The sequence below is a fragment of the Canis aureus genome, chromosome 20 (assembly GCF_053574225.1).
Source record: "Canis aureus isolate CA01 chromosome 20, VMU_Caureus_v.1.0, whole genome shotgun sequence".
Lineage (NCBI taxonomy): Eukaryota > Metazoa > Chordata > Mammalia > Carnivora > Canidae > Canis > Canis aureus.
Genome location: NC_135630.1, coordinates 386 through 72,474, shown reverse-complemented (window position 1 = coordinate 72,474; position 72,089 = coordinate 386). Strand labels below are relative to the sequence as shown.

The 72,089-nt window shown below is 43.4% G+C and overlaps 1 long non-coding RNA gene across 1 annotated transcript; it reads right to left on the bottom strand.

The window, feature by feature from the left end:
* Positions 1–34,278: 34,278 nt before the first annotated feature.
* Positions 34,279–59,178, bottom strand: LOC144291880 (uncharacterized). Its single transcript, XR_013359438.1, has 3 exons — positions 58,839–59,178; positions 51,198–51,285; positions 34,279–34,491 (listed from the first exon to the last, which is right to left on the bottom strand). It is a non-coding gene; the product is annotated as an uncharacterized LOC144291880 (long non-coding RNA).
* Between the last annotated feature and the right edge of the window lie 12,911 nt (positions 59,179–72,089).

Genomic DNA, 72,089 nt, shown 5'->3' with positions numbered 1-72,089 from the left:
GCAGTCGTCATCAAAGACCTCCCAGGACACAAAAGTCTAGGGCCGGATGGCTTCCTGAAACACTGTGGAACACGTCGGAAAGAAACTGAGGAAGACACAAAGAGATGGAAAAGGGTTCCACGCTCCTGGGTTGGAAGAATTGATATTGGGGAAAATGTCAACGTGACCCAGGGCAATATACACAACTAATGCAATCCCTGTCAGAAATAGCACGGACTCTCTTCAGAGAGCTGGAGCAAGTCCTCTGAAGGCTGGTGTGGAATGCGAAAAGACCCCGAACGGCCACGGGAAGAGTCGCCAAGAAAACCACTGCGGGGGCAGCACAATGCCGGATTTCACGTTGTGCCACGAAGCTGTGACGGGCAAGACAGTGGGATACTGGCACAAAAACAGACACGCCGATCAATGGAACAGAAGAGAGCATCCAGAGGTGGACCCTCAACTCTATGGGCAACTAATATTCAGCCAGACAGGAAAGACCATGCACGGGGAAAAAGAAAAGACAGTCTCTTCAATAAATGCTGCTGGGAACACTGGACAGCCACACGCAGAAGAATGAAACTGGACCATTCCTCTCACACCATACACAAGGATAAACTCAAAATGGATGAAGGATCTCAATTTTGCAAGACAAGAGTCCATCAAAATCCTAGGGCAGGACAAAGGCAACAACACCCTTCTTGAACTGGGCCACAGCAACTTCGTAGAAATGACATCAGCCACGAAGGCCAGAGAAACAAGAGCGAAGAAAAGGATTGCTGGGACTTCACCAAGATAAGCAGGTTCCACACAGCAAAAGAAACACCCGACAAAACTCAAAGCCAACCCACAGAGTGGGAGAAGACATGTGCAAATGACCCTGTCAGGTAAAGGGCCAGTATCCTAGATCTCTGAAGAACTTCTGCAACTCCACAGCAAAGAGACCAACGATCCAATCCGGAAGACGGGCAAGAGACATGAATGGAAATGTCACAGAGGAAGACTAGGCATGGCCGACAAGCACGTGAGACAATGCTCTGCATCACTGGCCGTCAGGGAGATATGGGTCAAAAGCACCACGAGATCCCACCTGACACACCAGTGACTGCGGTGAACGTTAACAAGATAGGAAACAGCGAAGGTCGGCGAGGATGTGGCGAAAAGGGAACCCTCTTGCACTGCTGGTGGGAATGTGACCTGATGCAGCCACGCCAGGAAAACCGTGTGCAGGTGCCTCAGAGAGGTAACAACGGATCTGCCCTGCGATCCAGCATGGGGGTGCACTGGTGGAGATGTACCCCAAAGATACAGATGCAGGGAAACACCGGGACACGTGCACCCTGAGGTTTCGAGTTGCAATGCCCACGATAGCCACACTGCGGAAGGAGCCTCGGTGCCCATCGAAAGATGAATGGATAAGGAGGGCGAGTGGTCTCTGTACACGATGGAAGATTACTCAGCCATCAGAAACGACAAACACCCACCATTTGCTTCGATGTGGATGGAACCAGAGGGTATTATGGCTGAGTCAAAGAAAAAGAAGGCAGTCGGCGAAGGACAAACATTCTATGGTCTCGTTCTTTTGGGGAGTATGAAAAAAATAGTGAAAGGGAACAGAGGAGAAAGAAGAAAAAAATGAGTGGGAGATGGCAGAAAAGGAGACAGAACAGGAGAGACTCCTAACCCTGGGAAATGAACAAGGGGTGGAAGAAAGGGAGGAACGCGGGGGGCGGGGTTGACTGGGTGACGGGCACAGAGGGGGGCACTTGATGCGATGAACACTGGGGGAGTTACACTCGATGTTGGCAAAATGACCTCCAATAAGAAAGAAACCTATAAACAAACACACAAACCTCCCAAGACACAAAAGTCCAGGGCCAGATGGCTTCCCAGGGGAATTCTATCCAGCGCTTCAAGAAGAAAGACTACCTATGCTACTAAAGCTGCTCCGAAAGATAGAAAGAGATGGAATACTTCCAAGCTCGTTCTTGGAGGCCAGCATCACCTTAACTCCAAAACCCAAGACCCCAAAAGGGGACAATGCTGGACCGATGTCCCTGATTAAGGCGGACGCACACCTTCTCCACAAGATATGAGCCAACAGGATCCGACGGGACATGATTAAGAAGTTACTCACCACGACCCAGTGGGGTTAATCGCCAGGGTGCAAGGCTGCTTCAGCACTCGGAGAACACTCGATGGGCTTCATCAGATCTGCAAGAGAGAAAACAAGAACCAGATGATCCTCTCAAGAGACGCAGAGGAAGCATTTGACAAAATACGGCATCCATGGCAGATCCAAACCCTTCAGAGTACAGGGATAGAGGGAACGTCCCTCAGCATCTTCAAATCCATCTACGAAAAGCCCGTGGCAAATTATCATCCACAATGTGGAAACACTGGGAGCCTTTCTTCGAACATCAGGAACGAGAGACAGGGATGTCCACCCTCACCACGTCTTCTCAACATACTACTAGACATCTCGGCCTCAGCAATCAAGCGACAGAAAAAATAAAAGGCATTCACATTGGCAAAGAAGTAGTCAAACTTGCCCTCTTCACCGATGGCATGCATGGTACCGTACCCGGAAAACCCAAAAGACTCCACCCCAAGATCGTAGAACTCATACAGCAAATTCGGCAGCGTGGCAGGATCCTAAATCTATGCCAAGAAATCAGTCACCTCTCTATACGCCAACGATGACTCTGAAGAAAGAGAAATTAAGGAGTCGGTTCCAGTGACAACTGCACCCAAAAGAATGAGATACCCAGGAATACACCTAACCAAAGAGGTAAAGGATCTCTACCCGAAAAACCACGGAACACATCTGAAAGAAAATGAGGAGGACACTAAGAGATGGAAAACTATCCCATGCTCCTGGATTGGAAGAATTCATATATTGGGAAAATGTCAACGTGACTGACCCAGGGCAATTTACACATTGATTGCAATCCCTATCATCAAAAATACCAAAGGCTCCCTTCAGAGAGTTGCCACAAATCATCTGAAGATTAGTGTGGAATCAGACAAGACCCCGAATGCCCAGGGCAATATTAGAAAAGAAAACCACAGCTGGCGGCATCACAACGCCGGACTTCAGGTTGTGCTACAAAGCTGTGCTCATCAAGACAGTGTGCTACTAGCAGAAAAACAGACACACGGATCAATGGGACCGAAGAGAGAAATCCAGAAGTGGACCCTCAACTCTACGGTCAGGACCATATATTCGACCAAGCAGGAGAGACCATCCACTGCAAAAAAGACAGCCTCCTCACTAAAGGCTGCTGGGAACGTTGGACAGCCACATGCAAAAGAATGAAACTGGACCATTCTCTCACACCATACACAGAGATAAAACTCAAAATGGATGAAAGATGTAAATGTGAGATGAGATTCCATCAAAACCCTAGGGGAGAACACAGGCCACGTCCTTCCCGAACTTGGCCACAGTAACTTCTTGCAAGATACACCCGTGAAGGCCAGAAAACAAAAGCAAAGATGAACTATTGGGACTTCATCGGGATGAGAAGCTTCCGTACAGCCAAAGAGACACTCAACAAAACCAACAGACAACCTCCAGAATGGGAGAAGCTACGTGCAAATGACCCGTCAGATAAAGGGCCAGCATCCACGATCTCTAAAGAACCCATTCAACTCAACAGCAGAGAAACCAACCATCCAATCCGGAAATGGGCAAAAGACACGAACCGAAATGGCACAGAGCAAGACGTCGACGTGGCCGACAAGCCCATGAGAAAATGCGCCGCATCACTGTTATTTCCATCAGGGAAACACACGTCAAAAGCGCAACGAAATCCCACCTTACACCGGTGAGAATGGGGAACATTGGCCAGACAGGAAACCACAAATACTGGACAGGATGTGCAGAAAGGGGAACGATTTCAAAATTCAACAATTTCAGAGGTAGCATATTCACCTGAAAGGGACCAAGGGGGAGGGGGGCATGCTGCCGGCCAGGCTGGGGAGCTTAGGGAGGGACTTGAGAGCGGGGAGGGGGTGGGGGGAGGAGGAACAGCCAAGGGCCTTGGGGGGCCTGGGGGGGCCCAGCAGCCCAGGCCCTCAAGCCACCGCCCCAAGGCCCTGCCCTGACATCGCAAGGTGCCTGCATCCTAACCCCTCTGAGCAGCCGCGGATGGGTTCGGCGGCACCTCCCCGAGCCCCGGTGGAGGGGCCCCACACCCTCCCTGAGCCGCTCCTGTGAGACCTGACCTGACACGTAGGAGGCCCCGCCGCCGCCCCCCTCCGAGAACAGGTGCCACCACTCCTCCCCCGCGCAGCCCTCTGCCCGGCACCCTGGCGGCCCAAAGGGTGTCCGCCGGGCTCGCCACGGGGGCGCCTCCATGCGGCCCCCAAGACTCACTGTCCCCCTCCGGTCCCTCCCAGGCACCCGCCGCGCCACCAGCGAGGGCCAGATGCCTCTCGCACAGCCACCCCGGGGCCCGTCACGCCTCCCGGGGCCCACGCTGACCTGCGCGCCGGGGGCCGAGGCCTGCAGAGCCGCTGCCGCGAGCCCGGAGCGCGGGGAACCGCGGGGAACCGCGGGGAACCGCGGGCCTGGACTGGGGGCGCGGCCGCGCAACCTCCTGCCGTGCCCACGTCGCCGCATCTGCGCACAGCTCCTCCTGCGGCCACGCCCCGGCCCCCTTCAGGTCACGCTCGGGCTCAGGCGCCTGGGCAAGCTCCCGCCCCGCCCCCGCCACGCCCCCCGCAGACCTGCCACACAGAGGCCCGCCCTCCGCGGAGCCTACAGGGGACCCGAGACCGCCTCTGCCTCCCCCCGCTAGTCTAGTCGGGGCGCCGGGGCCGAGGCCTTGCGCCCCGGCTCAGTCCCGAGGGACACCTGCTCACGGAGGCACGGAGCCTCTCTCTGGCTCTGTGTCTCCATCCCTGTCCCTCCGTCCCGGTCTCTGTCTCTCCCTCACTGTCTCCCTCGCTCTCCCTCCCGGTCTGGCCCTGTCTCCCTCCCAGTCTCTCTGCCTCTGCCCCCACCCCCATCTCTCTCTCTCTCCCTCGCCCTCCCAGTCTCTGTGTCCCTCCCAGTCTTTCTTCTCTTACTGCCTATCATGGCCTGTCCCTCGCTGTCTCTCTCTCCCTGTCTCTGTGCCTACCTTCTTGTCTCTCGGACTCTCACTTGTCTCCCTCCCTGTCTCATTCTCTCCATCCTGTCTCTGTCTCGCTGTCTCCTCCCTCCCTGTCTCTGACTCTCCCCTCCTGTCTCTCGGTCTCCCTCCCTGCACCTTGGTCTCTCCCCTCTGTCTCATCTCTCCCTCTCTGTCTCTTGGTCTGTCTGTCCCTCCCTGTCTCTGGATCCTTCCTTCCCTGTCCTGTGTCTCTCCCCCATCTCGATCTCTCACCCCCGTCGTCTCAGTCACTCCTCCCTGTCTCCATCTCTCTCTCCCTGCCTGTCTCTCGGTCTCCCCCTCGCTTTCTCTCCGTCTCCCTGCCCACCTCTATCTATCTCTCCCTCCCTGTCTGGGGGCTCCCTCCCTGTCTCTGTCCATCCCTCCACTTCTGTCTCTCCTTCCCTGCCTCGGTCTCTCCATCCCTGTCTCTCGCCACCCGTCTCCATCTGTCCCTCCCTGTCTGTGTGTCTCCATCCCTGTCTCTCTCATCCTGTCTCTCGGCCTCTCCCTCACTGTATCTCGGTCTCCCTCCCTGGCTCTGGCTCTCACTCCCTGTCTCTCTGTCTCCCCCTGCCTGTCTCTCGGTCTCTCCCTCCCTGTCTCTGGGTCTGTCCCTCCCTGTCTCTCGGTCTCCCTCCCTCTCTGTCTCTCCCACGGTGTCTAGATCTCACCCTCCTTCTCTCTGTGTCTCGGTCTCTCCCTCCCAGGCTCTCGGTGTCTCCCTACCTGTTTCCCTGCCTCTCCCTGCCTGTCTTTCTGTATCTCCCTCGCTGTCTCTGTCTCTCCATCCCTGTCTCTCTGACTCTCCTTCCCTGTGTCTGTGTCTGTCTCTCCCCGCTGCCCACTCTCAGTCTGTCCCCGCCCTGCCCCCCACCCCGTCTCCTCTCCCGCCCTCTCTCTGACTCTCGCTCCCTGTCTCGGCGACTCTCCCTTCCTGTGTCTCTGTCTCTCTTTGCGTCTCTGTCTCTCTGCCAGTCTCTGTGTGTCTCCCTTCGTGTCTCCCAGTCTCTCACTCCGTCTCGTTCTCTCCATCCTGTCTCTGTGTTCCCCTCTCTGTGTCTCAGTCTCCCTCCCTTTCTCTCTGACTCTTCCTCCCTGTCTCTCAGTGTATCCCTCCCGGGCTCTCGGTGTCTCTCTGTCTCTGTCTCTCCCTCCCTGTCTCTCTGACTCTCCTTCCATGTCTGGCTCTCTCCCTCCCTTCCTCATTCTTCCTCCTTGTCTCGGTCTCTCCCTCACCATCTCGCTGTCTCTCCCTCCCCATCCCTATCTCTCCCTCCCTGTCTGTGTCCCCCTCCCTGTGTCTGTCCATCCCTCCAGTTCTGTCTCTCCTTCCCTCTCCACGTTAATGAAACAAAGGATGAGAACCGTAGGATTCTCTCAATAGATGCAGAAAAAGCATTTGACCAAATAGACCATCCTTTCATGATGAAAACCTTCTGCTGGGTACGCATACTGGGAAAAAAACCTCAATTATCATAAAACCCATGTACAAACGACCCAGAGAGGGAACGTGCTCTTCATTGGGAAAAACCTGGAGCTTTTCCCTTAAGGTCAGGAACACGACAGGGTGTCCACCCTCAACACTCTCGTTCGGCAGAATAGTAGTGGTCCTCGCTTTCCCAGCGACATTCCGAAACAGAAAAAAAAGGCATCCGGATTGGCAAAGAAGTCAAACTCTCACTCTTCACAGAGGACATGACACTCTATGTGGGAAACCTCACACAATCACTAGACTAGATCGTACGTAAGGGATCTATCCAACAAGACGACCTAACTAACGATCGTGGGTATCTATGCCCTGAATGTGGGAGTTGCCACGGATATCAATCAATCGCTAAGCAAAGTTAAGACATACTTAGATAATAATACCCTTTTACTTGGAGACTCGAATACGGCGCTTTCTGCAATTGACAGGTCTTCCAGGCACAGCATCTCCAAAGAAACAAGAGCACTAAAGGATACAGTGGACCAGGTGGATCTCACAGATATTTACAGAACTTTACATGCAAATGCAACTGAATTCACATTCTTCTCAATTGCACGTCGAACTTTGTCCAGAAGAGACCACATACTGGGTCACAAATCAGGTCATAATCGATACCAAAACTTTGGGATCGTCCCCTGCATATTTTCAGCCCATAATGCTCTCAAACTAGAGCTCAACCACAAGAAGTTTGCAAGGATTTCAAACACGTGCAGGTTAAGGACCATCCTGCTAAAAGGTGAAAGGGTTAACCAGGACATTAGAGAAGAATTAAGAAAATTCACGGAAACCAATGAGAACGAAGATACAACCAACCGTTCAGAATCTCTGGGATACAGCAAAAGCGGTCCCAAATAGGGGAAAGACATCGCAATACAAGCATCGATCCAAACACTGGAAAGGAACTCAAATACGAAAACTAACCTGGCACCTAAAGGAGCTGGAGAAGGACCAGCAAATGAAACCTTCACCCAGCAGAAGACGACGGTTAATAAAAATTGGAGCAGAACTCAATGAAATAGAGAGCAGAAGAACTGAGGAAACACATCCACAAAACCAGGTGGTGGACCTCTGAAAGAACCAATAAGAGAGAGAAAAACCATGAAGCCAGCCTTAGTAAAAGAAGAGAGAAAAGACTCCAATTAACAAAAACATGAATGAGAAAGGAGAGATCACCACCACCACGTAGGAAATACAAGCGATCTGAAAAACTCATCCTGAGCAGCTATACGCCAATAAATTGGGCAATCGAGAAGAAACGAACGCATTTCCGGAAAACCACAAACTACCAAAAACGGAACAGGAAGACACAGAAAACCCCAACAGGTCAATATGCAGGGAGGAAATTAAAGCAGTCATCATCAAAGACCTCCCAGGACACAAAAGTCTAGGGCCGGATGGCTTCCTGAAACACTGTGGAACACGTCGGAAAGAAACTGAGGAAGACACAAAGAGATGGAAAAGGGTTCCACGCTCCTGGGTTGGAAGAATTGATATTGGGGAAAATGTCAACGTGACCCAGGGCAATATACACAACTAATGCAATCCCTGTCAGAAATAGCACGGACTCTCTTCAGAGAGCTGGAGCAAGTCCTCTGAAGGCTGGTGTGGAATGCGAAAAGACCCCGAACGGCCACGGGAAGAGTCGCCAAGAAAACCACTGCGGGGGCAGCACAATGCCGGATTTCACGTTGTGCCACGAAGCTGTGACGGGCAAGACAGTGGGATACTGGCACAAAAACAGACACGCCGATCAATGGAACAGAAGAGAGCATCCAGAGGTGGACCCTCAACTCTATGGGCAACTAATATTCAGCCAGGCAGGAAAGACCATGCACGGGGAAAAAGAAAAGACAGCCTCTTCAATAAATGCTGCTGGGAACACTGGACAGCCACACGCAGAAGAATGAAACTGGACCATTCCTCTCACACCATACACAAGGATAAACTCAAAATGGATGAAGGATCTCAATTTTGCAAGACAAGAGTCCATCAAAATCCTAGGGCAGGACAAAGGCAACAACACCCTTCTTGAACTGGGCCACAGCAACTTCGTAGAAATGACATCAGCCACGAAGGCCAGAGAAACAAGAGCGAAGAAAAGGATTGCTGGGACTTCACCAAGTTGAGCAGGTTCCACACAGCAAAAGAAACACTCGACAAAACTCAAAGCCAACCCACAGAGTGGGAGAAGACATGTGCAAATGACCCTGTCAGGTAAAGGGCCAGTATCCAAGATCTCTGAAGAACTTCTGCAACTCCACAGCAAAGAGACCAACGATCCAATCCGGAAGACGGGCAAGAGACATGAATGGAAATGTCACAGAGGAAGACTAGGCATGGCCGACAAGCACGTGAGACAATGCTCCGCATCACTGGCCGTCAGGGAGATATGGGTCAAAAGCACCACGAGATCCCACCTGACACACCAGTGACTGCGGTGAATGTTAACAAGATAGGAAACAGCGAAGGTCGGCGAGGATGTGGCGAAAAGGGAACCCTCTTGCACTGCTGGTGGGAATGTGACCTGATGCAGCCACGCCTGGAAAACCGTGTGCAGGTGCCTCAGAGAGGTAACAACGGATCTGCCCTGCGATCCAGCATGGGGGTGCACTGGTGGAGATGTACCCCAAAGATACAGATGCGGAGAAACACCGGGACACGTGCACCCTGAGGTTTCAAGTTGCAATGCCCACGATAGCCACACTGCGGAAGGAGCCTCGGTGCCCATCGAAAGATGAATGGATAAGGAGGGCGAGTGGTCTCTGTACACGATGGAAGATTACTCAGCCATCAGAAACGACAAACACCCACCATTTGCTTCGATGTGGATGGAACCAGAGGGTATTATGGCTGAGTCAAAGAAAAAGAAGGCAGTCGGCGAAGGACAAACATTCTATGGTCTCGTTCTTTTGGGGAGTATGAAAAAAATAGTGAAAGGGAACAGAGGAGAAAGAAGAAAAAAATGAGTGGGAGATGGCAGAAAAGGAGACAGAACAGGAGAGACTCCTAACCCTGGGAAATGAACAAGGGGTGGAAGAAAGGGAGGAACGCGGGGGGCGGGGTTGACTGGGTGACGGGTACAGAGGGGGGCACTTGATGCGATGAACACCGGGGGAGTTACACTCGATGTTGGCAAAATGACCTCCAATAAGAAAGAAACCTATAAACAAACACACATACCTCCCAAGACACAAAAGTCCAGGGCCAGATGGCTTCCCAGGGGAATTCTATCCAGCGCTTCAAGAAGAAAGACTACCTATGCTACTAAAGCTGCTCCGAAAGATAGAAAGAGATGGAATACTTCCAAGCTCGTTCTTGGAGGCCAGCATCACCTTAACTCCAAAACCCAAGACCCCAAAAGGGGACAATGCTGGACCGATGTCCCTGATTAAGGCGGACGCACACCTTCTCCACAAGATATGAGCCAACAGGATCCGACGGGACATGATTAAGAAGTTACTCACCACGACCCAGTGGGGTTAATCGCCAGGGTGCAAGGCTGCTTCAGCACTCGGAGAACACTCGATGGGCTTCATCAGATCTGCAAGAGAGAAAACAAGAACCAGATGATCCTCTCAAGAGACGCAGAGGAAGCATTTGACAAAATACGGCATCCATGGCAGATCCAAACCCTTCAGAGTACAGGGATAGAGGGAACGTCCCTCAGCATCTTCAAATCCATCTACGAAAAGCCCGTGGCAAATTATCATCCACAATGTGGAAACACTGGGAGCCTTTCTTCGAACATCAGGAACGAGAGACAGGGATGTCCACCCTCACCACGTCTTCTCAACATACTACTAGACATCTCGGCCTCAGCAATCAAGCGACAGAAAAAATAAAAGGCATTCACATTGGCAAAGAAGTAGTCAAACTTGCCCTCTTCACCGATGGCATGCATGGTACCGTACCCGGAAAACCCAAAAGACTCCACCCCAAGATCGTAGAACTCATACAGCAAATTCGGCAGCGTGGCAGGATCCTAAATCTATGCCAAGAAATCAGTCACCTCTCTATACGCCAACGATGACTCTGAAGAAAGAGAAATTAAGGAGTCGGTTCCAGTGACAACTGCACCCAAAAGAATGAGATACCCAGGAATACACCTAACCAAAGAGGTAAAGGATCTCTACCCGAAAAACCACGGAACACATCTGAAAGAAAATGAGGAGGACACTAAGAGATGGAAAACTATGCCCTGCTCCTGGATTGGAAGAATTCATATATTGGGAAAATGTCAACGTGACTGACCCAGGGCAATTTACACATTGATTGCAATCCCTATCATCAAAAATACCAAAGGCTCCCTTCAGAGAGTTGCCACAAATCATCTGAAGATTAGTGTGGAATCAGACAAGACCCCGAATGCCCAGGGCAATATTAGAAAAGAAAACCACAGCTGGCGGCATCACAACGCCGGACTTCAGGTTGTGCTACAAAGCTGTGCTCATCAAGACAGTGTGCTACTAGCAGAAAAACAGACACACGGATCAATGGGACAGAAGAGAGAAATCCAGAAGTGGACCCTCAACTCTACGGTCAGGACCATATATTCGACCAAGCAGGAGAGACCATCCACTGGAAAAAAGACAGCCTCCTCACTAAAGGCTGCTGGGAACGTTGGACAGCCACATGCAAAAGAATGAAACTGGACCATTCTCTCACACCATACACAGAGATAAAACTCAAAATGGATGAAAGATGTAAATGTGAGATGAGATTCCATCAAAACCCTAGGGGAGAACACAGGCCACGTCCTTCCCGAACTTGGCCACAGTAACTTCTTGCAAGATACACCCGTGAAGGCCAGAAAACAAAAGCAAAGATGAACTATTGGGACTTCATCGGGATGAGAAGCTTCCGCACAGCCAAAGAGACACTCAACAAAACCAACAGACAACCTCCAGAATGGGAGAAGCTACGTGCAAATGACCCGTCAGATAAAGGGCCAGCATCCACGATCTCTAAAGAACCCATTCAACTCAACAGCAGAGAAACCAACCATCCAATCCGGAAATGGGCAAAAGACACGAACCGAAATGGCACAGAGCAAGACGTCGACGTGGCCGACAAGCCCATGAGAAAATGCGCCGCATCACTGTTATTTCCATCAGGGAAACACACGTCAAAAGCGCAACGAAATCCCACCTTACACCGGTGAGAATGGGGAACATTGGCCAGACAGGAAACCACAAATACTGGACAGGATGTGCAGAAAGGGGAACGATTTCAAAATTCAACAATTTCAGAGGTAGCCATATTCACCTGAAAGGGACCAAGGGGGAGGGGGGCATGCTGCCGGCCAGGCTGGGGAGCTTAGGGAGGGACCTGAGAGCGGGGAGGGGGTGGGGGGAGGAGGAACAGCCAAGGGCCTTGGGGGGCCTGGGGGGGCCCAGCAGCCCAGGCCCTCAAGCCACCGCCCCAAGGCCCTGCCCTGACATCGCAAGGTGCCTGCATCCTAACCCCTCTGAGCAGCCGCGGATGGGTTCGGCGGCACCTCCCCGAGCCCCGGTGGAGGGGCCCCACACCCTCCCTGAGCCGCTCCTGTGAGACCTGACCTGACACGTAGGAGGCCCCGCCGCCGCCCCCCTCCGAGAACAGGTGCCACCACTCCTCCCCCGCGCAGCCCTCTGCCCGGCACCCTGGCGGCCCAAAGGGTGTCCGCCGGGCTCGCCACGGGGGCGCCTCCATGCGGCCCCCAAGACTCACTGTCCCCCTCCGGTCCCTCCCAGGCACCCGCCGCGCCACCAGCGAGGGCCAGATGCCTCTCGCACAGCCACCCCGGGGCCCGTCACGCCTCCCGGGGCCCACGCTGACCTGCGCGCCGGGGGCCGAGGCCTGCAGAGCCGCTGCCGCGAGCCCGGAGCGCGGGGAACCGCGGGGAACCGCGGGGAACCGCGGGGAACCGCGGGCCTGGACTGGGGGCGCGGCCGCGCAACCTCCTGCCGTGCCCACGTCGCCGCATCTGCGCACAGCTCCTCCTGGGGCCACGGCCCGGCCCCCTTCAGGTCACGCTCGGGCTCAGGCGCCTGGGCAAGCTCCCGCCCCGCCCCCGCCACGCCCCCCGCAGACCTGCCACACAGAGGCCCGCCCTCCGCGGAGCCTACAGGGGACCCGAGACCGCCCCTGCCTCCCCCCGCTAGTCTAGTCGGGGCGCCGGGGCCGAGGCCTTGCGCCCCGGCTCAGTCCCGAGGGACACCTGCTCACGGAGGCACGGAGCCTCTCTCTGGCTCTGTGTCTCCATCCCTGTCCCTCCGTCCCGGTCTCTGTCTCTCCCTCACTGTCTCCCTCGCTCTCCCTCCCGGTCTGGCCCTGTCTCCCTCCCAGTCTCTCTGCCTCTGCCCCCACCCCCATCTCTCTCTCTCTCCCTCGCCCTCCCAGTCTCTGTGTCCCTCCCAGTCTTTCTTCTCTTACTGCCTATCATGGCCTGTCCCTCGCTGTCTCTCTCTCCCTGTCTCTGTGCCTACCTTCTTGTCTCTCGGACTCTCACTTGTCTCCCTCCCTGTCTCATTCTCTCCATCCTGTCTCTGTCTCGCTGTCTCCTCCCTCCCTGTCTCTGACTCTCCCCTCCTGTCTCTCGGTCTCCCTCCCTGCACCTTGGTCTCTCCCCTCTGTCTCATCTCTCCCTCTCTGCCTCTTGGTCTGTCTGTCCCTCCCTGTCTCTGGATCCTTCCTTCCCTGTCCTGTGTCTCTCCCCCATCTCGATCTCTCACCCCGGTCGTCTCAGTCACTCCTCCCTGTCTCCATCTCTCTCTCCCTCCCTGTCTCTCGGTCTCCCCCTCGCTTTCTCTCCGTCTCCCTGCCCACCTCTATCTATCTCTCCCTCCCTGTCTCTGTCCATCCCTCCACTTCTGTCTCTCCTTCCCTGCCTCGGTCTCTCCATCCCTGTCTCTCGCCACCCGTCTCCATCTGTCCCTCCCTGTCTGTGTGTCTCCATCCCTGTCTCTCTCACATCCTGTCTCTCGGCCTCTCCCTCACTGTATCTCGGTCTCCCTCCATGGCTCTGGCTCTCACTCCCTGTCTCTCTGTCTCCCCCTGCCTGTCTCTCGGTCTGTCCCTCCCGGTCTCTCGGTCTCTCCCTCCCTGTCTCTGGGTCTGTCCCTCCCTGTCTCTCGGTCTCCCTCCCTCTCTGTCTCTCCCACGGTGTCTAGATCTCACCCTCCTTCTCTCTGTGTCTCGGTCTCTCCCTCCCAGGCTCTCGGTGTCTCCCTACCTGTTTCCCTGCCTCTCCCTGCCTGTCTTTCTGTATCTCCCTCGCTGTCTCTGTCTCTCCATCCCTGTCTCTCTGACTCTCCTTCCCTGTGTCTGTGTCTGTCTCTCCCCGCTGCCCCATCTCAGTCTGTCCCCGCCCTGCCCCCCACCCCGTCTCCTCTCCCGCCCTCTCTCTGACTCTCGCTCCCTGTCTCGCCGACTCTCCCTTCCTGTGTCTCTGTCTCTCTTTGCGTCTCTGTCTCTCTGCCAGTCTCTGTGTGTCTCCCTTCGTGTCTCCCAGTCTCTCACTCCGTCTCGTTCTCTCCATCCTGTCTCTGTGTTCCCCTCTCTGTGTCTCAGTCTCCCTCCCTTTCTCTCTGACTCTTCCTCCCTGTCTCTCAGTGTATCCCTCCCGGGCTCTCGGTGTCTCTCTGTCTCTGTCTCTCCCTCCCTGTCTCTCTGACTCTCCTTCCATGTCTGGCTCTCTCCCTCCCTTCCTCATTCTTCCTCCTTGTCTCGGTCTCTCCCTCACCATCTCGCTGTCTCTCCCTCCCCATCCCTATCTCTCCCTCCCTGTCTGTGTCCCCCTCCCTGTGTCTGTCCATCCCTCCAGTTCTGTCTCTCCTTCCCTCTCCACGTTAATGAAACAAAGGATGAGAACCGTAGGATTCTCTCAATAGATGCAGAAAAAGCATTTGACCAAATAGACCATCCTTTCATGATGAAAACCTTCTGCTGGGTACGCATACTGGGAAAAAAACCTCAATTATCATAAAACCCATGTACAAACGACCCAGAGAGGGAACGTGCTCTTCATTGGGAAAAACCTGGAGCTTTTCCCTTAAGGTCAGGAACACGACAGGGTGTCCACCCTCAACACTCTCGTTCGGCAGAATAGTAGTGGTCCTCGCTTTCCCAGCGACATTCCGAAACAGAAAAAAAAGGCATCCGGATCGGCAAAGAAGTCAAACTCTCACTCTTCACAGAGGACATGACACTCTATGTGGGAAACCTCACACAATCACTAGACTAGATCGTACGTAAGGGATCTATCCAACAAGACGACCTAACTAACGATCGTGGGTATCTATGCCCTGAATGTGGGAGTTGCCACGGACATCAATCAATCGCTAAGCAAAGTTAAGACATACTTAGATAATAATACCCTTTTACTTGGAGACTCGAATACGGCGCTTTCTGCAATTGACAGGTCTTCCAGGCACAGCATCTCCAAAGAAACAAGAGCACTAAAGGATACAGTGGACCAGGTGGATCTCACAGATATTTACAGAACTTTACATGCAAATGCAACTGAATTCACATTCTTCTCAATTGCACGTCGAACTTTGTCCAGAAGAGACCACATACTGGGTCACAAATCAGGTCATAATCGATACCAAAACTTTGGGATCGTCCCCTGCATATTTTCAGCCCATAATGCTCTGAAACTAGAGCTCAACCACAAGAAGTTTGCAAGGATTTCAAACACGTGCAGGTTAAGGACCATCCTGCTAAAAGGTGAAAGGGTCAACCAGGACATCAGAGAGGAATTAAGAAAATTCACGGAAACCAATGAGAACGAAGATACGACCAACCGTTCAGAATCTCTGGGATACAGCAAAAGCGGTCCCAAATAGGGGAAAGACATCGCAATACAAGCATCGATCCAAACACTGGAAAGAACTCAAATACAAAAACTAACCTGGCACCTAAAGGAGCTGGAGAAGGACCAGCAAATGAAACCTTCACCCAGCAGAAGACGACGGTTAATAAAAATTGGAGCAGAACTCAATGAAATAGAGAGCAGAAGAACTGAGGAAACACATCCACAAAACCAGGTGGTGGACCTCTGAAAGAACCAATAAGAGAGAGAAAAACCATGAAGCCAGCCTTAGTAAAAGAAGAGAGAAAAGACTCCAATTAACAAAAACATGAATGAGAAAGGAGAGATCACCACCACCACGTAGGAAATACAAGCGATCTGAAAAACTCATCCTGAGCAGCTATACGCCAATAAATTGGGCAATCGAGAAGAAACGAACGCATTTCCGGAAAACCACAAACTACCAAAAACGGAACAGGAAGACACAGAAAACCCCAACAGGTCAATATCCAGGGAGGAAATTAAAGCAGTCGTCATCAAAGACCTCCCGGGACACAAAAGTCTAGGGCCGGATGGCTTCCTGAAACACTGTGGAACACGTCGGAAAGAAACTGAGGAAGACACAAAGAGATGGAAAAGGGTTCCACGCTCCTGGGTTGGAAGAATTGATATTGGGGAAAATGTCAACGTGACCCAGGGCAATATACACAACTAATGCAATCCCTGTCAGAAATAGCACGGACTCTCTTCAGAGAGCTGGAGCAAGTCCTCTGAAGGCTGGTGTGGAATGCGAAAAGACCCCGAACGGCCACGGGAAGAGTCGCCAAGAAAACCACTGCGGGGGCAGCACAATGCCGGATTTCACGTTGTGCCACGAAGCTGTGACGGGCAAGACAGTGGGATACTGGCACAAAAACAGACACGCCGATCAATGGAACAGAAGAGAGCATCCAGAGGTGGACCCTCAACTCTATGGGCAAGTAATATTCAGCCAGGCAGGAAAGACCATGCACAGGGAAAAAGAAAAGACAGCCTCTTCAATAAATGCTGCTGGGAACACTGGACAGCCACACGCAGAAGAATGAAACTGGACCATTCCTCTCACACCATACACAAGGATAAACTCAAAATGGATGAAGGATCTCAATTTTGCAAGACAAGAGTCCATCAAAATCCTAGGGCAGGACAAAGGCAACAACACCCTTCTTGAACTGGGCCACAGCAACTTCGTAGAAATGACATCAGCCACGAAGGCCAGAGAAACAAGAGCGAAGAAAAGGATTGCTGGGACTTCACCAAGTTGAGCAGGTTCCACACAGCAAAAGAAACACCCGACAAAACTCAAAGCCAACCCACAGAGTGGGAGAAGACATGTGCAAATGACCCTGTCAGGTAAAGGGCCAGTATCCAAGATCTCTGAAGAACTTCTGCAACTCCACAGCAAAGAGACCAACGATCCAATCCGGAAGACGGGCAAGAGACATGAATGGAAATGTCACAGAGGAAGACTAGGCATGGCCGACAAGCACGTGAGACAATGCTCCGCATCACTGGCCGTCAGGGAGATATGGGTCAAAAGCACCACGAGATCCCACCTGACACACCAGTGACTGCGGTGAACGTTAACAAGATAGGAAACAGCGAAGGTCGGCGAGGATGTGGCGAAAAGGGAACCCTCTTGCACTGCTGGTGGGAATGTGACCTGATGCAGCCACGCCTGGAAAACCGTGTGCAGGTGCCTCAGAGAGGTAACAACGGATCTGCCCTGCGATCCAGCATGGGGGTGCACTGGTGGAGATGTACCCCAAAGATACAGATGCGGGGAAACACCGGGACACGTGCACCCTGAGGTTTCGAGTTGCAATGCCCACGATAGCCACACTGCGGAAGGAGCCTCGGTGCCCATCGAAAGATGAATGGATAAGGAGGGCGAGTGGTCTCTGTACACGATGGAAGATTACTCAGCCATCAGAAACGACAAACACCCACCATTTGCTTCGATGTGGATGGAACCAGAGGGTATTATGGCTGAGTCAAAGAAAAAGAAGGCAGTCGGCGAAGGACAAACATTCTATGGTCTCGTTCTTTTGGGGAGTATGAAAAAAATAGTGAAAGGGAACAGAGGAGAAAGAAGAAAAAAATGAGTGGGAGATGGCAGAAAAGGAGACAGAACAGGAGAGACTCCTAACCCTGGGAAATGAACAAGGGGTGGAAGAAAGGGAGGAACGCGGGGGGCGGGGTTGACTGGGTGACGGGCACAGAGGGGGGCACTTGATGCGATGAACACTGGGGGAGTTACACTCGATGTTGGCAAAATGACCTCCAATAAGAAAGAAACCTATAAACAAACACACAAACCTCCCAAGACACAAAAGTCCAGGGCCAGATGGCTTCCCAGGGGAATTCTATCCAGCGCTTCAAGAAGAAAGACTACCTATGCTACTAAAGCTGCTCCGAAAGATAGAAAGAGATGGAATACTTCCAAGCTCGTTCTTGGAGGCCAGCATCACCTTAACTCCAAAACCCAAGACCCCAAAAGGGGACAATGCTGGACCGATGTCCCTGATTAAGGCGGACGCACACCTTCTCCACAAGATATGAGCCAACAGGATCCGACGGGACATGATTAAGAAGTTACTCACCACGACCCAGTGGGGTTAATCGCCAGGGTGCAAGGCTGCTTCAGCACTCGGAGAACACTCGATGGGCTTCATCAGATCTGCAAGAGAGAAAACAAGAACCAGATGATCCTCTCAAGAGACGCAGAGGAAGCATTTGACAAAATACGGCATCCATGGCAGATCCAAACCCTTCAGAGTACAGGGATAGAGGGAACGTCCCTCAGCATCTTCAAATCCATCTACGAAAAGCCCGTGGCAAATTATCATCCACAATGTGGAAACACTGGGAGCCTTTCTTCGAACATCAGGAACGAGAGACAGGGATGTCCACCCTCACCACGTCTTCTCAACATACTACTAGACATCTCGGCCTCAGCAATCAAGCGACAGAAAAAATAAAAGGCATTCACATTGGCAAAGAAGTAGTCAAACTTGCCCTCTTCACCGATGGCATGCATGGTACTGTACCCGGAAAACCCAAAAGACTCCACCCCAAGATCGTAGAACTCATACAGCAAATTCGGCAGCGTGGCAGGATCCTAAATCTATGCCAAGAAATCAGTCACCTCTCTATACGCCAACGATGACTCTGAAGAAAGAGAAATTAAGGAGTCGGTTCCAGTGACAACTGCACCCAAAAGCATGAGATACCCAGGAATACACCTAACCAAAGAGGTAAAGGATCTCTACCCGAAAAACCACGGAACACATCTGAAAGAAATTGAGGAGGACACTAAGAGATGGAAAACTATCCCCTGCTCCTGGATTGGAAGAATTCATATATTGGGAAAATGTCAACGTGACTGACCCAGGGCAATTTACACATTGATTGCAATCCCTATCATCAAAAATACCAAAGGCTCCCTTCAGAGAGTCGCCACAAATCATCTGAAGATTAGTGTGGAATCAGACAAGACCCCGAATGCCCAGGGCAACATTAGAAAAGAAAACCACAGCTGGCGGCATCACAACGCCGGACTTCAGGTTGTGCTACAAAGCTGTGCTCATCAAGACAGTGTGCTACTAGCAGAAAAACAGACACACGTATCAATGGGACAGAAGAGAGAAATCCAGAAGTGGACCCTCAACTCTACGGTCAGGACCATATATTCGACCAAGCAGGAGAGACCATCCACTGGAAAAAAGACAGCCTCCTCACTAAAGGCTGCTGGGAACGTTGGACAGCCACATGCAAAAGAATGAAACTGGACCATTCTCTCACACCATACACAGAGATAAAACTCAAAATGGATGAAAGATGTAAATGTGAGATGAGATTCCATCAAAACCCTAGGGGAGAACACAGGCCACGTCCTTCCCGAACTTGGCCACAGTAACTTCTTGCAAGATACACCCGTGAAGGCCAGAAAACAAAAGCAAAGATGAACTATTGGGACTTCATCGGGATGAGAAGCTTCCGCACAGCCAAAGAGACACTCAACAAAACCAAGAGACAACCTCCAGAATGGGAGAAGCTACGTGCAAATGACCCGTCAGATAAAGGGCCAGCATCCACGATCTCTAAAGAACCCATTCAACTCAACAGCAGAGAAACCAACCATCCAATCCGGAAATGGGCAAAAGACACGAACCGAAATGGCACAGAGCAAGACGTCGACGTGGCCGACAAGCCCATGAGAAAATGCGCCGCATCACTGTTATTTCCATCAGGGAAACACACGTCAAAAGCGCAACGAAATCCCACCTTACACCGGTGAGAATGGGGAACATTGGCCAGACAGGAAACCACAAATACTGGACAGGATGTGCAGAAAGGGGAACGATTTCAAAATTCAACAATTTCAGAGGTAGCCATATTCACCTGAAAGGGACCAAGGGGGAGGGGGGCATGCTGCCGGCCAGGCTGGGGAGCTTAGGGAGGGACCTGAGAGCGGGGAGGGGGTGGGGGGAGGAGGAACAGCCAAGGGCCTTGGGGGGCCTGGGGGGGCCCAGCAGCCCAGGCCCTCAAGCCACCGCCCCAAGGCCCTGCCCTGACATCGCAAGGTGCCTGCATCCTAACCCCTCTGAGCAGCCGCGGATGGGTTCGGCGGCACCTCCCCGAGCCCCGGTGGAGGGGCCCCACACCCTCCCTGAGCCGCTCCTGTGAGACCTGACCTGACACGTAGGAGGCCCCGCCGCCGCCCCCCTCCGAGAACAGGTGCCACCACTCCTCCCCCGCGCAGCCCTCTGCCCGGCACCCTGGCGGCCCAAAGGGTGTCCGCCGGGCTCGCCACGGGGGCGCCTCCATGCGGCCCCCAAGACTCACTGTCCCCCTCCGGTCCCTCCCAGGCACCCGCCGCGCCACCAGCGAGGGCCAGATGCCTCTCGCACAGCCACCCCGGGGCCCGTCACGCCTCCCGGGGCCCACGCTGACCTGCGCGCCGGGGGCCCAGGCCTGCAGAGCCGCTGCCGCGAGCCCGGAGCGCGGGGAACCGCGGGGAACCGCGGGGAACCGCGGGCCTGGACTGGGGGCGCGGCCGCGCAACCTCCTGCCGTGCCCACGTCGCCGCATCTGCGCACAGCTCCTCCTGCGGCCACGCCCCGGCCCCCTTCAGGTCACGCTCGGGCTCAGGCGCCTGGGCAAGCTCCCGCCCCGCCCCCGCCACGCCCCCCGCAGACCTGCCACACAGAGGCCCGCCCTCCGCGGAGCCTACAGGGGACCCGAGACCGCCTCTGCCTCCCCCCGCTAGTCTAGTCGGGGCGCTGGGGCCGAGGCTAAGAATGCATTTAACCAAGGAGGTAAAAAACCTATACTCTGAAAACAATAAAACACTGATGAATGAAACTGAAAACAAAACAAATGGAATGATAGGCCCTGCTTATGGATCAGAGGAATTAATATTTTCAAAATGTCCTTACTACCCAAAGCAATCTACAGATGTAACACAATCCAAATCAAAATACAAATAGTACTCTTCACAGAAGGCAAACAAATAATGCTAAAATTTATATGGGACCACAGAACATCCCAAATAGCCAATGTAATTTTTTTTCCTGGTTTGGAAGATCCATTTTTAATTTTATATTTAAATTAAATTAATTGGAAGAGGCAAGATGGCAAAAGGGGAGGGATCTTCCTTTCATCTCGTCCCCTTATTTAGCTAGATAACTCTCAAATCATCCTGAAAACTATGTATTCAACCTGAGATGTAAGGAAAGAATGGCTGGAACAATACAAATAGAAAAGTGAGGGGATCCCTGGGTGGCTCAGTGGTTTGGCGCCTGCCTTTGGCCCAGGGCGCGATCCTGGAGTCCCGGGATCGAGTCCCACATTGGGCTCCTGTCATGGAGCTTGCTTCTCCCTCTCACTATGTCTCTGCCTCTCTCTCTCTCTCTCTCTCTCTCTCTCTCTCTCTCTCTCATAAGTAAATAAATAAATCTTAAAAAAACAAATAAAAAAGTGACCATTTTTTGCAAGGTAGGAGTGTGGAGAAGAGAAACGGAGGGGCCATACTGGAAGATAAATAGTGTGGGGGTGTGGAGGAGCCTATGTAAGCTGGTACTGGAAAGTGATGTGACCCTGGAGCTCAAAATTGTGACCTTTAGAAATATGCTCCTGTGAGAGACTTCCCTGCCTGAAAGATACTCAGTGGTGAAGTGGGGGCAGAATTAAAGGTGGGACAGTGGGGTATCAATATCCCTGGAAGTGCAGAAAGAACAGGAGTGTCTCAGCTGGCAGGAATTACAAGCATTGCTGCAGGGAAACAGCTTTAAATGACTGAACCAGGGAGGGGACCCTCAGCTTGTTTTGCCCTAAACAAGGAACCAAGGCTGGCTTGGGTGACTGCTCTGGGTGTTGGGCCCCTGAAAAGGATGGGAACGCAGCAACCCTCCGTCTTCTTTCAGGAAAGGCAGAGCGGGTGCACACTCAACCAGATGAACACTCTGTGAACACTCCTGCAATGGACAGAAACAGGATGACCCTCTCCTTCCTCTAGGAGGGGGCGTGCAGTTGCATGCACTAGCGGGGGGAGCTCTCCCTGCCAGAGCCCTGCAAATCACACAAATCAGTGTCCCTCCATCTTCCCCCTGGAGGATGTGAGTGGGTGGGCACCATAGCAGTCTGTAGAGTTTGGCACACACCACGATCTTTCAGCTCTGGGGTTGGAGATGGGGGCCAGTCATTTTTATTTCCACCCTCTGAAGTGGTGTGGAAAGCCTTCAGGGAACAAAAGCCACACACAGCAAACAGCTTATACTGAGCCCAGCTCCCTGGCAAGGGGTGGGCAACTCTGCCCAGGCACAGACACCTGAGAACCAGCACAGCACACCTCCCAGACCCCAGAATACTGGCTGAAAGAACACGGGAACAGCAAGTTTACTGACCAACCAGGACTGGAAAACTCCAGTGGGAGGGTAAAATAATATACAGAAAGAACTCAAGGTTTTCTCTTATGATTTGTTGGTCTTTCAGTTCAAAATTTTACTTTTTTTCTTTTTTCCCATTTCAACTAGTTTTTTTAATCCACTTTTTCTTTTTAAATCTTTTTTTAAACTTTCATATTTTACAATTACATGTTACAGATATGTTTTTCATTTTTGGCTTCCTTTGACTCTATTCAATTTCGTTTTTATAAAATATATGTAATATATATAATAAATATATATTTATAAAATATATATATATATATTTGTTTGTTTTCTTTATAACTTTAGAATTTAGTATCTTCTAACATATAGACCAAAATACACAGGACCAAGTGGATCACCCTGTTTTTTCCACTGTGAGGTTATATTCTCTCCTCCCCTTTTTTCTTTTCTTTTCTTTTGTGTGTGTGTGTGTGTGTGTGTGTGTGTGTGTGTTTCTTTGTCTTTTTTCTTTTCTTTCCTGGTTCCTAACCTCTTCAGATTCTTCTAGTGTGTATTTTGCTTGGGTCATTGTTGAAAATTTTAGTTCTGTTGACTCATACAGCCATTTTTCCCTGGACAAAATGACTAGAAGGAGGAATTCACAACAAAAGTAAGAACAAGAGGGAATATTCTCTGCCACAGATCTAATGGATATGAATTTAAGTAAAATATCAGATGGAATTCAGGATAACAATTATAAAGTGATTAGCTGGACTTCAAAAAAAGCATAAAAGACTCTAGAGATTCTCTTACTGCAGAAATGAGATCTAATAAGGCCAAATTTTAAAATACTCTGAGATGCAGTCTAAACTGGTTGCTCTAACAGCTAGGGTAAATAAGGCAGAAGAGAGAAAAAGTGACATAGAAGACAAGTTGATGGAAGAAAGTTAGCTGAAGAAAAGAGAGAAAAACAACTAATAGCCCATGAGGAGAGGCTCCTCATGGGCATAAATAATGCTATTTAAAAAAACAAAGATCTGAATTATTGGAATTCCTGACACACAGCGCGTGGGAATGAGGGGGAGGCAGGGGATATATTTGAGACAATCATAACTGGGAACTTTCCTAATCTGGGGAAGGAAACAGGCATTCATATCCAAAAGGTAGAGAGGACCCCTCCTAAAATCAATAAAAATAGATCAACACCCTGACATAGAATAATGAAGCTTGAGAATTTCAGAGATAAAGGGAAAATCCTGAAAGCAGGTCCAGAAAGAGATTCCTAACATACAGAGGGAGAAATATCAGATTGACAACAGACTTCTCCACAGAGACCTGGCAGTCCAGAACGGGCTGGCATGATATATTCAGTATACCAAATGAGAAAAACATGCAGCCAAGAATACTGAATCCAGCAAGGTTGTCACTCAGAATGGAAGGAGAGATGAAGAGCTTCCAAGACAGACAGAAACTGAAAGAATATGTGACCACAAAGCCAGCCCTGAAAGTAATATTAAGGGGGATTCTGTAAGCAAAGAGAGACCAAGAGTAACACAGACCAGAAAGAAACGGAGATAATCTGCAGAAACAGGGATTGTACAGGTAATACAATGGCACTAAATTCATATCTTTCAATAGTTACTCTAAACATGAATGGGCTACATGCTCCAGTTAAAAGATACAGGGTATCCAGATTAGATTTAAAAAAAAAAAGCAAGACCATCCATAAGCTCTTTAAGAGAGACTCATTTTAGACCTAAATGTATCTGTAGACTGAAAATGAGGGGGTGAAGAACCATGTATCATGCAAATGGATATCAAAAGAAAGCTGGGATATCAATCGTCGTATCAGATAAATTAGATTTTATTTATTTATTTTTAAGATTTATTTATTTATTTATTTATTTATTTATTTACTCAGAGAGAGAGAGAGAGAGAGGCAGAGACACAGGCAGAGGGAGAAGCAGGCTCCACGCAGGAAGCCTGACATGGGACTCGATCCCAGGTCTCCAGGATCACACCCCAGGCTGCAGGCAGCGCTAAACCACTGCACCGCCGGGGCTCCCAATAAATTAGGTTTTAAACCAAAGACTGTACGAAGAGATATAAAGGGGCGCTATATCATACTTAAAAGGTCTATACAACAAGAAGATCTAACAATTGTAAATATTTATGCTCCTAATTGGGAGCAGCCAATTATATTAACCAATTAATAACCAAAGTAAAGAAACACATGTAAGAAACATCAATCTCCTTTTTCTTAAGTACTACAGCAAACACTAGTGATTTGGTTTTTGACACAGACAAGATACGTTTATCTCCACTACAATAAGCAGGAAGATACAAGGCTCATATACTAGCATAGGAACTAGGACCCTGAATATATGACTTCCTACCCATGTCTAGTAAATAAAGCAATAGCTACCTAACATCTTGAGGTTCTGTGGGAAAATGAGAGCTGCAGAGATTATTAATAATCTTGCATTTCTAAGAGGAAATGTAATAAGCTCATTTTTCCTTAAGAGTTCTTCATCTAAACCATCAGAGACTCCTATAAACAAGCCAAATCCTCTGATTTGTCACTGAGGAAAAATAATGTGGTTTTTTTTTTTTTTTGGAAAAAGAAATGTTTAAGAATTTTGCTACTCAAGCAATAGGGAAGATTATAAAGAAGAAACAAAAAGCACCTGAAACCTATAATTGTTAATATTTTGGTGACTATCCTTGCCCAAATATCCCCATTTATTCATTAATTCAGTAAATGATTTTTGAGTGCCTACTGTGTGCCATGGGACACAAAGCCTATGTCCTCAAGATGTTTATATTCTAGTCATATGCCAGGTGGTAATAGATGCTCTAAAGAAAAGTAAAGAAGGGTATTAGTATCAGAGATGTTATTTTGGGTAGGGTTGTCAGGAAAATCCTTTTTAAAGAGTGACATTTAAGCAGAAGTATGGAGGAGAGGGCAGGAAGATGGAGATGGCAAAGGGGATTGCAAAAGTACGAAAGTTGTGAGGTGACATGGCATTCGGCACATCCAAGGAATAGTGAAGACAAGTGTAGCTGGAGTGTCCTGAGGGAAGGGAGAGAATGACCTGAGATTAGAGAAGCTACAGGGGCCAGATTCTACTCTGAGTGAGATGGAAAGTACTATCATGTACTATCATGTACTCAGAGAGTACTATCCTGACAGTACTCATCAGAGAAGGATCTGATTTAGCTTTTCAAATAATCACTCGGGCTGTGTGCAGAGTGCCGCATGAAGGCAAGCATGGAAGAGGGAAATGAGAAAGAAGATTCTAAAGGGAATCCAGGGGAAGAGCTGATGTTTGGACTTGGGTGGGAGCGGTGGAAGTAGTATATACACAGACCTATACATAGACATATATGTCAATTATTATTATTTTTTTATATGTCAATTATTTTACATGAATGGGACCATGTATATGCTGAATGTGTTCTTTAAACTTTTCTTGTGTACTCCTTTTTCTTTTATTTTCCTGTTCCCTAGTCCTCCGTCCCACGCTCCACACTCCTCCCTTCCAGTAACCAATGTAAGAAGCCAGCCATTTATGCAACCTTTCACATTTCTCTCCATTTCAGAAATCATCCATGGAGGACTGTTGTTTAATGTCTTGCTTTATGAAAACTGAACTATATTATCTTATTTTACTGTGTGAATTGCTAATACCTTTGCTTACTTTTCTATTTGGTTAGTTGTCTTTTTCTTACTTGGTAGGCACATTATAAGTATTGATTCTTTTTTGTGTTTTGTTTTCCTTTATCATATGAATTCCATAACCCTGACCTCCAAGCTCCTATGTGATCACCTCCTCCCTAGAATGACCTAGAACCCTAGATGGTAGAAGCTTCCTGGGGCTACTGATCTCTGGTTATTCTAACGCTCCCTTCTTTGTCTTCTCATCATTCCCATCACTGAGTAAACCAATTCCCTACTTTAAATTTCCTATATTTTCTTGGTTGAGCCCCGATACTCTTCAATAGTATTTATCCTGTGCCTCGATCAGAGGAAAAGCTAAAATATTTTTTTAAGCAATGATTATCATGGACGGCCTCCCACACTTCAGCAAATTAGTGGGAACTGTTCATTCTTACTTATTCAACACCCCATGCATCATAATCAACCAAACAGTGTTGACTGAGTATCACTCAATCACCACCTCGAAAAATACAGTGTCAAGTTTCCCCATCACCACAATGCTGGTACCATCTTCTTAGGGGCCAAAAGGCAGACCACCCCAGGATGGATAGCTACTTTGAGTTAAAATGCAATCAAAATGTAGAAGATTCAGGAAAAGTTCATCTCCCCCACAACTGACTAAAAATACTTTAGATAGACACCCTGCTCCAGGAAGAGAGCTATCATCAGAGCTAACTACAGTACACTACAAACTAGATACCATAGACAGGAAAGAACATAGCAGGGCCTGTTTGATCAAAGTCCTTTCTGTCCCACTGTTTCTGAGTGATAAACAACAGTTTACCAAACATCAATCCTCTTATGTCTTCTTGAGAATTGCATTCCTTCCCTTTGAAGTACCAGATCCCTATCTCTTTTTTCTTAGTTCAGAATGACTTATATATACCTCCCTTGGTTTGACTATCTTTGGTATTTCCGACTGTGTGGATTCTCCATATGTAGGAAATTAAATTTTATTTTCTTCTATTAATCTGTCTCATGTCAAGTTGATTTTAACCCACCTAGAATAACCTACTAGGGAACAGAAAATTCTTGCTCCATAACACCTCATTAATAGATTCTGAGGATTCCAGATTTAGTTCAAAATTTCTCTGTCCTCCTTCATTGCCATTCAGAAACATTTTTTCACCTAGGACTCTACTGAACATATTGGTTATTAAGGTTTTTTTTTTTCTCCTTTGACCTTCATGGTTTCTACCACCCAAACTCAACTGTCAACATTTATTAAGTGACTGAGCAAGTATCTAGTGAGAGTCCAATATCTGCCAAGTACTATGCAAAACACAAGCCAGGACCACCAAGAGATAGTACTTCAGGGATCTCAGCAATTTGGCAATTATAATGCAATGTGATAAAGGATATTTTGAGATGACTGATGTCTCAGTCATAAAGCAAAAACGGCAGAATTTTGAGATGACTCCCTAGATCCCCTACCCTTGGTCTACACACACAGTATGATCCCTTCCCGCTTAAGTATGGGCAGAATTTGTGAATATGATGGGAAAGTCACTTCCATGATGATTTAATGTTACATAAGCTCCTATTTTAGCAGATTCCCTGCTGGCCCTGAAGTGCCACAACACCGTGTTGTAGAGGGCCACATGGTAAGGACTTGAGTTGAGAGTAGGTCCCAACCTACAGCTATGAAAGAAATAGGAACTTCAGTTCGACAGCTGCAAGGAAACAAATTCTTCCAACAAGCTAAGGAAGCCTGGAAGCCTAATTTTCCCTGGTCAAGTCTCCAGATGAAGACACAGCTGGCCAACATCCTGATCTTAGCCTTAGTTCCTGAGCAGAGTGTCCAGGATACCTAAGGCACAAAAACTGTGAGAAAAGAAATTTTGTTGTTTTAAGCTGCTACATTTGTGGTGATTTGTTACAAAGCACTACATAAAGAAAACAAACTTCACAGGGGTAAGAGGAGGATATTAGTAGTACACACAGGAAAAGACCTAACCAGTCTATGGTCAGGGATGGCTTTTTCAGAAAGACCTAACACTGAGACCTGAAGACTTTGGGAGTTAGTTTAAGCAAACAGGAGGGGAATGGGGAGGGGATGGATAGAGAGGTATTCCAGATAGAGAATCCAGGAAGTGTGGTGGGGTAGAGGGAGGGGGAGAAAGAGGGAAAGAGGGAGAAAGAGAAACACAGACCATAAACTCTTCTTTGAACCTCTGGTAGTTTGCTAATTACCTTGAATCTAAACCATACTTAAACCACATTCTTTAGGACTCTTCACACTAGGTTTTTACCCTGCCCAACCACTCCCATCCCATTCTATGCTTTAGCCCAAAACCTTCATTGGTGCTAGGAAAGATCTGTGCATTTATTTTGCAACTCCTATCCCAGAAATTGCCATATTAAATATCCTAGGTGCAGAAAACAGCTTCTTTGACTCAACAACAGGTCTGCCTCATGTGTTTCACATAACAAGTGCTTTATCATCTCCAGGATGCTATCATATAGTACTTCCTTAGTCTCTACCCAAGACCCCATGCCTCACTCCCAACAACAGTGCACTTTGTAATACCCGTGTGCACCTCTGTTCACAGTATCCCTGGCTATATAGTCTCTTCTTCGACTTTTCCAAGGTTAGGGCCATGTCCGGTTGATGCTTTGTCTTGTTTTCGCGTGTTATCATATCGTTAACTGCTGCCTGGCTGCTTTACTTTCTTGTGAGAAAGCCTTAATGACATCTGAGCTATTCAAAGAAGAATGAAAGCTCTCACCCAGAGCCCCCAGACCACTCTTCAGATCTTCCTTTTTCATGGGGTATTTTTATGGTTTGGAGATATGGACAATGGGCTAGGAATTCATTTGTTTTGTTATCAGTCAAGTGTAAGTATAGCTAAGTTTTCCTGAGTGTGTATGACATGCCCAGCATTGTGTAAAATATTTTCCATGGATTACCTTGTCCCGTGCTCACAGCAGACCTACAGATATGTGTAGTAATATTTTCCTCACTATAGAGACAGGGTAACTAAAGCCTGGTAGGTAGCAAAGCAGGGATGCCAGCTTCAGCACACTGTTTGTCTAGAGCCCAGGGGTTCAACCACTATTCCATGATGTTTCTTCAGTCTCAACCTGATCATTACCCCCTCCCAGAGGTCAGCCATGATCACAGAGGCAACCAAATAATGTTGGGACTAGGAAGCTGTCCCCTCCCCAGAGGGTTATATATTCTGCAACAGAGCTGGGACCTGAATTGAGACTGCTTGGATTTTTCCACAGTTCTGCCATTGATCAACTTTGTGATCTTAATCCCTTAGCCTCAGTTACTTCATCTGTAAAATGGAGTCCATAATAACCATCTCACAGGGTAGCCATAAGAATTCAATAAGATGATGCACATAAAGTGTTTATTCCCAGAACTGGCAGTTTGTAAGCACTCAGGAAAAATGTGATTACTATTATTCTGGTCCTCAAGGGAAGTAAAGCAGATACAAATACTTCACTTAATGCACTTCCTACTGGTTGAAAAAGCAAAATCCCTCGAATCAGGCATTTCTTTCTTTTTTTAATTTATTTATTCATGAGAGACAGAGAGGAAGACAGAGGCAGAAGCAGGCTCCATGCAGGAAGCCTGATGCAGGACTCAATCCCAGGTCTCCAGGATCACACCCTGGGCTGAAGGTAGATGCTCAACCGCTGAGCCACCCAGGGATCCCCCTAAGCACATATGGTGAAAATTGAAATGTTCCTTTGAAACACTATCTTAACATTATTTAAATTATTAATAATATCCAGAGGGAAGGCAGACTATAAATGAGTATCATTATGTTTCTGATTTTGAATGGTGAACATTAAATTACATTGTTGTAAACTGAAATATTTCAGTTGATTCCCAAATTCCCAATAACTCTTCAATAGGGTAAAGAGGATGGTGTTTAAGAGAGAGGCTCAAAAAGCAGCTGCAAACCCAATATATCAGAGAGGAACAGTATATTCAGGACAGGAGGTGGGACTGGCTCTTTCACTATTTTCACTGTAGCTAATGAAAGGTAAACCCCAAAATGTTCAGAGCTCTAGGACTTTTCAGATAAACACTGGAAATGGTGAGTATGATTCATGTCCAAGATTGATTTACTGAAAAATACAGATGTGGAGAGAAAATTTCAGCATTTTAATCTTTGCTAAATATGGTCTCCTTGAAATACAGTGGGGAAGGTCTCAACTGCAAGCCAAGAGATGTGGGCTCCAGTGCTGGCTCCTCCTTAACTAGCTGTGTGGTCTTGGCAAGCTGCACCATCTCACTAGGCTTAGCATCCTTATCTTTAAAAAAGAGAAGATGAGGAGCCCTGACTGCAGGACCCGACACACTCCCTCTAGCTTGAATATTCAATGGAATAAAGGACTTAGTATCTTTATTTATTTTTGGTGTTTCTTATTTTTAAAGTGGATGATCACCTTTGAAAGCATAAATCTTAAATAAAATAAAATATGGATTTGAGGCACCTTAGAAAGGCATCTTGATGGCCACTGGCTGGAAAAAAGTAGATTGCAACCAGCAGCTGGGGTCAATACAAAATTAAATGACACAGCAAGAGTATTCAAATATTTTCCGAGGCATAGAAGGCATAGAAATAGACCTTTCAGAATTTTCATTTTTAAAATCATAACTATTTCAAAAGGTGCACGGTTAGTAACCATGTAAAAAATAATGTGTAGCATGTTATAAATAAAACATATCTTACATGGAAACCTCAATTATAGAAAGTAAAGGCTACTTATGAATTATTTTCAGACATTCAAGTTAAACTATAATTGATAACAGCCCAAATTTCCAATTAACTTATGTTTCAAAATAGTATACCATTTTTAAAATAGGCTTCAATATAGTCATACTTCTGTAATTCCTCTGGATATTCTTGCTTCAGAGAGCTGTGCAAATCCAGAGAAACAGACTAACCCTTCATACCCCAGTTTCACACATGAAATGGGAATATTAACAGCAATGCCGTACACAGTCCCTCAAACCTTCAGAGAAGAGTAATATGTTCCACTAAGCTAGACTGGAAGCCAGCATTGGAAGGACTTGTCAATGGTCTAGTGGAAAGCCATTTCAAAACTGATGAAATAGCATTTCCCTTGGTAACTCATGGGAATTTTACTGGTATCCTACAAAATCTCTGACTCCTGGTTTATGAATCAAATTTTTATTTTCTGTTGCTGTTGACAGTGTTATGTCTTTTGTTTTACTTTTGTTTTGGTCTTCCTTCTCCCAGAAACTATGATTTATGAGCAGATGTGTTAGTTTGCAAGCATATCTTGAAGCTATAACTTTCTTACCACTTTCTTTCTGTCAGAAGATGATCTAATCCTTGAGTCAAACTGTATTACAAACACCTAATCTTATTCTGGTCCTGATGAAATCAAACACTTCGGAAATATGTCTCAAGTCCTTAGATCTGTCCTCTCTGCATTCCTCAAGATACATAAACTAAATTGCCAAACTTCTACCAAGAGAGTTGGTAAACAAGAGAAGAAAGGTAGTCAACAAGTGAGAGGGTAAGCAAATCAAAGAGAGTCTACACAAGGAGAACACACAGACACAAGCACATGCATATGTACACATGGATACTTACCTATGTTTTGTTTTTTTTTTTTTTTACCAAATGCCACATTTAGGAAGTATCAGGAAATTATATATAGGTTATATCCATGGTACATATAGGATTACTATTCTGCAGTTACCCTCAGTAAATGGTAATTGTGTGTCTTCTAGGTGGTCTTGACAAAACTGATCTCTGAATGGAAGGAGCTGTCTTCCAACATGGGTGATCTGCTGCTTTGGAGCTTTTACTTTGATTGCTCTGAGAAGTTTAATAGTCATTTAGTCAACCCTCAAGTACTCACTGAGCAAGCTCTAACTAAATACATTGTGATTTGAGTGCTGAGATTAGTGAGATATTGCTCCAGGGAAATTGAGGTTTTGAGTGTTTCTAGGGCAACAGTTCATCTCTCCCAGCAGCAAGTCTGTTGATAATAAAGGGATGGGAATATTGAAACCCTTTTAAATTAAAGAAACACCATATTTGAAGATTAAAGTCAATGGAGAGATGCAAGCAAACATACACTAATGATAGAAAGAAATACGCTGTTTAAGTAATGACATAGTTACTCAGAACAGAAATTGAGAAAAATTCACTTGATTAAATGTTTGGGTAATTTTGGTTTGGTTTTGCCCGTTACTTTCTGAGGTTTTTCAATAGAGTTTCATTATTGATCTGCCTATAGCTACCTAGGCTAGCTCTGTTGCTAGCCCTGATAGCATCAGAGAGGAGTCTGGGGGCAGAGCTGTAAAGTATTTAAGCAAATATATAGAACAAAGGCAACTATTTCTTTGCCTTTCTTTTTTCTGTTTCGTATCATTCCACCATTCTTCTTAGAATTAATTTGCTCTCTATTATTTAATCTCCATTATTGGTAAGCCTAGAAAACAGACATTCTTCTTTAAAAGAATATTCTCAATTATAGTATTTTCTCTTTTGAAGTCTGCAAAGGCTCAGATCAGGAACCAGCAATCTCTTAGAAATGAGTGTCCTTTTTCTACTTTTTACTCATATTCCTGGTGATCAGGGGGTAGAGAAGTGGAAGACACAAGTAGCTTTGATGTCCTTAAAGGGAGGACAAAGGAAGTCTTTCCATCTTCAGGAATCCTGTTGCTTAATGCTAATATGAGTAGAGAAGATCAAATTGTTACAACTTACATAATATTTCATTAATTGATGATACTTCAGAGAGAAGCAGATATTCAAAAGGCTTTACAGAATAAAGAGGGATGCTACAGAAGGAAATCTGGGAAGAAAATTAAAGGCAACAAAATCACATAACCTATCAGCCACCAGATTAGTAATCTCCCTGGATGGGTAGTTTGTTTGTTGGTTTACTGCTTGTTTTGGTGGGAAGGGTTTAGACTATAGAGATTATGGTTTTAAGTGCCCCATATATTCAATTCAAGTAAAAAGGATAAGCTCATTTAACACTTGTCCTTGAGCCTTCAATGATAAGAAAGTTCTCAGGAAGTTTGTATCCAGGAGAAAATATAGATTCAAAGGTTTCACGGTAGGGAGAGTACTTAGTACTTTAGTATATCAGTTTACCCTACTTTCTTTTTAACAAATTTACATTGTAGGTACATCATGATCTCCTTCTAACATCCACCAAGAGGCAAACCTTTTTTTTTTTTTTCACCAAAGTAGCTACAGATACAGAAGTGCTTTATTTTAATAGGGTAATTTGAAAAACAGTTCCCTAAAGAATCAGAGTTTAATCTTTATATACATAGAAAAAGTGAATGGAAATTTCCAAACAGTACATTGTGTGACTGGTGACCTCTGTAACATGTATATGCTTGTTTTTCTCTTTAGAACAAATGTGTTACTTTAATATCTACTCACTAATGAGACCTGTCAATGTTTCCAACTGACAAACAGCCAATGCAGAAGGATTAGGAAGAGCACGGATTAAGAATTTCCTTGGAGGCAGAAAGAAAAATTATCATGCATGATGTGGTTAAAAGCAACCCTTCTGGAGCCTTAAGTTTTCGGGAAAGGGAGAGTCCCCAGGGCTTTACAAAATAAATTTTAAAAAATCAAAGCCCTCCACTTGCTTTACCTATCTGAGTACCTAGGCCTCTTAAAGCCAAGGAAACAGAAATATCATTTTCTAAATTTTCTCTGATCCAATCACTCTTTTTAGAACCTCATTTTTTCTTCATTGTTCTAGAGCATTGCCATTATGCTTCTCCTGTATTTGAGCAAACAAGAACATATGAGAGAGGACTAGGCAAGTTAAAAACTATAAGTCTGTCTATATATCTATCTATCTATCTATCTATCTATCTATCTATCTATCTATCTATCTATTTTTACTTAACTTCAATTTGCCAATATATAGTACATCATTAGTTTCATATGTAGTTTTTTTTTATTGGTGTTCAATTTACTAACATACAGAATAACCCCCAGTGCCCGTCACCCATTCACTCCCACCGCCGCCCTCCTCCCCTTCTACCACCCCTAGTTCGTTTCCCAGAGTTAGCAGTCTTTACGTTCTATCTCCCTTTCTGATATTGCCCACACATTTCTTCTCCCTTCCCTTATATTCCCTTTCAGTATTATTTATAGTCCCCAAATGAATGAGAACATATAATGTTTGTCCTTCTCCGACTGACTTACTTCACTCAGCATAATACCCTCCAGTTCCATCCACGTTGAAGCAAATGGTGGGTATTTGTCATTTCTAATAGCTGAGTAATATTCCATTGTATACATAAACCACATCTTCTTTATCCATTCATCTTTCGTTGGACACCGAGGCTCCTTCCACAGTTTGGCTATCGTGGCCATTGCTGCTATAAACATCGGGGTGCAGGTGTCCCGGCGTTTCATTGCATTCATATGTAGTTTTTAATAATTCACAGTTGCATATAACCCCCAGTGCTCATATAAGCCCTTTAAAAAAAGATGACAACTCAGTAAAGATTACTGGATTATGTTCTTTAGTAAATCTATTTCTTGGCTATTCCTAAAAAGAAAAGGTCACACCCAAGGACCATGTTAGAATAAATTTATTTGAAAGCACTCCTTATCAGCTGCCAATTAAAAATATTCTCAAGCAGCAAAGAATTTAATCAACATAGACCTTCTGAGACCCAGGCCTGAGATGATGAAAGGAATGAATAAAGTTAAGAAGCTTTTACTTGTAACTTTTCATTCTGGCAGATTAAACAACTAAGTCTCTTTTCCCTAAATTATTAATAGTTCCAGGTAAGGTGGGATTAGTCAGAGGATATTTTTCATATAATTCCTAAACTCTGGCACAGGATTAGCAACATCCTTCTAATTCTTTTAATTTAAAGAATGGTGGGAAGGAGGGGGGAATAAAATCATTTAGTTATACACTGTAAACAGTCTAGCAGATAAAGAGTTTTTGTAGGGATATTTGTTTTGGTGAAATAAATTGGCACTGATGCATAGAAACTGATTTGAGGGAAAAGGGATACCAAAGAAGACACACTCCAAGAATATAAATTAAAAAGTAATATAAGGAAAAGGTTTAGTGACTGGGGCAGTAAATCATTTATTTATTCATGGCCATTTATTGATATTCTACTTCCAACAACATGCTACAAATAATACTAAAATCTTTATTTTCAGAGACACATTTATTTATCTCAAAGGCTTAAGGAACTATTCATTCCATTTAATACACTTTTCCAATATATTTGGTGTAAGATTCTAAATAGAGCAAATATAGTAGAATTTTCCCATTCTTATCCCTACTATGTTTTCATTTTTTTCTAGAGGCATTTGGAGGATCCTAAGACAGAATATTTGAGGTTCCACGTCCACATTAGACAACTGATTTGACAAACTCTTAAGCTGTGAAGATCATTTTACAGTTTTTATAAATTCATCCTTGGCCAATATGCTGGAGCAGAGTCATTATGCATTGTAAGAACTAATTATTAAACTTTCAAGAGGTTTTCAAGCCAATTGACATCCCAGGGGTAGTCTGAAACTGGCCCCATGTAGGAGTATTTACATCATGTTAATTGTCAAATGCTATGAATCAGGACTTCTCTAACCCCATTTCCAGAGCTAGTTAATAAATATTTACCAGTAAGTATAAGTACACCGTTGGTCCGAGCTATTTGTTGACTTTTTCATAATATGCCAAGGAAAATAAAGCCTATCATATAATACAACTTTGACCAAAAAACCTTCTAAAATATTTTATGTTTATTTTTTGTATTAATAATTTTAAAATTTCAGGAATTGGTACTACTAAACTTAAAAACATGGGCTAGTCAAATCACATTAGATTCGGCTTCTCTGTTTTTATTTTAAAGTTGGAAATGATGTCCTTCAAAGATATATATTCATTTTACTCAGACACAGTAAGTTAGTGAATTTCTCCATTCACTCTAGTCTCTTCCTGCTGTCCCACCTGTTCTGAGGAGTTAACTCTGCTGATACAGCAATTTGACATCCGAAGAACACATTATTTTATAAGTAACTATATAAATGAAATATGTATATTTACATAGTCATTTGACATTACTCTGCTGAAGTAAGACAAAAAAATCAGAAGGCAATGGTCAAATCAATAGAAATTAGAATAAACAATTAAAATGCAAAAAAAACCTTAGGACGAGACAGCTTCCCAGGCCCAACATTATTGGATAACTGTGCCGACCAGGAAGGACTTCCAAGACAGAGGAAGGACCAGATTGAGACCTAAAGCAACACCATGCTTTACTAAATAAGACCTGAACTCTTGGCAGTTTCTAATAGGCAACCAACACATATTTATACTGTTTGCACATCAACTTATTACAGTGTTCTCCATCTAAGTTGCCATAGGAAAAATAAGGTTGTTTCATTCATTTCGGCTTCAGTTTCACATCTGGGCAAAGCACAATGCTGGTAAAGACAGCTTTTATTTTCCTGGTGAAAAATGGACCCTGGGTCTCTGCATAGGAAGTATTTAGCGCCTTTGTGGCAGTGTTCAGTTTAAGCCAGACTCCAAATGAGAGAGTCATCTGTGTTTAAACATGGAAAGGGTTCACAGTAAGGGAAGAGATCTTAAACTTTTCTCTTTTCCTGGGTGTGGCTCTTGCTTAGTATCCCTGAGGAAATGAGCTGTTAAGGGATGTGCTGCTCTGTGCATCACAGCTCTGAAAGGAGATACCTTCAATCCACCAAAGTAAACCCTCCTTTGTGGATAATTTACTAGGCTGATTAGAGCACATTTCATCACTGACCAACAGAACAGAAACAACTACGAAAGTGAAGGCTCATTCCAGAAACATCTCTGACCAAAGTTTTCTCGAGCTTTAACTTCATGGTTTTATATTTAATCATTTCAGCATTTTGCTAGTTAAACAATTCTGATATGAAATGTGAATCCCAGAAAGTGCGGTTTCATTCCACATAGCAGGAAAATTAGTAACTCCTTTCTCTCTGCCACTTGTTATCGATTCGAAAAGATCTTTCCAAATCCCCACTATTTATTCTGTTCATTAAATTGTCTTATTCCATGGTTTTTCCAGAAACTTTACCACAGTTCTAATATCTCTTTGTAAATGTTGTCTCATTTGAAATAACTGCATTAAACAAATATTCTAAACTCACTACCAAATTTAGGGCAGCAGATTCAGACTCGAGCCCTCCAGATCACTTGTCTACAATCCATATGACACATAAGAACAAAGTCTTCCAGGGGCACCTTGGTGGTTCAATGGCTCAGGTCATGATCCAGGGTCCCGGGATCGAGTCCCACATTGGGCTCCCCACAGGAGGAGCTTCTCCCTCTGCCTATGTCTCTGCCTCTCTGTCTCTCATGAATAAATAAATAGAATCTTAAAAAGGAAAAAGAACAGACTTCTAGTTCAGGCAGGGCAAGCCCTCCAGATCGGTGAACTGTTTGTTACCTCTTTGATTCACATCATCACCATTACTTACAGATTTTCTCTAAATTTGTATTAAAGAAATCAAGTATCTTTGTAAAACTGTATAATGTAGACATTATAACAGTACTAATTTTCTTTATTAAAACCCCACCTCAGTGACTTTAACTCTGAAAAGTTAAATGACAAATGTTTTTTCTTAGAACGTACCAGGTATCAGAGGTATTGCTGTTTTCGTGCAACAGTGATATTCATGAACTTGATCAATGTGTCATCATTTAAGAATCCATAAGAATAGGATATAAGCTGGTTGGTGTGGATCTGGCTGTGTCCACCACTTTTTCTTGTCTGGGAGGGCAACTGGGCAAATGCTGAATTCTCTCTACAGTGAACAGCAGGTGACCAGTAGGGACAGAAATGCAAGGGTTCCCTGACCATGTCCCATTGATTCTGAATAATTTGAGGCCACGTATTATAACACTAGAACTTAAGAGTGTCAAAGTATGAGGTGGTCTAGTCCAGACTGAATCCTAATCAAGTAAATCTCTGAATGCGCCAAGCAGAACCACCCCTTTCTGTCCTTTTTCCCAGGGATGGAAGAACTGGTGGTGGTCTTGGAAAGCACTCCAGCTCCAGCTTTAGCTCTAGTCCTAGACTCTAGGTCTATCCCTCTTATCTACGGAACCATTTTTAAACTGCTAGGAAACTCTGGTAGACCATATGGTAGACCATATACCTATATGAACTGCATATTTATATAATCACTCTCTGGATGTGTTTAGATTCTTTACTATGAAAAAGGCATTGCAAATCTCATATAGCCATCTGATGCCAGGTTAGTTCCCTGTTAGATTCCAGGAGTTTTATTAAGCAAAGGAAGAAGCCCTTCACAGTTGATCTTACCTTCACATGCTGGCATATAGTTCTAGGTATCGATATATCCCCACAGACCTAAACAACAGTTAAGTCTAGCAAAATATTATATGATGCACAGTCTTTCTTCATGTTGGCAGCAATAGTTTGGATACTGAGAATACAGTTGTGGGGTTTTTCCTCCTGTTGTGTTACACATTTTGTCAGCAATCTGAAAATCACTATATTAACACATTTGAACTGCTTAATCAATGCTAGTAAGTTGGCACAGTCAGCCTTTTCCCTCACTACTTATACTTAATATTCTTTTTGGGTGTGTTTTCGAACGGAACAAAGAAGGATAATTCTTCCTGTTTTTCTATTTTCCTTTTCCATCTCCCTGTCCTTTGGCTGCTATTTTACAAAACACTCTAATTTATAAAAGAATGGTCTCTTACAATGAAGTACAGGAATTTTAAACCCCTTAATTGCACTGTGTGTTTCAAATCTTAAAACTGAATTCTAAGTTAGTGCTCAACATTCTAAATCAACATTCCAGGAAAAATTTTTTAATCTTGCAATGATGCAAAGTATCAAGTTGAAAATCAACCACAAGAAGACATAACATTTCCACAGAATCTAGGGTTTGGTTTTTGTGTGTGTGTGTGTGTTCAGGTGCCTACAAGAACACTAGGGAAAGAATGTAGGCCATTTTCAGGTCACTTCAGCTTTCATTGTGCAAGATACAATCAATTCAAAAGAATTATTTTTAAAAAAGAAATTCTAGCCTAGATTTTCATTTAGTGAGATATAGCATGTATATAAATATGTCAGTTTATGTCTAATTTTCCCCAAATTTATGATATTATACTTTTAATTTATGGGCTAAAAGTGGAAAAAGATTCACATTGTTTGTATTTGCTTTTGCCTGATTAATGGCAGTTATATCAGAAGGCCCTGGCCAACATTTGGGGAAAGCAGCCAAGTACACACAGACAAGCCAAAAGTCACTAAAGATGAGCAAGTCACAATGCACTGTCTGTGGTGGCACCGGATACCTGCATAAAATAATTCCTCAAAATAAGAGAAAATTCACTTAAGAGAAATGCAGCTTTTTTTTAAATAAACTTTCCTCCGGTAATTGATATCTTTTTAGGAAATCCCATAAATATCCTGCTGGACATTCATGATTGTTTGGGCAGCTCATGAGGGCCATAAGTAACAGGGAGACACAGTTTTGGTTACCTCTGTCCCACACAAAGACAAATTGGGACCCTTAAATAATGCCTTGCTTTCAAATTAATGTAAAATGTTATTACATTAACCCAGTAATCAATTAAGCTATTTTTAAGAAATAATAGATTTTTTACAATAACCAGGCTTTAGTTGAATAAGCTGAGCTGAAGTGTGGCTATACTTCCAATAATACTTGGATGAATTTAACCATTTACAACTTAATAAAAATAGATGAGGGGGGATCCCTGGGTGGCGCAGCGGTTTGGCGCCTGCCTTTGGCCCAGGGCGCAATCCTGGAAACCCGAGATCGAATCCCACGTCAGGCTCCTGGTGCATGGAGCCTGCTTCTCCCTCTGCCTGTGTCTCTGCCTCTCTCTCTCTCTCTCTGTGTGTGACTATCATAAATAAATAAAATTTAAAAAAATAGATGAGGGACATCTGGGTGGCTCAGTAGTTGAGTATCTGACTTTGGATCAGGTCATGATCCTGGGGTCCTAGGATGGAGTTCCGCATCAGGTTCCCCATAGGGAGCCTGCTTCTCCCTCTGCCTATGTCTCTGCCTCTCTCTGTGGGTCTCTCATGAATAAATAGATAAAATCTTTAAAAAAATACAGATAGATGAGATTACATCAGAGCACATGGCAAAATATTTTCTTTTATGTAGTCTGTTTTAAAATATGTTAACTCAGTCTTTGGAATTTTAAAGACATTTTTATATCTTCTATAATATAATCATTTATATGTGCACTAATACAACCATCACATTGGCACATACTCACTAGACTCTTTCTAAAGTTAGGGTTATGAATTAAAATTATTGCATTTGACCACATTAGTTGAGACAGCTCTACTTTCAGCACTTGAGCCAAAGGATCAGGAATGGCCACACAACAGAGGCAATGACTTAGGTTCAACACCTCACTGACCTTGACTCACAAGTATCTCTGACTTTATCGCCCCTCCGGTTCCATTGTCTCTGTTTAATTCCAACCTTCATTAATTATAAAATGGTCCATGACAGTAACCTCCTCTCTAGCTTCTGGGCCTCCAAACTACCCTACACTGCATAGGAATGTGGCCATTTGACACCTGTCCTTACAGCTTTGGAAATTGTTCAAATGTCAATAGCCCTTAAAGTTCAAACTCTAGTAAGTCAACAATTTTCTGTTGAGCAAATCAATTGATAAACCAACCTCTTCACAATTTGTCTCCAACCTATCTCTTTGGCCTTATGTCTAACTATCCATATGCACTCCCAAATACCCTAAACTGTAGTTTTTAGCACAATGGCAAATTATAGACTATGTAATCAGGCTCCCTGGGTTCTAATCTCAATAGTACCACCTTCAAGATGTGTTAGTGGGAGACCAAATACTTAATTTTTTGAAATTTCAGTTCTCCCATCTGTACCATTGGGATCAAAAGGTTGTTATCGATTAAATGACACACACTAATACTCAATAAAGAGTAGCTAGTAATAAACACAGCAAACAAACACTTAATCCATGCCTTTACCCCAACATTTCTGGCCGATGTGTCCTCCCACCTGGCATCCTTTTCTCAATGAACTCGTATATGTCCCTCAAAGATTAGTTCAAATGGCATCTGCCTTTGAAAGCCTTCTTTTACCATTTCACTTGGGAAAAGGTAGCTTTGCCCACTGCAATACACTTACAGCATTTTGTGAATATTGTATTTACAACCTGCATCTTCATAAATCTCTATATATGTGTTCTTCCTATACTGTAAGATCTGCATGGAAAACAATAATATCTTTACATCCCCATACTCTGTTATGGGTAAACTGTACCATCCCTCACCCAAGAAAGATATAGTGAAGTCCTAATACCCAGTACCTCAAAATGTGGCCTATTTGAAAACAGAGTTGTTGCAGATGTCATTAGTTAAGATCATACTGGAGTAGAGTGGAGCCCTAATCCAAAACAAATGATATCCTTTTAAGAAGACAGCAACGTGAAGAGACAGAGTCACAAGCACCGTATGAAGCCAGAGGCAGAGATTGGAGTGATATATATCTCAAGCCAAAGAGTGCTAAGAATTGCTGGCCTTCATCAGAACCTATGAAGAGGCAAAGAATTCTGCCCCAGATCCTTCAGAAGGACTGTGGCCCTACCAATACATTGATTTCAGACTTCTAACCTCCAGAATTGCAAGACAATAAAGTCCTGTTGTTGTAAGCCACCAGTTTATGGTACTTCATTATAACGGCCCTAGGAAACCAATACATAGTCCCAGATTCAGGGGGAAAAACTAACATATTTGTGTTAAAGAAGCAAACGACTTTAAGAATTTTACTTAATCAATTGGGACTCATATAGAAAAATAGGAGTGTACACAGACGGCTAGATTTTTTTTTTGAAAAAATAATTATTTTATTTAAGTTAAAATAGGGAGACTTTGGCTTCAACCCAAGATGATCAGGGTTTCGATACAGTTTTGCACAGGCCCCAAAAACCCCACAACTGTTATTATGCCATGACAGGAAATTTGTAAAACGTTTCTGGTAGAAGGTTTCTTGTTGTTGTGTACATAAGAAGTGCTCTGTGTGCACCCTCAGCCCCAGCCAAATACTACTTCATTAAAAGACAAAACAAACATAAACAACTGAGAAGCACAGAAAGGCAGAAAGTGCCTGAGAAGAGAAGGCTCTGGGCTGAGGACACACGGATGAGGCTGTAGCATCTGTCCTGGCTGAGTTACATGTCTGTAAGGGAGGACACAGGTGCAGGAACATGAGCAAGGCTGATGGAAGAGAAAGAAACCCACGGAGGGGCCTGAGCAAAGTTCGAGAGGAAGCCTCTCTTGCTCTGATCTGAAAGCAGGAGCCCCTCCCGGACTCCTAAGATATGACTTTGTCCCCATCACCTTTGAGTTCTGAACCCCACAGAGATCCAGCCACAGCCTCCCCAACCCCCCACCCAGGCCCCTGGCCTCAGGCCAAGGCACTGGGATGCACCCCTCCCCTGCCCTAAATTCTGGCTTTTAGAATCTGTAAGTATGTGATTTCCTATTTAAGTGTCATATTTAACTTCCTTCCCCACCTAAAAATTTAAGGTTATTGATTCTTTTTAAGATTTTTTTTTATTCATGGGATCCCCGGGTGGCTCAGTGGTTGAGCATCTGCCTTTGGCCCAAGGCATGATCCTGGAGGCCCAGGATAGAGTCCCACATCAGGCTCCCTGCATGGAGCCTGCTTCTCCCTCTGCCTTTGTCTCTGCCTCAAAGAGACACACACACACAGAGAAAGAGGTTACTGATTATTGATTCTTAATACTTAGAAAATGTTGACATATTCCTCCTTGCCCTGTACCTACACTGACTGCTCATAAAATGGAACCTATTATTATTCATCAAAGCAATGACATAAAAGTTTTTCAACGGGTGATTTATAAAAAAAATGGCATACTTATTCATATTTATATGAGAGCAATAGTCCAAGGACATTGTGTCTGAGACTCCAGAAAGTTTTCTTCCAAAGCATTTTTATTAACAACATGTTAGCTCTCAGGGATCTATTAATTTATTATAATGTAGTTATACTGATAGGCATCTTACCTAAAAACATTCATTTACATGGAAATAACAGTGTAAAGACAGATAAAAGTAATCTTATATTCTAGGCCAGAATTAAGGTCTACTCTCTACATTAGTAATTGCAGCTAAGAAGGAAGGGGAAAAAATCTAGAATTTGGAAGGAAAAATGTAATTTCAGTCACTGTGGTTAGAAGGGACATTTACTGTATAATTGAAAATTCTAAAGTACACAAGGAAGGCAAAATGCCATAATTATTTGGTGCCTAAAATAACATGTTATTATAAAGTAAAGCAATTTCATTTTTGGAGCATGGAAAATCCAAAACTATGAAAACTATGCTTTCTGAGATCTCTATGAGCCTTAACTTCAAAAACATGCAGTGAAGGTACTAAATCTTTCATGAAAAAGAAAGCTCTGGACTGAGTCAAACATCCAGTATCTGACACCTACATTTAATGTTGCCTCTAAAGAGATGTCTTATCTTTTACTGTTCAGGTCCTCGAGAACCAGGCCTCACAATGAAGGAAGCCAGTAGAGTCACAGTTTTGTTCTCCAGCTTGTGGAACTCCTATGAGTGCACACATTTGATCCAGTCATCTAATAATCCAACGGTCATTCAATAATCATGAGTTATGCCTTACCCTAGGCCCCCACTGATTTGCTGTTGACAGCTTTAATTTTTTTTTCTTAAGCTCACTATTCTCATCTGTCAGCAAGGATAATGATGGTATCTGCTTCCTAGGATTTGTTGTGGTAATTAAATAAGAGATGGCTCATAGTGCTTCACATAGAGCCTGGCATATGATAATTACCCAATACAAGTTAACTGCTGTCTTTATCATCATTACTGGAATACGTTATAAAACTAGTAAGCAAGTTGAAGGTAGGACTGTGTCTATTACTTAACGGACACCCACACTTAACAGCTGAGGCCAGTGAATGCTAAAGTAAATCTTCGTGCCAATTCCAGCCCAAAGCCTACTTCCGTAAATGTTTATTGGAACACAGCCCCTCCTGCTCTTTTATATGGTGTCTATGTCTACATTACCCAGCAGATGTACATAGTTGTAAAGAAAAGGACTGGATAGGCTACAGATTCTGAACCATTTATTACTTGGCTCTTTAAAAAATAAGTGTGTTAATCCTGCACTAGAGCTTTGCCACTTACTATGTGGTCCTCAGTTCATTAAAACTACAGACACTGGGATCCCTGGGTGGCTCAGCGGTTTAGCACCTGCCTTCCGCCTAGGGGGTGAGCCTGGAGGCCTGGGATCGATTCCCGCATCAGGCTTCCTGCATGGAGCCTGCTTCTTCCTCTGCCTGTGTCTCTGCCTCTCTGTGTCTCTCATGTATAAATAAATAAAATCTTAAAAAAAAGAAATACTGACACTTAGGCTCCCTTGACCTACTGAATCAGAAACTAGACATTTTCACAAAATCTTCAAATGATTTACAAACCTATTAGGGGTTGAGAAGCAGTAGTCTAGGTCAGAGGTTAGCAAACTTTCTGTAAAGAGCTAGACAGTAAATATTTAAGCCTTTGTTTCAGGACAATTATATCTGTTCAACTCTGCCTTCCTATCTCAAAAACAGTCACAAAAAATATGTAAATAAATGGGCATGGTTCCACATCAATAAAACCATGTATGGAACCTCAAGTTTCAATTTTATAAAATTTTCATGTATCACAAAATATTCTTCTAATTTTTTTCAACCATTTAAAAATGTTGAAACCTTCCCTTCACTTGTGTACCATACAAAAACAGGCAGCAGGGCAGACCAGGTGGCTCAGTGGTTTAGTGCCGCCTTCAGCCCGGGGCATGATCCTGGAGACCCGGGATTGAGTCCCACGTCAGGCTCCCTGAATGGAGCCTGCTTCTCCCTCTGCCTGTGTCTCTGCCTCTCTCTCTATGTCTCTCATGAATGAATGAATGAATGAATGAATGAATGAATGAATAAATAAATAAATAAATAAATAAATAAATAAATAAATAATATTATTAAAAAAAATAAACCAGGCAGCAGTTAGGATCTGGCCTGTAGATCAGAGTCAGTAGTCTTAGTCTAGGCTAATGCCACATCACTGTTTAGCCAACATGTTACCCCTCCTCCCATACTCTTCCCAGGACTCTAAACACCCATGTCTATTTTCTGACACATGTGACTTTATAGAAGTTATCTTCTACTTATCTAACTCTTCCTAAAAAAACATTTCTGTTCCTCCTTTATGACTTCTAACTTCTAATATAAAGTTCCTGTCAAATGATGTGATGGTGTAACTGTTTCCTTTTCATCGGCAGAATAGAACATACCAGAGAAGATGAACTAGGAAGCTATAGGTGGATAGACAGACAGGTGGACAGATAAGATACCTGCCTCCAAAGGAATAGGAAACTGATCACAGTGAAAAACTCTGCCTCTAAATTCAACCAACTATGCTGAGCATTTCTAAATATATAGTCAGGATTCGTGTCTATTTGATCCACAATATCCTTCTCCTTGACCCTTCAAGAAGGCTGAAGCTCTTGGAAAGTAACATAGGAAGTCTGCACATCTTGCCCTTCCCCTTCCAGAGGCTAGTGGATCACAAACAACTGAGAAGAAACTGCCAGAGAGGGTTCTCACTCCAGAAAAAGAAAGAGCTTTGCCCCACTCTCAGGGCTCTGGGACACACTGGTGGGAGAGAGATGGCTAGAGGAGGGGATCCACACCTGCCTTTTATTGAAGCCAGTATTCTTTGTTCCTGCTTATACTGAGATGATAAATCAGTTTCAGAAAAGAAGCTTAGTTCACAGAAACCTTTATGTTCAAAGTTTATTGAAGCTAAGCTCAATAAATGGTAGATAAGATGACTTTGTTAAGTAAACACATTAATAATTTAGGTTTAGCAATTTAAGAAACATGAAAGTACTCGATATTCATCAGAAGCACAAACTATACGAACTATCTGCACACTCTTAGAGGAAACATAGACATATACACATACACTTAGGATATATATATATGCACTATATATATATGACATTTTTTAATCTAAACGAATGTGTTAGAATACATTCTGACTCCTGGTCTCAGCTACTATCACATCTTTTGTTGTTTAACCTTACTCAGTTTTATCTTTCTACCATCATCCAATTTTCCCTCTCCTTTCTAGGATAGTTTATTCTGTGAAAAAGACTGAGATAAAAACCTGTCTACATAGCCTGATAAACCTTTTTTTTTTCCTGATAAACCTTTTAAATGTAAATCATTCACTAATGAAGTGGTTGCCCTACTGTATTAATTAGGAAGATTTCAGCTACAAGAAACAGAAAATCCTGACCTAACTAGCTGATGTCTTAAGAAATTGATCATTTCGGGATCCCTGGGTGGTGCAGCGGTTAAGCGCCTGCCTTTGGCCCAGGGCGCAATCCTGGAGACCCGGGATCGAATCCCACGTCGGGCTCCCGGTGCATGGAGCCTGCTTCTCTCTCTGCCTCTCTCTCTCTCTCTGTGACTATCATAAATAAATAAAAATTTTTAAAAAAATTTAAAAAAAAGAAATTGATCATTTCATGTGAGAAATTCAGCAGTTAGGCAGCTACAGGGTTGCTTAATTCAGTGCCTCGACAACATCATCAAGGATCTTTCCATTTTTCTAGATTGCATTATTCAGGATATAGGCTTATCCTTATGTTAACTACCTTACACCATATGTGACAAAATGATATCCAGTAAAAATGCTGTCTTTTTGTGTCTCTTTAATTATGACAAAGTTTTTCCTTGAGCTCCCAGAATATTCCACTTCATAGCTCATTGACCAGAAATGCATCATACCTGTTTCTAAACTATGAGCAGCCAAGAACAATGAGATTACCATAATTGTGCTGAATGGGGAAAATATGCAGCCAAGAATATTTTATCTGGCAAGGCTGTCATTTAGAATAGGAAGAGAGAAAAAGAGTGTCCCAGACAAACAAAAACTAAAGGAGTTCATAGACCACTAAGCCAGCCCTGCAAGAAATATTAAGAGGAACTGAGTGGAGAAAAAAGATCAAAAGTAACAAAGACGGGCAGCCTTGGTGGTCCAGCAGTTTAGCACTGCCTGCAGCCCGGGGTGTGATCCTGGATCTCCAGGATTAAGTCCCACGTCGGCCTCCCTGCATGGAGCCTGCTTCTCCCTCTGCCTGTGTCTCTGCCTCCCTGCCTCTCTGCCTCTCTGCCTCTCTCTCTCTCTGAATAAATAAATAAATAATCTTTTTCAAAAAGCAACAGACTAGAAAGGAACATCACCAGAAACACCAACTTTACAGGTAACACAGTGGCATGAAATTCATATCTTTCAATAAGCAATCTGAATGTATATGGACTAAATTTCCAATCAAAAGACATAGGGTATCAGAATAGATTTTTTAAAAAGGCACATCTATATGCTACCTACAAGAGACTCATTTTAGACCTAAAGACACCCCCATATTGAAACTAAGGTGATGGAGCACCACTTATCATGCTAATGGATGGCAAAACAAAGCCAGAGTTGCCAAACTTATATCAAACTAGATTTTAAAACAAAGACAGTAACAAGTGTTTGAATGATACACTAGACCAGATGGACTTAACAGGTATATATACTCAGGACATTTCATCCCAAAGCAGAATACGCATTCTTTTATATACAATGGAGTATTACTCAGAATGAAATCTTGCCATTTGCAACAATGTGGATGGAGCTCGGGCATATTATGCTAAGTGAAATAAGTCAGTAAGAAAAAGACAAATGCTATATGATTTCACACTCATATGTGGAATTTAAGAAACAAAACAGATGAACATATGGGAAAGGGGGGAAAAGGGGAAAAAAGAGAGAAGGCAACAAACTATAAGAGACCTAATGACAGAGAACAAACTGAGGGCTGCTGGAGGGAGATGAGCAGGGGATGGGCTAGATGGGTGGTGAGGACACTTGTCAGGATGAGCACTGGGTGTTGTATGCAAGTGATGAATTACTGAATTCTACTCCTGAAACCAATATTACAAATGTATGTTAACTAGAACATAAATACAATTAAAAAAAGATTACCATAATTGGATTAGGAAAGCATATGGCCATATGAAAGAGATTAAATTATCTGAATGAAAATCAGCATTAGAAAGAAGTGGGGAGGGGTGCAGGAGCTATACTCAGTAGTCACACAATACTCAATACTACAATCAATAAGAGGTATCCTGTTCATCAGCCTTTGAAGGTAGCCAATTAATTTGCAGTAATTAATTTACTAACTGGGAGATTCTGACTGTGACTATACAATTTTATTACTGGAGTAATGAAGATATCTGAAGCAGCCTAAATGTAATTACAGAATAAAGGCACATACCACAATCTAAGAATAGTTATAGAATTTGGCAAAACCTGGTCCTAACACCTTTCACTAAACCAATGTTCATCAAGTACTCAAGCAGTTGGAATTTGTAACTGCCACTCAGGCCCCAGCCAACTTTCCCCACGATGTGATCAGTTCCAATTAATATAATACATTTTATAAAATAATAATAATAATAATAATAATAATAATAATAAATAATATTTTATAAAGTGTATTTAATACACTTTGATTTGTGTATCATTCTGTATTCAAGTATGACGAATACTTGAATACAAAGTTTACTTTATTTTATTTTTTTAAATTTTTTTTATTTATTTATGATAGTCACACAGAGAGGAGAGAGGCTGAGACACAGGCAGAGGGAGAAGCAGGCTCCATGCACCGGGAGCCCGACGTGGGATTCGATCCCGGGTCTCCAGGATCACGCCCTGGGCCAAAGGCAGGCGCCAAACCGCTGCGCCACCCAGGGATCCCCAACGTTTACTTTAAAACAAGCAAAGAACAAAAAAGCAAAGTTGAATTTAAAACAATTAAAACATTCTAATGTGACCCAGAAGCTATAAATTTGTGAATGTTGGCGTGGGGTGGGGGGTGGTGTTCTCTTACAGCTTCACTTCAGGGGGCTGCAAGTGGGCAGAAACAAGGCTTGGTCATTCATAGCCGATAGATGATAGAAAACTGAAATGGAAAGAGAAGTCTGTGTATTCTGTTCCTTCTGTCCCTCCCTGTCCACCCACAGTGTCCACCTAGCGGCACAAGTACAGAAACTTGGTTTCCGTAAGCCAAGAGGAAGAGCAGAACGCTGTTTCTGAGACCCAGTGGATGGAGGAGGGGCCATGGTACACAATTCCTATTTACTTTTTCAACTATTTCTTCAAACTAAGAAAAAACCCTATTCTAAATCTAACCTATTCTAAAATTACCTTAAGCTTTGCAAAAATGAGATAGAAAGCATCTCAAACAAATTCCCTTTCATAATTTGAAACCACAAGTTAGAAACTGATGTCTGTTAATAGATATCAGTACTTCATGTGTTTCAGACACAGCTATCTTACCTTCCAGTTATGTTTTGCTCTTTCTTATACGAATGTACTAATGCAGCCAAGTAATTTAGGATGGGATCAACTCTAGTGGACTTCACAAGCAGGTTTAGTTTTGTTGGACAGCTACTTCTTTTAAGTGTTCTGTTGCTAAAAATGTGACAGAGTTACTGTTTCTCCCATGAGTGTTCTGAAGACATATTTAAACATTTCAACCTGTAAGAATCTGCTTAATTCCTCTGCAGAATATTAAAGGGAAAAGAAGTTACTCTTTGACCAGGAAAGTTTAAGGCATTTAAATATGATCAGATATTCAGAAATAAAATAGTACATTCCATGAACAAACTAGGAAATCACAACACAGATACATTCATTGTACATGAACAGCTCAGAAACTTAGTATAAAAGAAAAGAAATATTAAGTGATATTATTAAGGTAAGCTAACCAGAATAAGAAAATAACACCAATACCACATTAATTCTATTGGTTTTTCTTGCACAGAACAGAGGAAAAACAACGATAAAAATTGGACATATTAAATTTCTCCATTCTTTCCACTTAAGGGTAAAGTCTAGATTGAAAATGTCCTAATAATTTCCTTTTATATTATTATTATTATTTTAATAATATTTATTATTATTTATATGGAGCCCAATGCAGAACCTGAACTCATGACCCTAAGATCATGATTTGAGCTGATACCAAGAGTCAGACACTTGATCAACTGAGCCACCCAGGTGCTCTGAGAATGTTTTGAGAATTTAATGGATAATTATTTCTCTTAAATCCAAATTTTTCCTTAATAGATTTTTAGAGAACCATATGTTCCTCAATAGTACTCAGTTTTGGCTTATGAATAAGATGAAAAACATTTGAGGGATAATGGCTTTTATGTATGGACCTGGGTGTGCATTTTTTTTTTTACAAAACTTTGTTTTTTTTAATATATATACACAGTACAAGGCTGAAGCACCTTTGACTTTTCTCTCAAAATTTACGTTTGTATGAAAACACAGCCCACTGCAGTAACAATTTGGTGGGTGTGAACATATGTATACATAGAGCTCTGTACATTTTCCCCCACGGAGTAATAAAAAGGTACCTTCAGTTTGTTGATGCACTTTAGAGGAGAGCTTTTCCAGGGAAAAGCATTTGGGTGAGGCTTTAGTACTGTTGCTTTGTGTGCTCTTAGCACACACACACGTGTGTGTGTGTGTGTGTGTGTGTATATCCATCAACTGTTTATAATGGAAGTGTATCCAGAATAAGGATAAAACTACTGATTGGATTCTTAAACGACATAACTACTGCCTCAGAGTCTTAGAAAAACTGTTGCTCAGAAGCTGCCAGGATTCTAAGAAATCAACCAGGAAATCTAGAAGCAAATGTGCAGAACTTTTATTAAAAGTCCACTACCTAATCTAAGGTGATTTGAGTACATCTATAGGTGTTTATGAGATTTTATCACATATCACTATGGTTCATAAAACACATTATTTATACAAACAATAACCACAGAAGTCCAACTCTCTAAACTTTCAAGTTACCCCTCAGTAAAGCAATCAATTACTTTGATTTAGTACAATGCTCTGGGTTTTTCCTGGATGGCAAAGCCTAGATATTGGGAAAGAAGCTAAAGACACGGCCAAGATTCAGACCTTATCCTTTCTCCCTAAAAGGCATTTAAATAGTACCTACCTGTTGCAGACAGATATGTTGGTTTATGTAGATTTTCTTCTATATCAAGTGTTAGCACCTTGCAGTACAAAAGATCATTTTGGTCTTCCTAAAAAACAAGGGAAAAATTGAGCAAAGGCATTCCCCATATGTGTGCTTTACTCAGTTACTTTTGCCACTTTGGCTTTGGACTTTTTGGAGTGGAAGGTGAAATCTAGATGAAAATCAGACCCTTTTCGTACCCCATGAACTCTTAACTCCTTTTCTTTTAAGTCCAGTACAAAACCTACTTTATTTCTTAAAGTCCCTTCCAGTCCTGTGTAATCCATGATCCCATGAAGACTTCTACAGACCCTGACCACAGCAAATTCAAATTATTTGATAAGAAGACACACTTCAGATAAATGGGACTTTCGTGCTGCTCTTTGGAATAATCTCTGGGACCCGGTCTTGTTATTGTTGTTTCTTTTTTTTTTTTTTAATTGATGTTCAATTTACTAACATACAGAATAACACCCAGTGCCCGTCACCCATTCACTCCCACCCCCCGCCCTCCTCCCCTTCTACCACGCCTAGTTCGTTTCCCAGAGTTAGCAGTCTTTACCTTATGTCTCCCTTTCTGATATTTCCCACACATTTCTTCTCCCTTCCCTTATTTTCCCTTTCACTATTATTTATATTCCCCAAATGAATGAGAACATATAATGTTTGTCCTTCTCCGACTGACTTACTTCACTCAGCATAATACCCTCCAGTTCCATCCACGTTGAAGCAAATGGTGGGTATTTGTCATTTCTAATGGCTGAGTAATATTCCATTGTATACATAAACCACATCTTCTGTATCCATTCATCTTTCGACGGACACCGAGGCTCCTTCCACAGTTTGGCTATCGTGGCCATTGCTGCTATAAACATCGGGGTGCAGGTGTCCCGGCGTTTCATTGCATTTGTATCTTTGGGGTAAATCGCCAACAGTGCAATTGCTGGGTCGTAGGGCAGGTATATTTTTAACTGTTTGAGGAACCTCCACACAGTTTTCCAGAGTGGCTGCACCAGTTCACATTCCCACCAACAGTGTAAGAGGGTTCCCTTTTCTCCGCATCCTCTCCAACATTTGTTGTTTCCTGCCTTGTTAATTTTCCCCATTCTCACTGGTGTGAGGTGGTATCTCGTAGTTTTGATTTGTATTTCCCTGATGGCAAGTGATGCAGAGCATTTTCTCATATGCATGTTGGCCATGTCTATGTCTTCCTCTGTGAGATTTCTGTTCATGTCTTTTGCCCATTTCATGATTGGATTGTTTGTTTGTTTGGTGTTGAGTTTAAGAAGTTCTTTATAGATCTTGGAAACTAGCCCTTTATCTGATATGTCATTTGCAAATATCTTCTCCCATTCTGTAGGTTGTCTTTGAGTTTTGTTGACTGTATCCTTTGCTGTGCAAAAGCTTCTTATCTTGATGAAGTCCCAATAGTTCATTTTTGCTTTTGTTTCTTTTGCCTTCGTGGATGTATCTTGCAAGAAGTTACTATGGCCGAGTTCAAAAAGGGTGTTGCCTGTGTTCTTCTCTAGGATTTTGATGGAATCTTGTCTCACATTTAGATCTTTCATCCATTTTGAGTTTATCTTTGTGTATGGTGCAAGAGAGTGGTCTAGTTTCATTCTTCTGCATGTGGATGTCCAATTTTCCCAGCACCATTTATTGAAGAGACTGTCTTTCTTCCAATGGATAGTCTTTCCTCCTTTATCGAATATTAGTTGCCCATAAAGTTCAGGGTCCACTTCTGGATTCTCTATTCTGTTCCACTGATCTATGTGTCTGTTTTTGTGCCAGTACCACACTGTCTTGATGACCACAGCTTTGTAGTACAACCTGAAATCTGGCATTGTGATGCCCCCAGATATGGTTTTCTTTTTTAAAATTCCCCTGGCTATTCGGGGTCTTTTCTGATTCCACACAAATCTTAAAATAATTTGTTCTAACTCTCTGAAGAAAGTCCATGGTATTTTGATAGGGATTGCATTAAACGTGTATATTGCCCTGGGTAACATTGACATTTTCACAATATTAATTCTGCCAATCCATTAGCATGGAATATTTTTCCATCTCTTTGTGTCTTCCTCAATTTCTTTCAGAAGTGTTCTATAGTTTTGAGGGTATAGATCCTTTACATCTTTGGTGAGGTTTATTCCTAGGTATCTTATGCTTTTGGGTGCAATTGTAAATGGGATTGACTCCTTAATTTCTCTTTCTTCAGTCTCATTGTTAGTGTATAGAAATGCCACTGACTTCTGGGCATTGATTTTGTATCCTGCCACGCTACCGAATTGCTGTATGAGTTCTAGCAATCTTGGGGTGGAGACTTTTGGGTTTTCTATGTAGAGTATCATGTCATCGGCGAAGAGGGAGAGTTTGACTTCTTCTTTGCCAATTTGAATGCCTTTAATGTCTTTTTGTTGTCTGATTGCTGAGGCTAGGACTTCCAGTACTATGTTGAACAGCAGTGGTGAGAGTGGACATCCCTGTCTTGTTCCTGATCTTAGGGGAAAGGCTCCCAGTGCTTCCCCATTGAGAATGATATTTGCTGTGGGCTTTTCATAGATGGCTTTTAAGATGTCGAGGAATGTTCCCTCTATCCCTACACTCTGAAGAGTTTTGATCAGGAATGGATGCTGTATTTTGTCAAATGCTTTCTCTGCATCCAATGAGAGGATCATATGGTTCTTGGTTTTTCTCTTGCTGATATGATGAATCACATTGATTGTTTTACGGGTGTTGAACCAGCCTTGTGTCCCAGGGATAAATCCTACTTGGTCATGGTGAATAATTTTCTTAATGTACTGTTGGATCCTATTGGCCAGTATTCTGTTGAGAATTTTTGCATCCATGTTCATCAGGGATATTGGTCTGTAATTCTCCTTTTTGGCGGGGTCTTTGGCTTTGGAAATAAGGTGATGCTGGCTTCATAGAACGAATTTGGAAGTACTCCATCTCTTTCTATCTTTCCAAACAGCTTTAGGAGAATAGGTATGATTTCTTCTTTAAACGTTTGATAAAATTCTCCTGGGAAGCCATCTGGCCCTGGACTCTTGTGTCTTGGGAGGTTTTTGATGACTGCTTCAATTTCCTCCCTGGTTATTGGCCTGTTCAGGTTTTCTATTTCTTCCTGTTCCAGTTTTGGTAGTTTGTGGCTTTCCAGGAATGCGTCCATTTCTTCTAGATTGCCTAATTTATTGGCGTATAGCTGTTCATAATATGTTTTTAAAATCGTTTGTATTTCCTTGGTGTTGGTAGTGATCTCTCCTTTCTCATTCATGATTTTATTAATTTGAGTCTTCTCTCTCTTCTTTTTAATAAGGCTGGCTAATGGTTTATCTATATTATTAATTCTTTCAAAGAACCAACTCCTGGTTCTGTTGATCTGTTCCACAGTTCTTCTGGTCTCGATTTCGTTGAGTTCTGCTCGAATCTTTATTAACTCCCTTCTTCTCTTGGGTGTAGGATCTATTTGCTGTTTTTTCTCTAGCTCCTTTATGTGTAAGGTTAGCTTTTGTATTTGAGTTCTTTCCAGTTTTTGAATGGATGCTTGTATTGCGATGTATTTCCCCCTTAGGACTGCTTTTGCTGCATCCCAAAGATTTTGAACAGTTGTATCTTCATTCTCATTAGTTTCCATGAATCTTTTTAATTCTTCCTTCATTTCCTGGTTGACCCTTTTATCTTTTAGCAGGATGGTCCTTAACCTCCATGTGTTTGAGGTCCTTCCAAACTTCTTGTTGTGATTTAGTTCTAATTTCAAGGCATTATGGTACGAGAATATGCAGGGGACAATCCCAATCTTTTGGTATCGGTTCAGACCCGATTTGTGACCCAATATGTGGTCTATTCTGGAGAAAGTTCCATGTGCGCTTGAGAAGAATGTGTATTCAGTTGAGTTTGGATGTAAAGTTCTGTAGATATCTGTGAAATCCATCTGGTCCAGTGTATCATTTAAAGCTCTCGTTTCTTTGGAGATGTTTTGCTTAGAAGACCTATCGAGTATAGAAAGAGCTAGATTGAAGTCACCAAGTATAAGTGTATTATTATCTAAGTATTTCTTCACTTTGGTTAATAATTGATTTATATATTTGGCAGCTCCCACATTCGGAGCATATATATTGAGGATTGTTAAGTCCTCTTGTTGAATAGATCCTTTAAGTATGATATAGTGTCCCTCTTCATCTCTCACTACAGTCTTTGGGGTAAATTTTAGTTTATCTGATATAAGGATGGCTACCCCTGCTTTCTTTTGAGGACCATTCGAATGGTAAATGGTTCTCCAACCTTTTATTTTCAGGCTGTAGGTGTCCTTCTGTCTAAAATGAGTCTCTTGTAGACAGCAAATAGATGGGTCCTGCTTTTTTATCCAGTCTGAAACCCTGCGCCTTTTGATGGGGTCATTAAGCCCGTTCACATTCAGAGTTACTATTGAGAGATATGAGTTTACTGTCATCATGATATCTATTCAGTCTTTGTTTTTGTGGACTGTTCCACTGAACTTCTTCTTAAAGGGGAATTTTAAGAGGCCTCCTTAAAATTTCTTGCAGAGCTGGTTTGGAGGTCACATATTCTTTTAGTTGCTGCCTGTCTTGGAAGCTCTTTATCTCTCCTTCCATTTTGAATGAGAGCCTTGCTGGATAAAGTATTCTTGGTTGCATGTTCTTCTCATTTAGGACCCTGAATATATCCTGCCAGCCCTTTCTGGCCTGCCAGGTCTCTGTGGAGAGGTCTGCTGTTACCCTAATACTCCTCCCCATAAAAGTCAGGGATTTCTTGTCTCTTGCTGCTTTAAGGATCTTCTCTTTATCTTTGGAATTTGCAAGCTTCACAATTAAATGTCGAGGTGTTGAATGGTTTTTATTGATTTTAGGGGGGGATCTCTCTATTTCCTGGATCTGAATGCCTGTTTCCCTTCCCAGATTAGGAAAGTTTTCAGCTAGAATTTGTTCAAATACATATTCTGGCCCTCTGTCCCTTTCGGCGCCCTCGGGAACCCCAATTAAACGTAGGTTTTTCTTCCTCACGCTGTCGTTTATTTCCCTTAATCTATCTTCATGGTCTTTTAATTGTTTGTCTCTTTTTTCCTCAGTTTCCCTCTTTGCTATCAACTTGTCTTCTAGGTCACTCACTCGTTCTTCCACCTCGTTAACCCTCGTCGTTAGGACTTCTAGTTTGGATTGCATCTCATTCAATTGTTTTTTAATTTCTGCCTGATTAGCTCTAAATTCTGCATCATGAAGTCTCTTGAGTCCTTTATACTTTTTTCTATAGCCACCAGTAGCTGTATAATAGTGCTTCTGAATTGGCTTTCTGACATTGAATTGTAATCCAGATTTTGTAACTCTGTGGGAGAGAGGACTGTTTCTGATTCTTTCTTTTGAGGTGAGGTTTTCCTTCTAGTCATTTTGCTCAGTGCAGAGTGGCCAAAAGCAAGTTGTATTGGGAAAAAGAGAAAAAGAGAGGAGAGAAAGAAGGAAAGAAAAGAGAAAGAGAAAAAAAAGGGAAGAAAAAGAAAAAAAACGAAAAAAAAAAAGAAAAAGAGAAAGAAAAAGGAGAAAAAAAGGGGGTGGGGGAAGGAAACAAATCAAAAAGCAAAACAAAACAAAAACAAAAACAAAAACAAAAACAAACAAACAAAAAAAGAACCACCGGGGAGTATCTTCTGATTCTGTGTTCTTTAAGTCCCTTGGCTTCTCCTGGAAGTTGTCAGTCTAGCTGGTGTTCTGGGGGAGGGGCCTGTTGTGCTGATTTTCAGGTGTTAGCAGTTGGGGGAGCTGCTGTGCCCCTGCCTGGTGCAGGGCTCAGTGGGGGTTGTTTACCCCGTGAGGCCGCAGGAGGAACAGCCCCAGTGGCGGGGCAGCTCTGGAAACCTGGATTCAGCTCCGGCAGGAACTCCGTCTGCAGGGCCTGGAGGCTCCGGGGCGGGGCCGCTGCTCTGCTCAGCTGGGGCAGGAGCGTCCTTGCTGTCCTGGGCCCTCCCGGCCTCTGCCTGTCCCGGGGGAGGCCGGATCCTGGGCTGTGTCCCAGCGCCCTGTGCTCCGGAGCCTGCGCTGTTGGATTCGCGCTCCCGGGCCGCGCAGCCCCCTCCGCGGAGCTGCCGCCCAAGCCCCTCCGAGCTGCTCCTGGTCCCGCCGGGTCCTGCCGTGCGCGCTGCAGCCCTTAGGGAGCTCGGCGCACTCTCCTGGGCGCGCAGTTGCTGTTACTGTCCCGGGGAGCCCGAGGGCATCCCCGCCCTCCTGGGTCCTGCTCCACCTCCCTGCGAGCCCCTTTCCCCCGGGAAGGTCGGTGCAGCTCCTGCGTCTCCGGGACGGGGCTCTCCTGTCCTGGGGACACTCGCCCCGGCCTCAGCCCGGCTCCTCGCGGGGCCCATCCCCCTTGGAGGCCTTTGTTTCTTTACTTCTTTTTCCCCATCTTCCTACCTTGATAGAAGCGCGAACTCTTCTCACTGTAGCATTCCAGCTGGTCTCTCTTTAAATCTCAGGCCGAATTCATAGATTTTCAGGATAATTTGAAGGTTTTCTAGGTAGTTTGGTGGAGACAGGTGATTTGGAGACCCTACTCTTCCGCCATCTTGCTCCTCCTCTCGTTATTGTTGTTTCTTGTCTGTTTTTATTTAGGGTTGTATTTATTTCTTTGAGAGAGACGCAGAGACAGTGACAGAGAGCACAAGCTCAGGAGAGGGAGAAGCAGACTCCCCACTGAGCAAGGAGCCTGATGCGGGGCTCCATTTCAGGACCCTGGGATCATGACCTGAGCCAAAGGCAAAGGCTTAACCCACTGGGTCACCCAGGTGTCTTCTCTTGTGGTTGTTGTTGTTGATCATCCTGTCTTTAGGAATTTTCTCCACATTTGGCCACACCAATCTGACTTCCCCACCTAACCCACCACCCATGCCATCTCGTGAGCGGCTTTAACCGACAAAAAGGAAAATCCTGAAAGACATCAAACTCCTAAAAGAAAGGGGAATTGTTAGGGACACTCCCAGAGCTGCAGCCCACCCCTGACTTGTGATGGTATTTGAGGGCACTGAAACCAAGGGTAGAGCAGAACACACAGTTGTGTGGTAAAGCTCAGCAGTAATGACCAACTGGTGTTTGGCCAGAAATTCAGTTTCCCTCCTCTTCTCCTAAACACCATTAACTTTTTTTCTTTTGTTTCTTTTAAGGATTTTATTTATTTATTTATTTATTTATTCATTCATTCATTCATTCATTCATTCATTCATTCATTCATGAGACACAGAGAGACAGAAGCAGGCCCCAGGCAGGGGCCCAAAGCGGGACTCGATCCCGAGGCTCTAGGGTCACGCCCTGGGCTGCAGGCCACGCTAAACCGTGAGCCACCCGGGCTGCCCACATTTTTTCTTTAATGGGATGGATTTGGCAGGTGAATTCACTCCATCTAAATACGAATGCCCTGTCTCGATTCATTCTTATAGCTGAACTTTTAAAAAGTCTCTGCCAAAACCAAACCGCCATCGCTGTACCCTCCTCCACCTCCCGCGGAACATCCTGTCATCCAATTGTATGAAAACCCTCTCCTCGTGGGGCTGCAGAGACGCATCTGATCCCACCTTCCCCCTCGTCGCGCCCACAGGAAGGCAGGGCCGGGAGCCGCACGTACCTCGCGCCGCAGGCCCCGGGCAGGGGGGGCGCGAGCCGGGGAGCCCGCGCGCTGCTCCACAGAGAGCCGTCCTCCGTCGTGCGGCCAAGGGCCCCGAACAGTGGCCGGGCAGGAGCCGGCGGCAGAGGAGCGGCCCTGGCGGGGTGTTTTCAGGCAGGCTTCCAGCACGCGGCCCCGGGATCTCGGAGGCCGCCCGGAAGCCCTGGTCTCTCTCCCGGGGAGTCCCTGCCGCCGCGCCCCGCACGCGCCGGCAGCTGCAGGCGCCCGACGGCCCCGCCCGCCTCTCGACTTGCGCGTGCGCAGTCGCTCCTCGGAGCCGGCGGGCGCCGGAGCCGCTCGAGGCCTGTGGGAGCGGAGCTGCTTCCGCTCAGGCGGGCGTCCCCGGGCCTGGAGCTGGTCCCGCGGAGCCTGCAGCCGCGCTCGCCTTCGACGTGCGGGAGGAAGCAAGCTCGAAGCCGGCGCTTTCCCGCCTGCGGCCGGAAGCCTCTGCCTGGACGCAGATTTGTGGTCGGTGCGGCCGCGGGCCTAGCCGTGGGGTTCACGTGCTGTTGCACACCCCAGCCGCTCTCGCAGTGGGCGGCCGCGCGGGGAGAGCTCGCCGTCCGGGGGTCTCCCTGCCAGGCTCCCCCTTCACGGACCGTCCGGCCCCCCGGGACCCCCTGGAAGGCGGCTCGGACAGAGGCCCCGGAGAACAGGAGGAAAGGCTGGAGAACTTGCTGCCCCCCCCTGCCGGGCCCCAGGGGAAGGTGCCGTCCAGCCTGGCAGGCGGGGGGCGGAGGCCGGGGGTCACCCCAGCGCCGCGGGGCCGGCTGTGCGGGCGCCCAAGTCCCGGAGGAGCCTGCAGCAGCAGCCTAGGAGAAGCTTTCTCAGCTGACGAAAGAAACGATTTTTGGAGCCAGAAAGGAAACACTACGGGTCCATAGGGGCTGTCGTTTTTAGGTGCTCATCTCCTTCGGGGCAGCCCGGGGCCCAGCGGTTTTGCGCCGCCTGCAGCCGGGGGGTGACCCTGGGGACCCCGTTCGAGCCCTGCATGGGCTCCCTGCCTGGAGCCGGCTTCTCCCTCTGCCTGTGCCTCTGCCTCTCTTTCTCTCTCTCTCTCTCTCGCCTCTCATGAATGAATAAATAAAATCTTCAAAAAATAAAATGAATTATCATCGCCTTCAAACAGTATTATGCTAATTCGCATAGGTGGATTTTCCATTTCCCTGTCTCATTCTTTGTGCCAAAAATTGCGTTCAATTTACTTCTACATATGTTTTTAAAAACACTGCCAAACATTACTATTTTTTAGTTTTTAAATTTTTTGCTATTGTTTCTGTAGACACATGGTTAACTGTATGTTTTTTTTTTCCCTTAAGATTTTATTTATTTATTTGAGAGGGAACGAGAGAGAGCACCTGCCCACGTGTCAGATGCGGGCCGAATCCCAGGGCCCCAGTATCATGACCTGAGTGGAAGGCAGATGTTTAAGGGACTGAGCCGCCCGGGCGCCCTATGGTTAACTTTTTCAGAAATTGCCAGACTAGGGATCCCTGGATGGCGCAGCGGTTTAGCGCCTGCCTTTGGCCCAGGGCGTGATCCTGGAGACCCGGGATCAAATCCCACGTCGGGCTCCCGGTGCATGGAGCTGCTTCTGCCTCTGCGTGTCTCTCTCTCTCTCTCTCTCTCTCTGTGACTATCATAAATAAATTTTAAAAAAGAAATTTCCAGACTATTATACAAAGTGATTTCAGTGTTTTGCATTCCTACCAGAGATATAGGAGACTTCCACTGTTCTCTACATCCTTGTCAATAATTGGATTTCTCAGCCTTTTTATTTTAACCATTTTAAATGGTTCCATACTGGTATTTTATAATTTTGGTTTGCATTTTCTTAATGCTTGATGATGTTGAGTATCTTTCCAGGAGCTTGTTAGCCAGAGTGTCTTCTTTTATGAAGTGTCTTTCTTTTGCTCACTTCTTAATTGAAAAGTTTCTCCTGTTATTGTGTTATACAAGTTCTTTGTATATTTTGTGGCTATGTGTCTGGATCTACCTTTAGTCAGATGTATGTTTTGCAAATATTTTCTCTCATTTTGTGGCTGCCTTTTCATTTTCAGTAGTGTCCTTTGACAAGTAAAATTTTTGGTTTTGGTGGAGTCCAATTAACAAAATTTTCATTTATGGGCTTATTATTATGTCTTGCCTAAGAAATCTCTGCCTAAATTAGATTCTAGACCTTCCCTTATATTTTCTTTTAAAAGATTTAGCTCCTATGTTTATTTTTAATTATTTTTCAGGTATGGTGTAATGAGAAGGCTGAGGTCCATTTGTGTGTGTGTGTGTGTGTGTGTGTGTGTGTATCCAATTATTCTAGCATAGTTTACTAAAAAGACAATCTTTCCCCAAGCCTTAAATTTTTGACATCTTTGTTGAAAAATCAATTGGTTATGTAATTGATGTATTTCTGGATTGTCATTTCTGTTCCATTTATCTGAATGTCTATTCTCTGCCATTACTATAGTGCCTTGGTACTTTAACTTTGTAATCTTGAAATCAAATGGAATAAATCCTCCAACTTTATTATTTTTAAAAAATCACTTGCAAATTCTAGATCACTTGAATTTCCCTATGAGTTATATAATAACCTTGTCAATTTCTCTTTACTCTCATTTATGAAAGATATTTTGCTGAATATAGAATTTAGATTTTTTTTCTGTCAACATTTTATTTTTATTTTGTATTTTATTTTTTTTCTGTCAATATTTTATAGAGATAAGCCTCTTTTCTTTGGTTTGAATGATTTCTGACAAAAAGTCTGCTGTTTTGTTTATCTTTGTGTCTCTGCATGCAATGTGTCTGTTTTCTTGATGCTTTTAGGATTCCCTCTTTAACACTCTTTTGTCAGCTTGATTACAATAAGACTTGGAGAGATTTGATTTATGTTTATTTTACTTAGGCTTCATTTTGTCTTTTGGTTCTGAAAGTTTATAACTTATTAAATTTGAAAAAAAGTTGGACTATTATGTCATCAAGTATTTTTTTCTCTTCCTTTCCTTATCTACTGAAATTCCAGTTGCACAAGTGTCAAATCATTTGTTATTGTCTCAGAACGTCACTAAAGACTAATTTTTCTTCAGCCTTTGTCATTTTTCTGGGCTTCGTCCTAGGCATTTCTATCACTATCCAATATACATATTGGATTTGTGCTGTTTTAAAGTTCTTGTCTGTTAATTAATTTGATTATATTTTTAATTTTGGGTCTGTTTCATTGATTGACTTTTCTCCAAGTTATGGGTCCCATTTTTCTGCTTCTTCATATATGCAGTGGTTTTAGTGATGTGGGACATCATGGTTTTATGTTCTTGAGTACTGCATTTGTTACATCTTTTTGGGTGAATTTAGAATACCTTTAATGCTCATTTAGCCCCACTTTTAAGATGAGGCTTCTCTGGGCTCTCCACTAAATGTACCATGTATTCATGAAGGTCTCTTTACTTGGGTTTATGGGAACTTGAATGATTCTCAGACCTTTACAATCTCCAGGAATTAATTGTTCAGCTCACTGGTAACTGTTCTGTTCTCTGAAATTATTCAGATCCAGTGATGTGTCTGCAAATTCATTTTCAGCCAAAGACTTGATGCAACTTCCATGAAAATATCCTGAGCACTTCTGCATAGCTCCCTCCTCTTAGGTAGTCTGCCTCACAAATTCTAATTGCCTTGGCTCCCCCAAATGATGATTTCTATCTCCTCAATTCATTCATATACACAAGTTTTGTTAGAATTCCCCTTCCTGAACTTCAGTAGAAATTCTTCTAGGCAGAAGGTCTAGACAAAGGTAGAGTTCACCTCATTCCTTTCTCTTTCCTCCAAGATTATTCTCCTATACTGCCTACCATCAAGTTTCTTAAAGTAGTTACTTCCTAAACTATGTCCAGTTTTCTAGTTGTTTATGGATGGAGGGTAATTGCAAATCCTTGTTGTCTCTTGTGTGTGGCCAAATTCTGACAACACTTAGCAGGAAGGTTGGTTTTAGAAAATCCTGAAATTTAGTGTCTCTGACATAAACATAATAGAACTAAATGTAAATTCAGCTGTTCAGAGAAAAGTTAGCTGCCTTTGTTATTTAATCTCACAAGTCTTCCAGAATCTGAGTCCTTTTACTAGCAGGAAAAAATACAGTAACACTGTATTTTTTTTTGTATAGATGCCAAATAAGATTAATTCAACTTGAATTCAAAATACTTTGGGGAAAAATCTATTAAACACTAGTCACAACTGTTTCTCCCCTCTACAGAGTCTTCTCTAACTTTCTCTCCCATACAACTGGCTTCTGGGTCCATGCCAGCATGGTGGGTATAAAGAGGTCCACATGCTGTCTTCTGGAATTTTCCTTTCCTTCTCTAATCACTGGATGGCCCATCAGAGTGCCTACTGAGGTATGACTGGTCTGGCTTATTCTGTGGTGTCATGTCTGTTAATGCCTCTGGATCTTGTCATCACCCCACAGTGGCTCTTTTACATTTTTCTGATTGTCTCAAATCTGTGATTCTTGCTGGAGACCCAAAAGCTATCAGCTGATTTTCCTCATGATGCCACAGTATGCAGAATTCTTTGAAAGAGGCAGGCTTCAGATACTTCCTCAGACATTGCTTTTCTGCCCGGGGATTATATAACACCAACAAAAGGCAGAATATAAGGCTTTGCAAAGGAGTGTACAGCATTCCCTCTTCCCTCTCCCCAGGGCATTAGTTCCCAAGTAGGTGGGTAGATCACTAATACCTATACTCAAAAAAATAATAATAATACCTATACTCTTCTTCTCCTCTTTCTCTCCTTTCCAAATCCTATGCTTCTCCTCTTTCTCTCCTTTCCAAATCCTATGCTTCTCCTCTTTCTCTCCTTTCCAAATCCTATGCTTCTTATGAATTATCCTAAATGAGAAAAGCCATCTTTCTTTCCTCATTTATATTTACCTGTACATTAATTCAACTTAATTTGCTCATACAATTACAATAAGGAAGATAAATTTTGGCCGCAGGCAGTGCGAAGACTAGAGAAGAGCTTCACTGAGATGCTGGAGAACAGCCTCATGACCTGAAAGTTCGTGTGGGGTGGACTTCAGTCACTGGTACAGAGAAGGGACAGAGTTCATCAGTTAACCCAGGGTGTTGGCTAAAGAGTTCATCTTAGGGGGCATCCAAACATCAAAAGATCCTAAAATGCTGTTTCAGTATTTTTATGCAAATCATTACTCATAACACTATAAATGTGGTTTTAGATTAATTAAGTTGTACTTTTTTCCTCCAGATAATTGACCTAGCTCAATTATGTTTGAAAATGTTCGGGATCCCTGGGTGGTGCAGCGGTTTGGCACCTGCCTTTGGCCCGGGGTGTGATCCTGGAGACCCGGGATCAAATCCCACGTCGGGCTCCCAGTGTATGGAGCCTGCTTCTCCCTCTGCCTATGTCTCTGCCTCTCTCTCTCTCTCTCTCTCTGACTATCATAAATAAATAAAAATTTAAAAAAAAGAAAATGTTGAATGCCTGTAAGTTATATGTCAAGAGATGAGGATACTCTACTGAATTAAGCCATACTTGGTATCAGTGCAGAATTTAATCTTGAATCTTTATTTTTTTAAGATTTTTATTTATTTATTCATGAGAGACACAGAGAGAGAGATGCAAAGACATAGAAAGAGGGAGAAGCAGGCTCCCCACAAGAAGCCTGATGTAGGACTCGATCCCAGGACCCTGGGATCACACCCTGTGCCCAAGGCAGACGCTCAACCACTGAGCCACCCAGTTGCCCCTGATCTTGAATCTTTAACATAACCATGATGGTCTGCCTCTCATAGAACTTAAAAAAAATTAATACAGTAGCATTATCTTGAATTTCTTAAGATGTAGTCCTAATACTAATACTTCACATTGATAGTTTATATTTGTATCTGAATTTTAAAGAAAATTGCATTTAATATTATAGATTCAGTAGCCTAAACTATTTTCTTATATTATACATGAAGAATGAATGAATTATAAAGAATAAATCAAAAAGGAGGAGTCAAAAAAAGGAATGAGTCGCTGACCTCTGGCATCATCATGAGACAAACCCCGCTGGACAATAAGACTACCTGCCTCCAGAAGGAGAGAGAACATCTCCATGAGTTTGTATAATCAATGATACGTGCTGAATATATATTTATGCATAAGTGTCTTCTCATGATAATGAGGCAGCACCATATCTGGTGGTAAATGGAACATGGAGTACAGTGTCAGCTACAGAAGCTTCATTTTCATCCTTTTTCTCTATATGTCAATTAAAAAAAAAACATGAAACATTGAAGAAAATATTCGTTTTTCAGTGGCTTGCAACTAACATTCTTCCAAGATCTAGGAATCCCGGCAAATGGCTAAGTGGCTTGTGTTGAATTGAAGTTAGCGGAGGAGAGTCTAGCAAGTGGGGCTGGAGTGCTCCACCCCTCCATGCCAAGAAGATCAGCATTTTTCTCTCTGAAGAATAGCCTCCCACATAAGGTTTCCTTTGAAGAAAGAAAATAAGACATATTTTAAACTCCTGAGATATTACCTGTCCTCTTATGGAAGAAAAAATTAAAAATCAGAAAGATTTAGGATTCATTTAAAGCCCACAACTTAGTAGGTCTCAGAGCCGATTCTCAATTCACATATTGTCACATTTTCTCTCCCTCTTTCCCTCGGTGTTATTTCTTGTTATGGAAATAAAGCTGAAGAAAACAATTAGAAAAGACTTGAGCACTGGGTGTTATACTATATACATATCGAACTCCAATAAAAAACATACAAAAATAAAATAAAATAAAAATAAAATAAATAATAAAATAAAATAAAATAAAATAAAATAAAATAAAATAAAATGCTGTGTGTTACAAGAAATAAAAAGAAAGAAAAGAATTGTGGAGCATATACTCTATCAGAGGCCATTGCTGAATGTCATCCAAAACTCAGATGGAAAAAAAAAAAAAAAAAACAAAACTCAGATGATTTCATCCAAAGCTCAGAGTCTCATCCAGTGTGTTCTCTGAAAGTTTTCCAATGGTTTGCAGGGATTCTTGGTTTTGAAATTTTTTCAGGCTATGTCTGAAAATATGAAGAAGATAAATTAGCAGTGACTGATGTTGTCTTAAAAAGGAGAGCACGCAGTCCCTGGAGCCCTGACCAGGGTGGTGACCAAACATCAGAAATGTACTGGCTTAAAACAATACCCATGTGTTTCCTGGCAGTTCTGTAGGGCAGGGGTCTGGATGTAGTGTGGCGCAGCGAGGGTCCTTGTTGTAAGAGGGTCTCACAAGGAGTAATCAAGGCATCAGCAGGGCCACGTTCCTTTGAGGTCGTTGGTAGGACTCAGGTCCATGCAGAAGTACCCACCTGCTTTCGGGCTGTCCTCTTGGACACTCACTGGGCTCCTTGGCCACTTACACCCCTTATCACACCTGCCACCTCATTTTCAAGACAGCAAAGGTGCACTGGGTCCTCTGCATACATTCAATCTCTGCTCATTCTTCCTCCTTTCTTCCACCTCCAGCACGAGAAAAATCTCTGTTCTGAAGGGCCTATGGAGATTAAATTCGAACCATCCTGATAATCCAGAATAATCTCTCTTTTTAAGATCAGTAATCTCAATAACATCTTCAAAGCCCCCTTTGCCACGTAAGGAATGCAGATTTTCAACTTCCAGAGATTAGGTCAGAGGCATCTTTGGGATGTCACCACATTGGCTCCTCAGAGAGTCCTTTATTCAAAGCAGGTGGTTGTTTGGACAGCAGAGCACCTATTTTCCAATCACGTTTATTTACTAGAAGTTTTTATATATCAGCCAGCAGGAAACATACATTTTTTAACCCATAAATCCCCAAAGTAGAGTATTTCAACTCATATATTTTAAGAACTGTTACATAGAATAATATATCGAAATCTGACTATCTTAGGCATGAGGGATGATGCCCTGATTCATAATCCTCAAAAAAACATTAGCCTGCAAGCAAAAGTACATTTATAACATCCAAGGATCCTTATCTACATTGTATCGATGGAATCAGTTCTGTACTGAGTCTAATAATTTGAAGAAATGAAGGGGGTAAATACAGTTAACAGTAGTTGCTTCGGGTATCAGTTTCTGAACGTCCAGCTTCTTCTATATCCCACGTTTAGGTGCAAGAATTTGTTGTCCAGTGTCTTGCAAAGGGCATTCTTCCAAGGCCTGGAGATCCAGGCAAATGACCCAGTGTCCTCTGTTGGTGGATGGAGCTGGTGTTAATGGAGGAGAGTACAAAGCTTAAAGAATCCATTTGACATGCATAGTACAGAGAAAGAGAGAGAGAGAAAGAGAGAGAGCGAGCGAGCGAGCTCTTTTGTTAAGTAGAATGTAATGAGGATTCTAGATATCTGTAACTGCAGTAGGAATCCCTTCTCTTCCTCCCTCTCTCATAGGGACAAGGCAGTTGTTAGACTGTAGTAATAGTGATAGAGTATGCAGAGTGCAGAGATAATCCTCCCCAATTTGGCATTGACCAGATTACACTGAGAATACTGGGTTCAAGCCTAGAAATCACACGGTGATGGTAATAACTATGGTGGGTTTTAGCAGAGAGCATCATGTTAAGAGAGTTTAAATATGACATTTGAGGAATGATTAAAGTAGCTGGAGAGGGGTAAGGGGAAGACAAAGTTTTGTTTGCCATTTTCTAAAACACTTCCCTGAAAGAAGTGGGACTGAGTGTTTTGAGTCACTTTAAAGGAAGATTTCTGACTAATTAGGTAGAAGTAACAGAAAAACAGATCTTTGCTGTAATTAATGTAAGAAATACTTTTACTACTTTAGAAACGGTTCAACACTGTACAAGCTACCCCAGGGAGTGACTTCCTAGGAACTGGAGATGTTCCAGTAGGTCTGAATAATCTTTGGAGGTCACATTATGGAGCAGCAGTGCTTCTCCAACTTGAATGCACATGATTCTGCATTTCTAAGCACCTAATCTTGATTCAGGTGGCTGCAGATCCTCACACCCCACTTAGAGTAGCAGTGCCATGGAAGGGACGCATGCACAGCATAGCAGAATGAACTGGGTCTCACATTCCTTTCATCCCTGATACTTTATTAAATGCTGTTGGCATATGAGGAATACCATGGTTTTGTTGGTTAGGGAACTTCTACCCTCTTTTTCATTTGTGCCAAAAAATAGGTAAACCTTGTCAAGGGAGGATCCATCAGAGAGGGTGAGATTACTTTGCCTAACAAGGAAGATATTTGGGACTTAAAATGCATTTCTTCACATTCTCCACATTATTTATATCTCCTATGTTGAAGTTTTTGACAGCAAACATTGATCAGAAACAATCTTGTTTCCTTTAGTGTTGTCATTTTATTTTGTGTAACTTCTTCCTGGCCTTATGGAGTATATTTGAAGTCAAACTCTTTGTTAGGATATGTATATTTGGACCGTGCTTATGCCACCTGAAGACCAAATGAATATTGGCAAAATACATGTGGCGGGCACGAAACAGAAATATTATTCAACTTCCAAAGCCTTTTGTTGTTATGTTATTCCTTCTGTGGTCTACTTGTGAAGAGTGGGCCATAAAATCCACAATCATTGCCTATAAAGCAGAAGCATGGGAACTAAACGATATAAGTCTTCTGAACAGAAATGTCTAAGCACTCTATCTTTGCTAACACATGGATTAAAAATCATATATAATCTGACTATAATTAAATCTTGTCTCTAAAATGCAATGCAGTTTCTACATTATGAATGTTCCCTTCAAAGAAGGTAGTGATGGTTTTACCACTATATGATTGATTCCAGTCACTTCTTTTGGTGTTTTGTGGGAAATATCAAAGGAGGATAAAGGTAAGACTTTCACATAATTTTTAAAACCTGTCACAAAACAGAAAAAAAGCTACTTACTTTTTATACTCTGTGAAATGTTCTAGCTTCAAATTAAAGTAAAAAATTTATCATTAGTATAGCTTCATTTTCTTTTCCTACTGCCAATATCCAGGCTAACATTCACTAAAATTCAAAGAAAGAATTGGCACTCATCGGTTCAAGAAAGCGGAAAGGAAAACATTAAACATACTAAGAAATATTCTAATTCTTGGCTTTGTTTCCAAAATGGAAAGGAGGACATAATTTAATGGGTTTGTTCCAGATTACATAGAAAATCATGACAAATTGGTATAGGGAGATAGGCTTCAAGCTCTGTGCTCTGATTAATGAAACCCATTCTCTTATTTTAGGATGATGAAAGGGACAGTGAGTTGAGGGAAATTTAGGTTGACAGATTTGATTTAACATGTTGGGAGAAAATGAAACCATATTTCCTTTGCATTTAGATGTCAATCATTTAAAAATCAATTCCTATAAATAGTTTCTTGTTATCCCATCTCTTCATGTCTGCTTTAAAAGAAGACTGTCACAAAACCAATTTAGAAGAATAATATTCGTATAGGTCTATGTCTCAGGAGCCAAAATGAACTATCAAGAGTGGATTTTGTAGCTGAAGGAATTTAAGTTTTGAACAGTTGGGAAAATAAAATCCCCAACTTGGTTTCAAGATGGATGGGGAGATCTAATTGATTTGGAATCATTAAGACATACATAAAACTATCTTACCACTACATATATGTGTGTGTATAAATATACACATTATGTATTATGTGTGTGTATATATATATATACACACACATATATCTGAGGTAGTCTTTACTATGCAATGCTTATGTGACAGCATTGTGTTTGGGGATGGAGTGTGATAGCAAGGGAAGGTTATTTAGGAAGATGAGTTCCAGGAGAATATGGTGGCAGCCTATAGAGATGGGAGGAAGCTAGAACCAGATATTCATAGTGAAGTGCATGAAACAAAGAAAGAAAAGAAGAAAAAATATGTGAAATTAACATTTTTCTATAGAAATTGTTCATGGTTAACAGGACCTGTATTTTGATCCATTTGTCATATCTTTTGAAATAAAAAAGCATATTTACATCCACGAAGACAAAAGAAACAAAAGCAAAAATGAACTATTGGGACTTCATCAAGATAAGAAGCTTTTGCACAGCAAAGGATACAGTCAACAAAACTCAAAGACAACCTACAGAATGGGAGAAGATATTTGCAAATGACCTATCAGATAAAGGGCTAGTTTCCAAGATCTATAAAGAACTTATTAAACTCAACACCAAAGAAACAAACAATCTAATCATGAAATGGGCAAAAGACATGAACAGAAATCTCACAGAGGAAGACATAGACATGGCCAACATGCATATGAGAAAATGCTCTGCATCACTTGCCATCAGGGAAATACAAATCAAAACTACAATGAGATACCACCTCACACCAGTGAGAATGGGGAAAATTAACAAGGCAGGAAACCACAAATGTTGGAGAGGATGCGGAGAAAAGGGAACCCTCTTACACTGTTGGTGGGAATGTGAACTGGTGCAGCCACTCTGGAAAACTGTGTGGAGGTTCCTCAAACAGTTAAAAATATACCTGCCCTACGACCCAGCAATTGCACTGTTGGCGATTTACCCCAAAGATACAAATGCAATGAAACGCCGGGACACCTGCACCCCGATGTTTCTAGCAGCAATGGCCACGATAGCCAAACTGTGGAAGGAGCCTCGGTGTCCAACGAAAGATGAATGGATAAAGAAGATGTGGTTTATGTATACAATGGAATATTACTCAGCTATTAGAAATGACAAATACCCACTATTTGCTTCAACGTGGATGGAACTGGAGGGTATTATGCTGAGTGAAGTAAGTCAGTCGGAGAAGGACAAACATTATATGTTCTCATTCATGTGGGGAATATAAATAATAGTGAAAGGGAAAATAAGGGAAGGGAGAAGAAATGTGTGGGAAATATCAGAAACGGAGACAGAACGTAAAGACTGCTAACTCTGGGAAACGAACTAGGGGTGGTAGAAGGGGAGGAGGGCGGGGGGTGGGAGTGAATGGGTGACGGGCACTGGGTGTTATTCTGTATGTTAGTAAATTGAACACCAATAAAAAAAAAGCATATTTATTCATCAGTTTTGTTTTAAAGGGGGTTCTACATCCTTTTAAAAATGTTATATCAAAGACAGAAAAATATTCACCATTAACATGTAATAAGTTTGTTTTGCTCAGAATAGCATTATTTTACCTCTGCTGTCTCCTATGTTATATATACATGTTATATATACTCCTTACTGTTATATGTACATGTAACATGGGTATATATGAACACACACATATTTGTGATTCTGCATTTTACTTCATTTTATGTTTTTCTGTTGTATATGAATATCTCAATATTTTAATTACCTTAAGTTTATATTAAAATAGCATTTAGCTTAAGATCATATCTATTAATCTATCCGATCTATCCATCTGTCATCTATCGAGCTACACATACTGTAAATTTTGTGATTATTTCTGAAATACAGATGTGGATTGTTCTTTAATACTTTAAGATCTTAAATACTTTGAGATTTTTAACAGCAGTCTTTAAAACTAATGGTCATTCACAAAGTAAGATTAAAGCCACTAACTTTGTTAATTAGAATACATATGTAAAAGCTAAAGTGTAGCTTTCAGTAAGTAGCAATCACCTTTCTTCCAAATCATTTTCATTAGAATACCTGTATAAATGGAACTTATAATAAGGAGTCTCAACATGAACTCATATTTTTATTACATTCAAAGGAATACTTTGTGTTTCTTATTTGAATGTCTTGTTCAATAAAATTCCCATTGCGAGGATGCCCATCTTATTATAAAACAAGTGTCAAAATACATATCCCCACGCATTAGCATATTCAACTTGCATAAAAGACACTCCTCTATGTAGATTTCTTAACTCCAATCCCTGGATAGCCCCCTACAGCTACTATTAGTATAAAGCCTAAATTAAAATAGATAAAAGAAACTCTCAAGGAAAAGTATTACATGTACAATCAACTATCATTTTGCAAAATGAGTTTTTAAGAGGGAATTGAATTAACACCTGATAATAATTTTCTTGTTATTTAATTGTATTAAATGACTCCTCAGTTTGAAGAAAAATTGTGATGAACTATAGCCATTAGTTAAATAATTAGAATCAGAATAAAAGTATCACAAAATAAACAGTGAACTAATTTGTTCACAGATGGGCTCCATTGTATAATGTGTATGTCTCTGTGTGTGATATAAAGATGTCCATTTAGCAAGAAAGTATAATACATGTGTGTATTCCAT